At 39.1% G+C, this 70,301-nt stretch overlaps 6 protein-coding genes and 1 pseudogene across 7 annotated transcripts; 5 read left to right on the top strand and 2 right to left on the bottom strand.

Annotated features, from left to right (window-relative positions):
- Positions 1-1,918: 1,918 nt before the first annotated feature.
- LOC104423692 (integrin-linked protein kinase 1-like) lies at positions 1,919-5,331 on the bottom strand. The gene is made up of 9 exons (XM_039302863.1): positions 5,077-5,331; positions 4,833-4,925; positions 4,554-4,637; positions 4,264-4,355; positions 4,029-4,149; positions 3,596-3,675; positions 2,852-2,914; positions 2,443-2,534; positions 1,919-2,073 (listed from the first exon to the last, which is right to left on the bottom strand). The coding sequence occupies exons 1-9, from the start codon at positions 5,329-5,331 to the stop codon at positions 1,919-1,921; spliced, it is 1,035 nt and encodes a 344-aa protein (XP_039158797.1).
- Positions 5,332-8,843: 3,512 nt separating this feature from the next.
- On the top strand, positions 8,844-9,382 carry LOC104423693. The gene is made up of 2 exons (XM_039302864.1): positions 8,844-8,931; positions 9,030-9,382. The coding sequence occupies exons 1-2, from the start codon at positions 8,844-8,846 to the stop codon at positions 9,380-9,382; spliced, it is 441 nt and encodes a 146-aa protein (XP_039158798.1).
- A 4,699-nt stretch (positions 9,383-14,081) lies between these two features.
- On the top strand, positions 14,082-17,161 carry LOC104422124 (loganic acid O-methyltransferase). 2 transcript variants are annotated; one of them, XM_039303312.1, is made up of 4 exons: positions 14,082-14,229; positions 15,453-15,667; positions 15,903-16,559; positions 16,701-17,161. In XM_039303312.1, exons 2-4 carry the CDS (start codon positions 15,584-15,586, stop codon positions 17,052-17,054), a joined length of 1,095 nt encoding a protein of 364 aa, XP_039159246.1. In that variant the 5' UTR covers positions 14,082-14,229; positions 15,453-15,583; the 3' UTR covers positions 17,055-17,161. The 2 variants fall into 2 exon arrangements, with proteins under 2 accessions (XP_039159246.1, XP_010032657.2); XM_010034355.3 differs by having other exon boundaries at positions 15,453-15,664.
- A 3,868-nt stretch (positions 17,162-21,029) lies between these two features.
- On the top strand, positions 21,030-21,988 carry LOC104423695 (probable S-adenosylmethionine-dependent methyltransferase At5g37990). The gene is made up of 3 exons (XM_039302865.1): positions 21,030-21,169; positions 21,277-21,547; positions 21,689-21,988. Exons 1-3 carry the CDS (start codon positions 21,030-21,032, stop codon positions 21,986-21,988), a joined length of 711 nt encoding a protein of 236 aa, XP_039158799.1.
- Positions 21,989-30,007: 8,019 nt separating this feature from the next.
- Positions 30,008-34,171, top strand: LOC104422126 (EEF1A lysine methyltransferase 2). The gene is made up of 7 exons (XM_010034356.3): positions 30,008-30,317; positions 31,295-31,420; positions 31,980-32,180; positions 32,263-32,359; positions 33,147-33,250; positions 33,356-33,407; positions 33,673-34,171. The coding sequence occupies exons 1-7, from the start codon at positions 30,091-30,093 to the stop codon at positions 33,892-33,894; spliced, it is 1,029 nt and encodes a 342-aa protein (XP_010032658.1). The 5' UTR covers positions 30,008-30,090; the 3' UTR covers positions 33,895-34,171.
- A 4,278-nt stretch (positions 34,172-38,449) lies between these two features.
- LOC104423696 lies at positions 38,450-40,559 on the top strand (annotated as a pseudogene).
- Positions 40,560-58,916: 18,357 nt separating this feature from the next.
- Positions 58,917-59,751, bottom strand: LOC104422127. Its single transcript, XM_010034357.3, has 2 exons — positions 59,450-59,751; positions 58,917-59,234 (listed from the first exon to the last, which is right to left on the bottom strand). The coding sequence occupies exons 1-2, from the start codon at positions 59,553-59,555 to the stop codon at positions 58,933-58,935; spliced, it is 408 nt and encodes a 135-aa protein (XP_010032659.2). The 5' UTR covers positions 59,556-59,751; the 3' UTR covers positions 58,917-58,932.
- Positions 59,752-70,301: the final 10,550 nt, after the last annotated feature.

Here is a 70,301-nt window from a genome sequence, read left to right on the forward strand (position 1 = left end):
TTGCTTTTGGTTGACTCAATCACCCAGCTCCAACAAGGATTTATCGTTGCTTCAAATGTTAGGCCAACCTAAGTCCAATCGGAACTTTCCTAATTCAAATTACACATGACCAGAGTTTAGATCAAACTACAGCTCAAACTCAAGACATATTCTAGTATATTGCCCCATAGCTAAAGAATCACACATACAGCGTGTGGATGTGACTGAAGTTCCCTATGCGCCTTGAAAGTCATCAAAGTTGCATGAAAGGGAGGGTGCCATTCATTAGGACATGACATACAGATTCGGCAGTAACTTGGCTCCGCAAATGCACCTGGCAATGCCTGTTCAGAAGTGCCTTCAATCCAGGAGAATATCAGATCGTGTTCGCTCCTGGACCAAATGTTTGTGATTGTTAAGTCATTGTCTGCAGTAACTTCTTATAGGTTGGAGGATCTGCTGATGTGTTTGATGAGGATCCCTTTCATGTCGATTGGACAGTCGAACCTCGTGTTTCCTGAAGTGTTACATCACGTGTGGTCCATAAAGGAATTGGCATCCCATTCCTTTTTTACCTTTGTATGGCTAAGAATTTGGCATGGTTGATCCGCGTAATAGATACTTGTGGCAACAAGAACTTTTTAGGCAAAGACTCGTCAACCCTTCTTGACAAACTCAGCTTTCCTTTGTTAACCATTCGAGTCAGGCAATCCTCAGAGAGAGTCAGAGGTAGGCCTGGATCGTTGTCTACTGTTAGTTGTTACACGTGAATATAAAAGCATGCTAGGTTGTTGGTTAAAGAAAGTGCTGATTATGGCTCGAAATTAATCTCAATTGACTTGCAAATTCTATCCGCAATTAAATTGCAAAAAGACCAAAGCCAAATTAGGAAAGTCTAAATTTGACTCTTGCTGACAAAGTTGTGGATGATGCAGAAAGGAAAATTGATGAAGTCTATGTTGATGTTGGCGAACGCGTAACTTTTTGCACATAAATGTCTAGTGTGCATAGCGAGTGCGCTTAACATGAGTAAAACCTTGCAAGAGACACAGAAAGCATTGAGAGCCATTATCAGTCACCCAAGAGAGTCTAGAGTGAGAAAACTCCTTTCTTGTGATCGCTTCTTGTGAATTTGGTTTTAATCTAGGATTCAAATGGTGTCATTCAACCATTGTAATTTCATCTTGCCGATCCTAGTAGAGCTATTTCATTTATCTCTCCCCTCGAATTAGGCACATTGCCAAATTTTGCTGTATTCAGGTTTTATTTCTGCAATTATTTTACCCCAAGTCATTTCGTTTGTTCACGCTTCCGCGGTAGAGTAACAGAAAACAAGATTTCCCTTACTATGTCCACATCTACATGCTAGGCGTATATTAGCAAATTCAGCAGAAAAATACAGGCCTCGTGAGGCTGGAGGAAACTTCTTCGAGTGTTTGGATCACAGCTGTGAAGTCAGGCCTTTGATGTGGATCCTTACTTATGCAGTCCTCGATTAATCTACAATCGAAACTAAAGAAATTGAGTATGATGAAAGTCTCAGCTTGTAGGCCATATTCATATTGCATAATACCTTGATGTATAAGCATGTGGATTATCCTGGAGGTTAAAGTTGCTATACTTTTCGTAAACCAGTCTTTTTGCATTTCAGTCAATATGTACTTGCCTTTACTAGACCTAATCATGAAATACTCTGAAAGCATACTAAATCTTGAGAGATGCAATGAAAAATTGAAGATATTCTATTTCAGCAACTTCTTTGGGATATCTTATATGTTAATAACTCGCTATTGATTTAAAATCACTGTCCAACCATGGAAGCAAGAGATGCAAGCGCTTAACTCTGATTGACAAAAGATGAGTTTTCTCCGTATGAAACTCATAAAGCAAAGTGAAGTACTTGGACAATATAGAACTCGATATGCATAAAGGGCTTCACTTACTGTTGAATTCTTTTTGGACATTTGCTCATCTGGAACTTCGCTTCGAAATCAGCAGACTCCATATGCATGGCGTCAGAGTTCTTACTATCCGGCAGGTGCCTTCCTTCTAACATCTGCTCTCCAATTGAATAATCCCAGACAAGAAATAACTCTTGTAAGCATAAAAAATGCAACAGAATTAGCAGGAAATAGAAGAGAAAAAAGGATAGGAATGGCAAGATTTATGAAAACACAACAAAATGATGTTTTTCAGTCACTGATGAATAAAAGTAGTTGGTGATAAATTTATGGAAGAAAAGCTACTTTTGCTGCCTATGAAACAAGCTATTTGCACTCGTCATATCCAGTTTGCTGACCTGATAAATTATGATTCCAACTGAAAGGATATCTTTCTTGATGTCACCCGATGGGTTTCTTTTGTGGCCAGGGCCGTCCTTTCTTCGACCTGTGAAGCAGAAGACTTGATAAGAGGAGTGGGTAAAGTTAATAATTAGTAAATGAAAAACACTTGGTCACATACTGGTTTCTTGATTAGGGTGAATTTGCTCATAGAACATTTGGACCCAATATTCACCAATCTTTACGTGTCCTCCTTCATCCTGTAACAGGTTTCTATATACAAACGGAGGAAGCATAGGTGAGATACACTGACGCAGGGCCAGGACATGACTTCAAAACTATTCTCAGTTCTAAAAATTGATGAGATACAAAGCTGGGGCATTCAGTGGTGCCACAAGTTGTATTACTTCTACTAAGACTTCACTTTAGCTTGTGCTCTGTCTAACCATTCTTAAAGAAGTTCACCATCACTTTATAAGTGCTGTAACAGAAAAAAAGTCTAGGAATCCACTTGATCTTAACTGTGTCCTAAGTTTCATTACCTGACATCACTTCAGCAAATGAAGTCCATGGCCCAGAAACGTACTTACCTGGGATGGAGATGATTGTGCACTATAGGAAAGGGTTTATGCTGGTGGAGATAATTCATTCCCCTGCAAATGATTCGGAAATTGATAAATGTATGATGGTGGTTGTATAATGTATTTTTTGAATGATCCAACTTAAATCGGTGAATATGCAGCACCCTTTCTTTTTGGTCGAAAAAGTGCCTTGATTTTAGTGATAACTTAAAAGTAGGCCACAAGAGGAATCGAAATCATAACATAATAAAGATTAAAGAGGATGGAGGGGTTTGGAAATCCAATTCAGGCTCAGAGACTCGTTTCGATAAGCAGCACACTTAGACTTGTAGTTTTATCAGCAATATTACTAGCTATGCATGCTTATGCTGCTTCAACTGAGTCCTCAATCAGGTAAATCTTGAACTCTTGAGCACATGATGTATGTTTTCAACTTAGTGTTTATGAAATAAGCATGGTTATGATGTTGCATAGAGAAGATAAAAGTTTCTAAACCGAAATATTACAAGTTGGCCATCAGATTCAACCGCAAAGAAGACAGCTGAAATTGCAAAGCTTCAAAGTACTACTTTCAGACCATTTGCTTTCACTAAACATCATGAATTTAAATAGTCTAGCCACTTAGAAGGGTAAATAAGAGTCGACTCCTAAGATATATAATGTATTAAAAGGTTTGCACAGCTGAAGTAATATCAGAAATGAATTTTATTTCCCATGAGAAAAAATTTTAAGAGACAGGGCAGCTTAATTAACCTAGCTATGTCCAGTGCGTATTGCAAAGCAGTGGGCAGTTCTAATCTTACTTTCCCATTCACGATGTCCTCCAGATTTCCCTGAAACACATTTGGAACAGCAAGGTGAATGGACAGTTAATAGAAAGATTGATGAGTGAAGCAACTTCCTAAGAGTTCAAGCCTTGGTCTGCTCAAAAGAGTCTTCACTGTGCAAGGCAAACCTTAATTAAAAGCAGAGTTCTATATTTGATCTTAAATATTCTTCAGTCTGTCTGCACGATATTTTGTTCATTGAGCCTCCTAGGCATTGAAAACAACAGAATTCTAACAGATAGTGAGATGGGATATCTCAATCATAAATAGTAAATGAAGATTCATGCACAAAAAAAGCAAATTAGTTTACCACAGAGGGAGGGTCATTTTAGAAGTAGAGTAATAAAGTTTGATGATACCTTCGGTAAATATTCAGTGATCAAAATCATTTCCTCTCCATGCACAATTGAACCGAGAAACTGCAATATGTTGGGGTGCCTGAGTTCTCGTAAGAGAGTGTTATCCTTCGCTGATAATTTCCTGTATAATGCTTGTAACAGGAATATTCAGTTCCCTTGCATACTTCCATTGTCAGAGATAAATTAATCCACGAAACCATGGAAGGAAGATGAGAAAACCTGAAGCTTTACGCACATTTTGACTGGATGGCAGATTTGGCTCTTAATTATGGTTTTGACAACCCATGTTCCACGCCACTTGACCTTTTCAGACTCGCCAAATACACCCTGCAGCAGAAACAATGGTAATGACTAACCAATAAAAGAAAGACTAATTTGCAGTCATTTACTGACACAGTGTCCGTAGTTTTGCCATGTAATATAGTTAATGTGATGTAGCTAATCTCGATGTGATTTATATCCTTGACAAAGTACTAAACATGGCCTCTTTAGACACCTCTTACATCTGTTCATAGAGGCTCCTACCTGTTCGACAATGGAAGAATGAAGAAGATTAAGTTCTGTGATATCGATATTCACTTCATTCAAATCAGAGTCATGTCGCACTGGCTGAAAAATAGAAATTACGGGGTTAGACACATTCATTACATCCATTTTCTCTAATAAAAGCTAACAGGGTGCTCTCTAGGAGACATCACATATGTTTGGGCAGATTGCTCAGAGGACTTGGCTCAACAAGTAATGAAGTCCACATTGAAAAAGTTTTCTTTGAAGTAACTTTGCTGTAGAGATTAAGCTGGTTACCATTGGTTGATCGTTTTTGAGATCTAAGCTGCCATTCACTTCCAGGATCCTGCAAATATCTCGGTGTCCATAACTTCTCGCATCACTCAAGGGCTTCAGGTAAGAAAATCATAGAATTTTAGTCTGATAAAGAACATTAAACAGACACATGATGGTTTTTAACCTCAAGCGCGGTATCTTTAGAAAAAGAAAAATCAAACAAATCAGTTATCAACAAGAGATGATGCACTAGATAGAAGCTTACACTGCGGCCCCATCGATCTTGAAGGTTAACGTCGGCCTTGTAAAGAAGAAGAAGCTCAACGATAGGAGCATGGCCTTCACTCGCCGCGAGATGTAAAGCAGTCCTCTTATCATAGTCTTGGACGTTGGGAGATATGCCATTCCTGAGCATCTGGTTCAAGCCTACTCTATCACCCCTCGAAGCAAAGCTCAGAAAGTTTCCAATATGTTGCATGTCAAAGTCATCGGTAGATTCTTCACGCAGCAGCTGACCCATCATCTTGATCTCAACAAAACTTCACAGCTTCCCTGTAAAGCATGAGATCATTCCCTTGTCTAGTTGTGTCCAGCAAGAATATAGAAATTAACTATCGCGTGAAAGGAAGCGAGAAACTGCATTTAAAATGTCTTCTTGGTCTTTTGCTATCCTGGAGTCATGTGTGAGCAACAATGTCGCCACTTGCCTAGCCTCACCCAGTTTGTAAGAATCTAACTTCTGAGCACATCAGCGAAGAAGTTTGGCCTAGTAATAGTAGTCTGCTGAATGGATAGCCCTTACTTAAATGACAAAGTGGAAACCGGCGGTTAAACCTATGAAAGAAGTATTGGGCTCAACGGCCAATTCCCTTGTTCTTGTCTGTTTTGAATTGATGCCAATTTTCGGATTTATTCATCAATCGTTCAACTTTATTGAGTATCTTTGAGCTCCTAAGACGAGAATGAGTGATGGTACTATTTGTAAGACTCTTGAGATTTAAATACCATATTAATAGTCTAGTACTGTCCATAAGTTGAGTTAAGAGCCCGGCGAGGATTGAGTCTCGAACCAGATCTGGGGGGAAAATCCCTATCTAATTACGGAAAGGAGTATATATCTAGTTGAGATTCCTTTTGGGCAGTGTAATTAGAAGTTGAATTATGATCCAAGCATTTAGTATTATTGTGAAGTTTGTTCTCTGCAGTTTACTAAGGAAACTGATGAAAGCGAAAAGAAGAAATCAGTATAATTAGAGATGTAAAGATTCTCATTTATTCTTGTAGCATAGAAATTTGTATAGGAACCCTGTTAATTATTTTTTGGTTCTAGAGGAAAGGATTTACTGAAAAGTGGGCTCTAATTATACGGACAACCATTCTGCAAACAACTATCATCCCCATCTTTCTTTTTATACAAATCAAATGAGGAACGCACAGGTGTTAAAGACATTGCAACTGTGAAAAAACTAGTCAAACTGTCAAATTCAGAAGAGGAATTTGAAGCAAACTTTATATATTGGTTCAGAAACATATAAGATCCATCAGAAGGTCTATGTGGTCTGGAATGTGCAACAACATCAGAAGGTACATCATTTTCACTCACCGGTCTAGGTCTAGAGCCTGATGATCTTGATTCCTAAAAGACAGGAATGCTTAAATAAGTCAATAGTTTGTTATATTCAACCCTATATTTATAATCACAATGAGAAGGTGAATGCAAGTGTTTGGACATAGGTTCCTATCAGCCAAGAAAGTGAGTTGTACTAAAGGAGATTGTTGGCTGCCCCAAGAAATTAACCGCTTCTGCTCATTTTTTTTTTTAAAAAATCAATCAACAAGCATCCTTTTATAATTTATTTATGTTATGGCTAAAATATCACCTAAAGGGGCGGGTGAATAGGTGATTTTGCGGAAATAAAAAATTTAAATAAATATTGCAATGAGACAGCTTATGATGAAGTGGTCAGATCTTACCGATGTACAATTCTACCACAATTAATAAATAGAGTAAAGGATAAAGAATTGCATACTCAAGATTATAGTGGTTCGGCTTTTGCAAGCCTATGTCCACTCTCCCGCGCTACAACCAATTGGCTGGAATCCACTGATAAGAACCGATCAAAGTTTACAAGATTTAAGCTTTGAACATTTAAGCTTGTATAACTCCTCACACACTCTCAACACAATGATGCTCACAGTGACAAATGTATAATCAAGACACTCTTCAGACTTTGAAATTAAAAGCTTCAATTCTTGTGAATACTAATTCTGATTCCTTCAGGAGATCTTCTTTTATACACCTCCTAGTCCAAGCTGACCGTTGAACATATCTCTAGGAGGACTTATCAAGCCAATCCACCTATTGGCCTAGATCTGGTTGAGAAGATTTGATGATTTCAAGATCGCCGAGATGATACTTCTCATAATTTATGCCGCCTATATAGCAGTTTGGGTTTCCATAAGTCAAGTGCTTACGAATGGAAAGAATATTTCACCTTAAATTAGTCATTCCAAGAAATCTAAATCTTGAGAGACACTTTCCTTTGGAACTCCTTATATATAAGGCAGGAAATCCAATCAATTGCTACTAACCATTGCATGAGGATATTATCTTCTTCCTAGCCGTTTGAAATAACACATAAGGAAGGAAATAATTAAACCACAACTATGGTTTTGATTGATAACATTTATCACATCCCATCAAACTTTCAACTGTTGTCTTTGATTATCATAACATAACACAATCTTAATCATAGGCAACCAAAATGTCTTAAATAAGTCTTTGAATTTGGTTCTCTAAGTCTGATGAGTAATGTTCGATGATACATATCATAGTTTTCATCAGAACTTTTTGATCAACCAAATTGCTCCAAGAATATCACCTGAAAATTCTTTCATCAGAATCATTGAACACTTATAGAAATGTTTTGCCAATCTTCAAAATCAATTTGGGAAATTTCCTCAACACTTTATATTTATTATTCAACTTGAGCAACCAGCCATGACAGAGCCAAAAAAGCAACTTGGCGGACCTAATAATATAGCAGGTCCAGTGCTAAGTGCCCTTGTGTTTGTCTGCTTTTGAGAGAGAGAGAGAGAGATGGCCTCTGCACCAACTTGATCGCTTCCAGCAAACGAAGGAGATGGCTTGTACAGTTACACCTGCAACTCCACCTTTTAGACAAGGCATTCGGGCGAACGTATTTCATCGGCAGCTTTTTGTCTTATTCTCCCTCATGGCAATATTTTACAGTTCTGTTTTTCTATATGATGTCCTTTACCAGGCTGATAATCATATCATGTCTCTTCTTTATGTCCAATCATCAAGTCCATGATACCCTATAAAGTATTTTCTTTATCAGAGTGTCTATTGGCAGGATTTTAATCAAGAGTTGAAATTTTGCAGAAAAGAGGAGTAGAGAGCACCAAGGCCTTGATCAAAGAGTACATCGCTGGGAAGCTCAATGCCAACTGATTCATCTCTCCTTTGGCAGCCTCGGCCACATTCTGCATCGCAGATTTAGGCTGCTCTGTCGGGCCCAACACCTTTATTGCAGTGCAGAACATCATTGAATCCCTTGAACTCAAGTTCAGTTCTGATGACCTCAGTTCTGAGGCCATTGAGAGTTCCAAGTGTTCTTTAACGACTTCACATCCAACGACTTTAACGTCCCCTTCAGATCGCTCCCTTGCGATCGGCACTACTTCGCTGCTGGCGTACCCAGAGGATTTCACGACCGCCTATTTCCCGAAGCTTCGATCCACATTATCCACTGTTCCTATGCCCTGCACTGGCTGTCCAAAGTGCCAAAAGAAGTCATGGATAAGGAGTCGCCTACATGGAACAAGGGAAGGATCGACTATGCATACAGCCCTCGAGAGGTCCACGAGGCGTACGCCACTCAATTCACTAGAGACGTGGAGCGGTTCCTCAGAGCCAGAGCGCAAGAGCTCGCGTGTGGAGGGCTTATGGTCATTGTTGTTCTGTGCCTCTCGGATGGGATGACCGTTTAGCAATGCTTACTCATAGCAATGGGTGGAGTCCTAGGTTCCTACCTTGTTGACATGGCCACCGACGTACGACATCCGTTTTCGAGTTTGCCCCTTGCATTGACGTTTGGTCAGAAAGTCGAGAATACGTGGAGGTCATCTCTATGGAATGTTACAAGCTCCTTTCTAATTTGCGCTCAATGATCATTCTTCCCCTCTTGGATTCAGGGGTTGCTAAGCGAAAACGATGTGGACACTTTCAACCTCCCCGGATACTATGCTACTCAGCAAGAGCTAGAAATAGTCATAGAGAGAAACGGTTTGTTCAGCATCGAGAGGATCAAGCTGCTCGATCGGGCCAAACCGACAGAGGGACCATCAGAGTGCGGCTTCCGTCCATGATCGCCTCATACTTTAGGGCGGTCCTGGAGGGGCTCGTCAAGGAGCATTTCGGGGCCAAGATAGTGGACAGGTTATTCACCTGGTTTGAGAAGAAGATCAAAGAGTCTCCCCTGCTATCGGATCCGCGATACAAGTCACCCCGCGAACTGCTCATCCTCCTCAATCGCAATGTCGTGTGATTCAGGAGTGTACTGCATTTGATTTGAAACAGATAGACTCTTGTATGATTAGTCCCATATGTGTTGTTTGGCGTTGTCCATTGGAGGGTCTGACAGAAGCTCTACCATCCATGTGTGCAGACCTCTCTCTCTCTCACAGCTAAAATATATGATTAGTTTGTCCACAAGCTCAAATGGCATGTACCAAGTCCTATGGGAAAAGCACATCCCAGACAAGAGGCCAACGTGCATAAATCTTGAATTCCTAGGCAAAGAACATGCGTCCCAAAACTTTTAAAAGGTATACTTAAGTGTTATTTAAAAAAAAAAAAAAAAAAATAGATACTTAGGCCTGTCTGTTAACCATCCAAATAGTGTCTAATTCTGATTTTTTTTGTTTCTCGGAGCAATTTGGGAACAAAATCGCGTTTGGTAAAATTTTTGTTCCTGGAACAAATTTCTATTTTTTTTTGTTTCCGAAAGTAGATTTGAAACAGAATCAAGAATAAAAAAAAATGTTGATTCTTGTTTCCGGGAACAAATCTAAGAATCAAGACCATATTTCTCTTCTTCTTCCCTTTTCTCTTCTCCTCTTCTTCTTCCCTTTTCTTCTCTTCTTCATCTACCACCATCCCACGGTTGCCGTCCACTGTTGTCTGCCGTCCGCCGCCCATTGCCGCTAGTCGCCAGCAACCAGTCTAGCGAGGCCGAGCCTCGATAGGGCTGGGCGAGCCTTGCGATCTAGTGAGGCCAAGCCTCACCGGTGGCTAGGTGGGCCTCGCCCAGCCCCGGTGAGGCTCAGCCGACGAGGGCCGGCCTTGCCAAGGGCTGACAACGCTCTAGTGAGGTCATCGGCCACTTGAAGAAGAAGAATAGGAAAGAGAAAGGAAAAAAAGAAAAAAAGTTATTTAAAAATTAAAAGAAAATGATTTTGAGTAGAAATTTTGAGCACGATACCAAACGTGATTCTATTCCAGAATCATAAATTTTGGATAGTTACCAAACGGTTTAAAATTGCTTAGAAATTGTTCTCGGAAACAGAATAAAAAAGAATCATTTATGATCAGAATTTGTTTCCGAGAACATAATCATTATCAAACGCACCCTAAGTGCCAACTCTGGTGAGTGTGACGAAAATCCAACATTACACTATTTTATTAATAAAATCATTCTACGTGGCTCGTCAGAATGTCCACTCAACAATCCTTGTTTAAAATAATGTCATCCTCCATGTTTAAGTGCCAATTGTGGTTAAAAAATGATGACCTAAGTGTCAAGTTATACTATAAGTGATCACTTAAGTGTCACTCTTGCTTATAAGTGAATACTTAAGTGTCAAACTTTGTAGAAAGTAATCATTTCAGTGCCAAAATGACATCATTGAGCATTATCTTGTGTAGTCTACATGGATTTTTTTTTTTTTAAATGCCATAGTTCAGTTGTTTAACCAAAAATTCTCGCCTTTGATACTTAAATGTTCCCTTCTTCTTTGGCCAAAAATTCTCATCTTTGGTACTTAAATGATCCATTCTTTTCTGATTCTAGCACTTAAATGTACATTTTGGAAGTTTTTGTACTTATGTGTCCCCTGTGCTAAATTGTGGCACTTACGATGTTTTTTTTGCCATGAATTCCCCAAGAATGTAGGCTGAATTACAGTCATCTGTCCCTAAAGCCCTTTAATTCTAAGAAGGGGTTGGTAGACTTCTAGGGACAACCTTGGCTCATTGCTAAAAGCAAATTTAAAAAGATCAAATACCACCCAAGGACGAGGAACCTCAATTCCATGCGAGTCCGTCGCCACAACCGATGTGAGCAAAAGGCTTTGACTTTTAGCCATATTCCTTTCCACTTCTTGTCCCTTTAAAGTTTAATGGTGATGTCATGTTTCTTCCTTTTAAGCCTTTTAAAGACTTGTTCAGGTCCAATGTGAATAATAAATACGGATGATATAAAACAATAACATTTCATAGAAGAAAGGGAGACGACTAATCCATGATTAAGTAATACCAATGAGAGGTCCTATGCTTAGAATGAGGGAAAACAGAGTCAGTTGTTACAAGTATGCATTTCCACTGTGGGTGAACCTCTTGTTTAAGCCCTTTAGGGACAGCCTCTTAGTAACAAACTACCCAGTGATTTAGTTTAAAGCATAGAGACACTTAAGGGTGCCAAGATGGTAATGTTTCCAACTAGCCGAGCTACATTTTTTAGAGGATTCTACTAGGCTGGAGAAGCATAAGTGTTTAGAAAATCATTTAGAGTTTTTACAAACACGCACTTTACTTCAAGGGACTCTGCCCAACACATTACATTATCTTTGTCTTTTATAAGTATTAAGAGGTCACAAACAAATAAGGACCATGCTCACAAGTCCGAAACAGAAGCTTCGAAAAATCGAGTCAGCCATTTCATGATGGCTTTGGAATTGCTGGAAAATAACACTGCCATCTTTTGCTCACCAAGACAAAAAAACTATAAAGGCTAATGTCACAAAAAATTTCAAATTGATACTTTTATAATAAATTTACACAAAACTAATTTTTTTAATTACATAAACCTCAAACCGGTACACATATGATAAATTTATTTCAAACTAATTTTTTGACCATCAAAAACTCAATATTGAGGCTTCTTTTTATGAAGATACTCTCAATTAGCTTCTATATAATTAAATTAATACAAAATGATACACATATGACAAAAGAAGGGGTACAATGATACACATATATTAGTAGATAGGTATAAAATCAATCCAAACTACCTCACAAAAATCTTTTTTTAAAATGAACAAGATTAAGTACCGAAAGAGCACTAATTGACTAATTAGTGCAATCAAGTTCCGACTCTAAATTTTCTGGTTGCGTAGGAAGTGGACTACACTTCCATGCCTCACTTGATTTCTAGTCAACCTTAATAAGCTAATGACGACTCCTTATTACGAAATTCTTAAGAACACCCCAATGTCACGAGAGGTATGGACTTGGGAGAGTTCATGTCTAATCATGGATCTTAGGTCCGTTCTTTAGTCAATACCCCTAAATCTATTCCCTTCCCTGAGGGGTAGGTCGCGACAAATTTGAATTCGGATAACGATTTATTAAATCAAATTTGTTGAGAAAGATTTTTCAAGAGGATTAGAAATCAAATGAAGAAGCAATTCCTTCTTGAACTATCTTTCGGACATATAAAAGAAAGCAATGATGATATGATCTACCACCATAAGACAAAAATGGGCACACTATATTTTATTTTATCTATTTATCTTTTAGGGGCAAAAGTGTCTTTGTTGGAAGAAAGTTGAACCCTTGCTAGTGTTGTTTTTGTTGAAGTAGTGGGGCCCAAGATCAAATTTGTTGACTTTGGGCATCCGTATAAAATGCCTAGGCTTTTTTTTTTCTAAGGAAAGTGCTGCACAAGGAAAAAAAAGGAAAAAAAGAGAGAAGCTGCACGTCCAAAAGAAGCCGCATGAAGCGTTGAACAAGAACATGAAGCTGTACGTATGCGGAAAAAAAGATGAACACTGGAGTTCTTGTTTTTGGCATACATAGAGCATTTTGTTTGAGCTTGAACACTCAGTCATTTTGTGCCATGAGTTTACATCTAAGTAACTTATTTATTTGTAAACATTTGGGTTTGAGCTTAAATCTAGGTGTAGGAAATACTTGAGTGTTTAAGCGGTCTTTGAATGTGGTGAATTATTCGCTACTAGCTCTTTCCATGGACGTAGGTATTGATACTCATACCAAAACACATAAATCTCTGGTGTCCTCATTATTCTATATTTATTTCTCTAGTAATTTCACATCGAAGTAAATTGTAAGATCATGTCATTTCTGTGTATTATATTTCAAAAATAATCGTGCCGGTTATGCTTGAACTTAAGTTAAGGGGCCTAGCGAGGATTGAATCTTGAACTAGGTTTGGGGGAAAAACCCAATCTAATTGTGGAAAGGAGTATATATCTAATTGAGATTTCTTTTGGTCAGTGTAATTACGAGTTGAATTATGATCCAAGCATTTAGTATTATTTTGAAGTAATGTTCTTTGCAGTTTACTGAGGAAACCAATGAAAGTGAAAAGAAGAAATCGATCTAAATGGTAATGCACAAATTCTCATTTATTCCGGTAGCATAGAAATTTGTATAGGACTCTCGTTAATTTTTTTGGTTCTAGAGTAAAGGATTTTTTGAAAAGTGGGTTCTAACATATGGACAACCTTTCTACAAACAACTATCATCCTCGTCATTCTTTTTATATAGATCACTAGTCTAGGTCTATGATCTGATGTTCTTAATTCTCACCAACTACAAGACGCTAGTTCAATAGTTTGTTATATTTGACCCTAATTTTATAATCACAAGGAGAAGGTAGATGCAAGTGTTTGGAAATAGGTTACTATCAGCCAAAAAAGTGTGAATCATACGAAATGAGATTGTTGGCCGGCCTAAGAAATTGACTACTTCTGCTCATTTTTTTAAAAATCAATTAAAAAGTATTCTTTTAGAATTTCTTTATTTTATCATTCAATTCGAGCAACCAACCTCAGTTTCTTCGGAGCCAAGAAAGCAACTTGGCTTATCAATCACGACAGACCTAAAATAATTGGTCCAATGCTAGGTGCCCTTGTGTTTGCGTAAAATATGATTTGGTAGGCCCAAAAAAAAAAAAATGAAAAGGGATAAGAGAGGACTTCAGCTTTGAGAGAGAGAGAGAGAGAGAGAGCTCGGGGAAAAACAGAAAGGAAAAGGAGGAAGAAAAGAGAGGAGAGAAAATAAGAGAGGAGAAAGCAGAAAGAGGAAAAATTTTCGCACGTTCACGATCCATGCAACTTGCAAAACCGACTCAACTTCGTTTTTATAACACCAGTAAGTGTTCATGCCCTTCGTTCATTCAATTGAAGTAGTTTTGAACTTAGGGCTTGAATTTGGAATTATTGGAGATTTGTGCGACGAAGTCCCATTTTTGAGTCATTGAGCTGTGCTTTTTTTTTTTTTTATAGAAATGACAGCTTAGGATGTTGTGAAGTTATAGAATTTTACGGATCTTGATTTGAGCTTACGATTTGCCTACAACCAAATTTCAAAATTTGTTGCGCGTGCTAATCAGTTCCGAACAGTAACATTGGGGCCTGAATTTCAGCCATTTTTGGTGAGGTTTTGGAGTTGCTAAATTGAGGTTTTTGTAGTATATTAAAATGGCTTTCTGTGGACTGTACACTTGTTTGAAATGGATTTATGTGAAGGAACTTATGGCCCAAAAAATTTTAACACACGGGCTGCGTATACGAGATAACAATAGGTTTCCACTAAGGACGAGTGTTTTGCTGGCTCAGTGTGTGTGTGTGAAAGTTATCTCTGTGTGTGTGTGGGGCTCATGTTTTGAAAGTTATCTGTGTGTGCGCGCGCGTGCGTGCGCGCGCATGTGTGCGCGTGTGCGTGTGTGTGGGTGCGTGTGTGCGTATTTTGGTTTAAGAAACAAGTTTTGAAATGATTTGATAAATACTTTACAAAAAGTATTTCTGGTAAATGAATCGAATTGCCAAAAGATTATACGTTTTGATTTGTTAAACCAATATTTTGGTTTGACTTTATAAATTGTGGAGGTTGTTGTGGATTGGTGTTGATGCTCAATATCACTGTGAGCCCAATGAGAGGCTTGTGGGTAAGCGTATGCTAGTCTAGGATATCATTGTGGGTCAAGTCACTGGTTAATAATAAATGGAAACCTAACTAGGGAGGGAATCTTAGTCATTTTTTCACGATTGTTACATGTGACCATAGTTAGATACTTGAACATGAGATGGTCAATGGAATAGACCATTAACTTGTGTTTTTATGAGATTAGCTAATAGATTGGATCATTGGTATTTGCTTATTATAATCTTGAGTATTTGGTTACGGACAACATATTATGCTAAAGAAAGAAATATTCCATTTTTAGCCTTGAAAGTTTGTTAAATTCTGAATTTGGTGAAAATGAGTTACGTTTGTGTTTTAAATATGCATGATAATTGTTTGATCCATTTAGAAGAAATACATTACTCACTAGGCCATGGTAACTTATTTTCTTTTCTTATCACATTTGTCAGGTCCGTCAATTAATGGTCGTTAAAGCGAGAGCATTATCGTCTTACATCCATCGGGGAAAGGACGGCTATATCATTCCCTCTCTATAGGATTTGGGGAGTGACAGTTGTCCACTTGAGAGAGAGAGAGAGAGATGGCCTCTGCACCAACTCAATCGCTTCCAGCGAACGGAGGAGACGGCTTGTACAGTTACACCCGCAACTCCACCTTTCAGGCAGTGCATTCTGGCGATCATATTTCACCTGCAACTCTTTATTGTCTTCTCCCTCATGGCAATGTCTTCCATTTTTTTTTCCTTTTTTGGATGATGTCCTTTATCTGGCTAATAATCATATCATGTGGCTTCTCTATGTTTAATCATCAAAGTTCCCGATACCCTATTAAGTACTCTTTTTTTTTTTTAATCAGAGTGTCCACTGACAGGATTTTAATCAAGAGTTGAAATTTTGCAGAAAAGGGGAGTAGAGATCGCCAAGGCCTTGATCAAAGAGTCAATCGCCGAGAAGTTCGATGCCAACCGATTCATCTCTCCTTTGGCGGCCTCAACCAAACTCTGCATCGCAGATTTAGGCTGCTCCGTCGGGCCCAACGCCTTTATTGCGGTGCAGAACATCATCGAATCCCTTGAACTCAAGTTCAGTTCCGCTGAGGCCATCGAGTTCCAAGTGTTCTTCAACGACTTCACATCCAACGACTTCAACACCCTCTTCAGATCGCTACCTTGCGACCGACACTACTTCGCGACTGGCGTACCCGGAGGATTTCATGACCGCCTATTTCCCAAGGCTTCGATCCACATTATCCATTGCTCCTATGCCGTACACTGGATGTCAAAAGTGCCGAAAGAAGTCATGGACAAGGACTCGCCTGCATGGAACAAGGGAAGGATCGACTACGCATACGGCCCTCCAGAGGTCCACGAGGCATACGCAGCTCAATTCGTTAAAGATGTGGAGCGCTTCCTCAGAGCCAGAGCACAGGAGCTTGCGTGCGGAGGGCTTATGGCCCTTCTTGTTCCGTGCCTCTCATCTGGGACGACTGCCCAGCAATGCTCAATCATAGCAATGGCTGGTGTCCTAGGTTCCTGCCTTGTTGACATGGCCACTGAGGTATGACATCCGTTTTCGAGTTTGCGCCTTGCATTGACGTTTGGTCAGAAAGTTGGGAGTACATGGAGGTCATCTCCATCGAATGTTACAATCTCCTTTCTAATTTGAGCTCAATGATCATTCTTGTTGTCTTGGATTCAGGGGTTGCTAAGCGAAAACGATGTGGACTCTTTCAACCTCCCCAGATACTATGCTAGTCAGCAAGAGCTGGAATCAGTCATAGAGAGAAACGGTTCGTTTAGCATTGAGAGGATTGAGCTGCTCGATCGGGCCAAGACTGACGGAGGGACCATGAGAGTGCGGACACCGTCCATGATCGCCTCATCCTTTAGGTCAATCCTGGAGGGCCTCATCAAGGAGCATTTCGGGGCCGAGATAGTGGACGGGTTATTCTCCCGGTTCGAGAAGAAGATGGAAGAGTCTTCCGTGCTATCAGACCCAGGATACAAGTCGCCCAGCGAACTGTTCATCCTCCTCAAGCGCAAAGTCGCGTGATTCCAAAACATACCGCATTTGATTTGAAATAGATAAACTCTTGTATGATTAGTCCCATATGTGTTGTTTGGTGTTGTCCACTGAAGGGTCTGACAGAAGCTCTATCATCCCTGTGAGCAGACGTCTCTCTCTCTCTCTCTCTCTCTCTCTCTCTCTCTCTCTCTCAGCTAAAACATATGATTAGTTAGTCTACGAGCTCAAGGTCAAATAGCATATAACAAGTCCTCTGGGAAAAGCACGTCCTGGAGAAGAGATCAACGTGCATAAAACAAGGTGAATTCCCCAAGAATGCAGGCTGAATTACGGTCTTCTATACCTAGAAAGGGTTGGCGGACTTCCAGGGACGGCCTTGGCTCGTCGCTTGAAACAAATTCATAAAAGATTCAATACCGTCCAGGGAGGGGCAATCTCAATTTCATGCGGGTCCCCGTCGCCACAACTTACGTGAGCAAAAAGGCTTTGACTTTTAGCCATGTTCCTTTTGACTTTTCATGCCTTTTGAGTTTGACGGTGATGTGAACAATGAATATGGATGATATAAAGCGAGACATTTTATAGAAGAAAGGGAGACTACTAATCCATGATCAAGTAATGAATGAAGTTTACCAAGGCTCTTTCATGATGGCTTTGGCGTTACTAGAAAATGACACTGCCATCTTTTGCTCACTAAGACGAAAAACTATAAAAGCCGATACTAAGAAAAATTCCAAACTAATACATTTATAATAGATTTACACAAAACTAATTTCTTGATCACTAAAAATCCAAAACTGATATACATATAATAAATTTATCGGCAAAAGAATAACGCAAGTGCAAAAATTTGGTATGGAAGACACTTAAGTATCAAAAGTTACGAAATGTACACTTATCAATTTTTTTTTGAAAATGAGGACACTTAAGTGTCAAGTCTATTGACTCTAGCTAAAAATCCTATGTGACAACTTTTTAATAATATAATTTGCTTACGTGGCTCGCCAAAGAGCAAAGTCAACAAATAAAAATAAAATAAAAAACCAAATTGACATCATTTTGCCTCTTTTTTGAATTTTAATATAAATATTAATTAAATTAAATTTAAAATTAATTATTGAAAGAAAGGAGATGAAGATTAGAAGGCAAGGGTTGTGCTTATTCTTCATTATTTTAATTTAGTTATCAAATTTAGTTATAAATTTTATTTTATTAAAATTTAAAAATTCAAATGATGCACAACAATAATGTTTTTGGCTTTTTTTTCCACGTTAGCATGTAAAAGGACATTGTTTTGCACTTGTCTTTCTAAGAAAAATGCTAGTTCAGCATTTTGGTCAGATTTCTAATCGTTGGTACTTAATTAATCTATTTTACTTCAATTTTAACATTTAAGTGTACCTTTTTGGAACTTTTGCCATTTAAGTGTCCACTCATATCAAGTTTTGACATTCTAGGTGTTTGGCTTTCCTAAATTTATCCCAAACTAATTTTTTAACCACAAAAAGTCCTAAATTGGTAGTTTTTTTTTAATAAAATTACTCTCCATTAGTATCCATACAATTGGATTTTTTTTTTTTTTTGGTAAAAGGTAAGTATTATAGATTAATACCATGAAAAACTATAAAATAATACACATATAACAAATGAAAAGAAGGTAAAGCCCCAAATTGATACAACCAAATGAAAGCAAAGACGTTCCGGCAACAACAATGAAAAACTATAAAATAATACACATATAAAAAATGAAAGGGTAAAACCCCAAATTGATATTTCTGTCAACTGTCACATGTCATTCAATTTAGCAATTTGATGGTAAATGAAAAGTAACATAATGCAAACTTGTCATAGAAATATTGGTTTAGGGTTTTTGGTACAGTTTGGGGTTTTTTGTGGTATTAATCCAAAATATAATGGGTCTCATCCACATTATTGCTTCCTTTAATTGGGGAAACGTTGGTTATATCATTTATTGTACTAGTACATGCGCATATGTGTCTCCGAGCAAAATACTATGTTATCTAGGAAATGGAAGGTGAATTTCTCAAACGAGCTATTGATGGCAAAACCTTATATATCAGCAGATCGCGTCTATCCATGACATTTCATGAGAGTTTTCATCATTTCTCAGGTTCCATGATATGTAATATAAACCAATAAGTCAACTTCTTGGCTATAAACGAGCTTTGTTCTTTAACATACAATGCCTAAAATTTTCCTTCATGCGTACAATTGCACAAACCAACATATAGTTTGCTTCTATGTTAGGACAAGTTGATAGGATCCCTTTCTTGACGTCCCATGTTCATTTAGCATGGTGACAAGGCTGCAAAAAGGGAGAAAAGAGGGACAACGATTTTTTTTTCGCTTTTGACTTAATAGGCCTCGGCAAGAGACCTATGTGATCGTCTACCAGCTAAAGTGGCAGAAAGACCGACCAAAAAAAAAAAAAAAAATAGTGGCAAAGAGAAGTCCCTTGATAATCATGCCACTTATGCCTGAACTAGAGTTAAGAGCTCCGCCAGGATTGAGTCTCCAACCGTCTCATTAGAGATGTACTAAATTTCTTTCGTTTATTCTTTAGTATTTTTTTGTAATGTTCTTTGCAATTTACCAAATTTGTATTAGGACAAATTCCCATATTCATTTTTTTTTTTTTGGTTCTAGAGGAAAGGACTTATAGAAAAGTGGCTAATATACAGATAACCTTTCTGCAAACAATTATCATCCCCGTCATTCTTTTTATATAGATCAAATGAGGAACGTGCAATTGTTTTATCTTAAGAAAGAAATTGCAACTATGGAAAACTAGTCAATCTGCCAAATTCAGAAGAGAAGTTTGAAGCAGACTTTATATATATTTTTTGGTTCAGAAACATTTAAGATCCATCAGAAGGTACATGTGATCTAGAATGTGCAGCAACGACTTTTTGCTCATATATATTTTTTCTCACCAACTAAGTTCAGAAACATTTAAGATCCATCGGTAAATTTGGTACATGTTTTCTATTTTTTTTTTTTTTTCCTTTTTTTTCTTTTTTTTTTTTTTTTTTTTTTTTTTCTTCTTTTGAATGTGCAAACGCGGCCTCGCGGCCACCGAAGGTACATCACTTTTGCTCATTGGTCTAGGCGAGGCCGAGCTCGCCCCGGCGGGCGGGCACGTGATTTGATGATCTTGATTCTCACCAACTAAAATACAGGAATGCTTATATAGTTTGTCATATTTGACCCTATTTTTATAGTCACAAGGAGAAGGAGAATGCAAGTGTTTGGACATGGATTCGAATCAACCAAGAAAGTATGAGTTGAACTGAAGGAGAGTGTTGGCCGACCTAAGAAATTAATCGATTCTGCTCATTTTTTTAAAAATCAATTAACAAGTATCCTTTTACAATTTCTTTATATTTATTATTCAACTCGAGCAACCAGTCTCAGTTACTTCAGAGCCAAAAGAGTAGCTTGGCCTATCGATCACGACAGACCTAATATAGCAGGTCCAGTGCTAAGTGCCCTTGTGTTTGTCTACTTGAGAGAGTGAGAGAGAGAGAGAGAGAGAGAGAGAGAGATGGCCTCTACACCAACTCGATCGCTTCTAGCGAATTACACCCGCAACTCCACCTTTCACGCAGTATATTATGGCGAACATATTTCACCTGCAGCTTTCCCTCTTATTCTCCCTCATGGCAATGTTTTACAGTTTTGTTTTTCTGGATGATGTCCTTTATCGGGCTGATAATCATATCATGTGTCTTCTTTATGTTCAATCATCAAAGTTCTCGATACCCTATAAAGTACATTTTTTTTTTTTTAATCAGAGTGTCCACTGGCAGGATTTTAATTGCAATCTTGCAGAAAAGGGGAGTAGATACCGCTAAGGCCTTGATCAAAGAGTCAATTGCCGAGAAGTTCGAGACCAACTGATTCGTCTCTCCTTCGGCGGCCTCGACCAAATTCTGCATAGCAGATTTAGGCTGCTCTGTCGGGCCCAACACCTTTATTGCGATGCAAAACACCATCGAAACCCTTGAACTCAAGTTCGGTCCCGATGGCCTCGGTTATGTGGCCATCGAGTTCCAAGTGTTCTTCAACAACTTCACATCCAACGACTTCAACACCCTCTTCAGATCGCTCCCTTGCGACCGGTGCTACTCCACGGCTGGCGTACCCGGAGGATTTCACGACTGCTGATTTCCCAAGGCTTCGATCCACATTATCCATTGCTCCTATGCCCTGCACTGGCTGTTCGAAGTGCTGAAAGAAGTCATGGACAAGACTCGCCTACATGGAACAAGGGAAGGATCGACTGCGCATATGGCCCTCCAGAGGTCCATGAGGCGTATGCAGTTGAATTCGCTAGAGGTGTGGAGCGTTTCCTTGGAGCTAGGGAGCAAGAGCTCGCTTGCGGAGGGCTTATGGCCCTTGTTGAATTGTGCCTCTCCCCTGGGACGACTACGCAACGATGCTTACTCATAGTAATGATTGGTGTCTTAGGTTCCTGCCTTGTCGATACGGCCATCGAGGTACGACATCCATTTTCAAGTTTGTTCCTTGCATTGACGTTTGGTCAGAACGTCGAGAGTACATGGAGTTCATCTCTATGGAACGTTACAAGCTCCTTTCTAATTTGCGCTCAATGATCAATCTTCTTGTCTTGGATTCAGGGGCTGCTAAGCGAAAACGATGTGGACTCTTTCAACCTTCCCAGATACTATGCTAGTCAGCAAGAGCTAGAAACAGTCAAAGAGATAAACGGTTTGTTCAGCATCGAGAGGATTGAGCTGCTCGACCTGTCCAAGACTGACGGAGGGACCATCATAGTGCTCACGCCGTCCATGATCGCCTCATACATTACGGGGATCCTGGAGGGGCTCATCAAGGATCATTTCAGGGCCGAGATAGTGGACTGGTTGTTCACCCGGTTCGAGAAGAAGAGAAGAGTCTTCCCTATTGTTGGACCCTGAGTACGAGCCGCCCAGCGAACTGTTCATCCTCCTCAAGCACAGAGTCGCGTGATTCCGGAGCGTACTGCATTTGATTTGAAAGAGATAAACTCTTATATGACGAGTCCCATCTGTGTTGTTTGGCGTTGTCCATTGGAGGATCTGCCAGAAGCTATCATCCCTGTGAGTTGACCTCTTTCTCTCAAGCTAAAATCTGATTAGTTAAGCCCTGTTTGGCAACCATCCAAATAGTGTCGCGTTTGGATTTTTTTCCCTGTCAAAACTTTTTCCAAAACTGGGAACAGATTTACTCCCAAAATCAGTTTTGGCCAAGAATTCAGAATAAAAAAAAAATATATATGATTCTCCATCCCAGAATCAAAAAGGAGAATCAAAATTGCCAAAGCCTTATCTCCTCTACTCTCTCTCGTCCTCTCATCTCGACTCTGCTCATCAGTCTCATTCTCTCCCTCCTCAAGAACGGTGGCTTGCTGCTCCTCCCTCCTCAAGAACGGCGATCGGCGATCGCTGCTTCTTCATCATTGAAGGGCGTCGTTCAAGGTGAGTTCCCTTCTATGATTGGTTCGGCGTCGTGACGGGTGGCGCTCGCTCGACGAGCGACCCACGGCCCGAATCGGCGGGCGCCCACATCGATCCGGCGAGGGGTCGCTCGCCGAGCGACCCTTGGGCCCAAATCGGCGGGCGCCCTCGCCGATCGGCCGAGGGTCGCTTGCGGCGACCCTGGGGCCGACTCGGCATCGCTCGCCCTCGTCGAGCTGGCCGAGGGGTCGCTCGCCCTCGCCGAGCTGGCCGAGGGCAAGCGACGGCGAGCTGGTCGATGGGTCGCTCGCCATCCGACCCCTAGGGCCGATTCGGCCGCTCGCCCTCGCCGAGCTGGCCGAGGGCAAGCGACGGCGAGCTGGCCGAGGGGTTGCTCGACGTCCGACCCCTGGGGCCGACTCGGCGGGCGCCCTCACCGAGCTGGCCGAGGGCGAGCGACGGCGAGCTGGCCGAGGTGTCGCTGGCCTTTTCTATATTGTGCTGGATCTGTAATTTTGTGTGCTGTGCTTGGTCGAATTCGAATCTGGAAATTGTGATCTTTGACTTATAGTGTGAATCTTAGATCCGAAATGATGCTAACGTTTAGGTGTATGGATGTATCATGTAAGCGAAGTGGAGGTCAGGCAGTCCTTGTCTTTTAAGGTTGTGTAGGAGCTGTGTCTATTATCTTGATTATTTTTCTCGCCCCAGACTGAGTATCTCCTCGATCCGGACAAAAACTGGGCATTGCATTGCGACTCGGGTTCACAAAGGGTTGTTCTTGGTGATCAGATCCCAATTTGATTAGGACGAGAGTAGATTTGGTTTTATAGAGGTTATGTGTTTGTTGGAGAGTCAAATTTGGGCTCTAGCTTTGTAGAGGTGAGGCAGTATGATGAAACAGAAGTTAATGAACGCGAAAATCGTTGATGGTCTTTTACGCATGGAAGTTGGAGTGAAATAGAATGGTTTCCTTGTTTCACGTGGATTCATTTTGATCTTGAGTTCCTGCATACTACTATTGCTGATTCTTTGCGCGGAGAGCTTATTCTTGTTTCGATGTCATGCAGGGGTTACGTCGGGATTCACAGCTCCGGTTTCAAAGACTTCCTTTTGAAGCCAGAGTTGCTTCGTGCTATTGTGGACTCCGGTTTCGAGCACCAATCCGAAGGCAAACTTCATATTCATTGAAGTATTGCATATCAAATGGCAAGGATTACAATATGCCGGAGATTCAATAACTTTATGTTTACAACTTTTGTAATATTGTTTTTAATTATTGACTTATCAAAGCCGATATTCAAAGTTGAACAATGGACTATGTTACTTTATTATTCATGTCGCGACCTACCCTCGGGGGGAGGGAGTAGGTTTAGGGGTATTGTCTAAATGACGGGCCTAAGGCCCATGATCAGGCGCGGGCTCTCCCAAGCCCATACCCCGCGTGACGTTGGGATATTCTTTAGAAATTTTGCACAAAAGGAGTCGCCACTAGCCTATTGGGGTCGGCTAGAAACCAAGTGAGGTATGGGAGTATACCTCACTTCCTACGCAACCAGAGAATTTAGGTTCGGGGACTTGATTACACTAATTAATCAATTAGTGCCCTTTCGATGTACCTAATCTTGTTCATTTTAACAAAATGATTTTTGTCAGACAGTTTGGATTAATTTTATACTTATCAACTAACATATGAGGTGATCATGCGGGTGCGCAATCATTAAAGTAAACATCATAATTATCAAGATTCTAATTGCCATAAAATTAAACACATGCAATCAAACATAATTAGATTTACAAATTAAACATGCAACATAATCAATATACGAGCACATAAAAGTCTAATTACGCTAAAATGGCAATACATGGCAAATCCTAATCAAATCCCATCATTTTGGATTTTCGAAATTTTTTTTTATTAATTAATTTTTAAAAAAAAATTAAAAATTAAAATTTTTAAAATTTTTTTTTTTTTTAAAGAAAAATAACTAATTTCTAATTTTTAAATATTTTTTGGATTTTCGAAATTGTTTTAATTAATTTTTTTAAATATTTTTTTTTTTTTGATTTTTTGAATTAATTTTTGATTAAAAAAGAAGTGAACCGGGTCGGGTTCGGCTCGACCCGACCCGGTCAACGCGGATCGGGTCCGGTCGGAGACCGGACCCGGGTTCGGCCCAGGTGGGCCCGAAGCATAGGCCCAGCCCAAGAATCCCTCTCTCTTCTCTTTTAAAACAAAGCAGGCCCGCAAGTCTATACCAAACTAGCCCAAACTAAACTAGCCCACAAGCCCAAACTAAACTAGCCCACAAGCCCAAACTAAACTAGCCCAAACCCAAAAGGCCGATGGCCCACTACTACAGGCCCACGTGGATAGAAACCCTACCCGGTTCGCGACCCGTACCCGACCCGGTTTCGGGCTGAAACCTAGGGTTTGCTGGCGGCGCTGACAACGGCGGCGGCGGGCTTGACGGCAGCGGCGGTGCGGCGGAGACGCGGCGGCGCGGCGAAGCAGAGGCGGAGACGCGGCGATGCGGCGGAGCAGAGGCGAAGACGCGGCGGCCGGCCTGGGATCTGCTGGCGTCGGGGGCAGCGGCGTCGAGCTACAAGCAGAGCACGGCGGGTTGTCGCAGGCGGAGGAGCGGCATCGAACGAGTAGATCACGGGCAGAGCAAGGGCAGCAGGAGCTTTGCGCGGATCTCGCTGTTTGCAAGTGAGGCGAAGCGCGACGGCGGATGGCCTGGTGGTGCAGCGGAGTTCGATCAACTCCCAGATCTGGTTCGTCTCCGGCTGGTTCGGCGTCGGGAACGCTGTGGGCGGCGAACGACGGCAGCAGCAGCAGGGAGGCGTTGTTCGATGAGGGTCAGCAAGCAGCTCGTCGGGACGGAGGGCGGCGACGGCTCGAGCGGCGTTGAGCGCAGCAGGTGGCGGCGGCTACGCGGCGGACGGCAACGACGACATCGGGGTCTGCGAGGATGGGCGGCGGCTGCGTCGGAGGCGAGCGGAAGCATCAGGTCGTCGCGGGCGGAGTCAGGCAGCGCTCGGGCGCGGTGGCTCTGAGTTTGCCCTCCCTCTCCCTTTGGTCTCGGTTAGCTCGGCGTCGGGAGCAACGGCGAAGGGTGCTGCGGCTGCTGGCGTCGGCAGAAGCGGCGTCGAGTGCAGGGAGTCCGACGGCGGGAGCTCGAACGGCGTCGAGCTCGGAGGGCGGCGGCGAGGACGGCGTCGGTTTGAGGCGGCGAGGCTTCGGGCTGCAGGAAGCAGCGTTCGGAGGGCAGCGGCGCAGACGGCGTCGAGCAGCGCCGCCGCTGCCCTCCTCCCCCTCCTTTCCCTCTTTTTCTTCTCTGCTTTTTTTGGTATCCTCCTCTGTTTTTCTTTTCTAGTTTTTTTCTTAGTTTTCCTCCCCGCCCCCTCTCTCTGTCGAGCTCCCTCCCCCTTCCTCTCCTCTCCTGCTGCTTCCTTCGAACCCCCTCCTCCTCTGCTAGGGTTTCACGCACGAGAGGAAGAGAGAAAGCGGCATGGGCCGGGCCAAGGCGAGATTCGGCCCGGCCCCTTCCATGTCTCTTTTTTTCTATTTTTTTGTTGTTTTTTTTGTTTTCTTTTTTATCTTTTGTTTGCTTTGTTGTTCTTTTTTTTTTTTGTTCTTTTTTTTTTATCATTTTTCTTAAACAACTAATTCCTAATTCTGTAGACAATTAAATCCTAAATGAAAAATGGGAAAAATTAGGTGTCAACAATTCATTTAATGGATAAGGTGTAGTGATGAGTTTCTCATTAAAGCCTTTTTTTTTGTTTCAAAGAGTCATGTTAGTTTGAAGACTTTTATTTTCTTAAACGTTGGATGTTCAGTTTTGGGGAAGGGAATAGAGAGAGAGAGAGAGAGAGAGAGAGAGAGAGAGAAGTATCTTGGCTAAATTAAAATTAACCTTCATTCATATTAAATTAACATTCATTCCTATTATGAAATATATATTTGTTGTATATAGAATACATATTTAATTTTATATTATAATTTAGTATTTATATTTATTACATATTTTAGGGATATTAGTATAGTTTATTCTATGGTTTATTATTTACTATATAATAAAAAATTTTAGTTAATATTTTTATTACTTAGTATAAAAATATAATTAATCGAGTGAATGGTTTATGAAAATTCAATATCAAATTTATATTAATCTAAAAAGGTAATTAAAAAAGAATTGGAATGAAAATTTTATATAGTTACCAAACACGTTTCTATTCTTTTTCTATTCCAGAATCGAAATTTTATTCGTTACCAAACGCGTTTTTACTCAAAATCGGTTCCCGGAAACGAATCAAAAATAATCATTTCTGGTCGAAATCGGTTCCCTAGGGAACAAAATCGTTACCAAACGCGCCCTTAGTCCACAAGCTCAAATAGCATACCGAGTCCTCTCAAAGAAGGTCGCTGAATCTGGAAAAAAGCACACCTTAGACTAGGGGTGAGTATAGTTTCAAGGTAGAACCAAGGACCTAAATATCGGACTAGTAGGAACTGATTGAATTCTAGATTTAAGGATATGCATGGTAGGTTCCGGGTTCAAGTTTTTGATGATAAGGTTGAAACAAGACTTTGTGTTTTTCTTGTATTATATTTTCACACAATCATACAGCAATTTATGGTGTCCAATAATTACTAGTTTAAACTTCCACATTGGTGATATACATGATTGAGACTATTACTCTGTTAATATTTCATATTTTTCGTATATCTAAATATAAGTTATGATCAATCAATTGTAGGAGATTGTGGTCACTAGAGATGATGATTCACTATAATCGTTCAATTAAAAGTACAAGTGAAACTTGGGTAAATCCTAAAATTTATTACTTGATAGGTTCCAAATTATTAAGTATGCATAAAAGATTTCAATTTTTAAAAATTAGGATAATATGTTCTAACTTATAGGTTTTAGATTTCATATTTCAAGTGGAACTTGGAACCACTTATCCTTATTTTGGATAAGAGACCAACGTGCATAAACCTAGGAGAATTCCCCAAGAATGCAGGCTCAATTACGGTTGTTTGTCCCTAAAGCCCTTTAGTTCTAAGGAGGAGTTGGCAGACTTTTAGAGACAGCCTTAGCTTGTCGCTAAAAGCCTATTCACAAAAGATTTATATGCCATGCCATGATAAGGAATCTCAATTTCGTGCAAGTCCATTGCCGTGCAAGTCCATTGCCACAAACTAAGTAACACTGACACCAATACTCAACACGCAACACAACATGACATATTGACACGTCGTGCCTTAAAGAATAGAGAATTTTGACACGTCATGATACGTTATATATTAAATGTATTTGTTTTTATGATTATATTAATAAAATTAATTTAATTCAAATTCATAAATAAATAAATAAAGCTTATAATGAATTTACATTAAAAACATTAATCTACCATTTGTTCATATAATTTATTGTTTCAATTTGACAAATTCAACTCCGTTCCAATAATTCATAAAACTTAAGAGGAAAAAAACAAACAATTCACATTCTAGATTAGCGTGTCGAAGCATGTCAAAAAAGAAGAGAAAAAGAACTTGGGGAAAGTGAATTATGCGTTGCGGAAGGTGAAAGTCATAAGAGAAGAGATGAATAAGTTCTTCTTCTTTCCTCCTTTATTTTTTAATTTTTTTTACTTTTTAAATATTTATATTGTGACACATCATTTATTGAAAACTTTTAAAATTGACCCCATATTTGTTAGAGTTACATGTTGGAATTCCGAACTCGTATGTTGGGATTCCGAACTCAAATGTCAGTGAGTGCTGAAAGAGTTAACTAGGTGTTGGATTTTCCAACACGTATTAACCAAGAGTCGAAGAGTGTTGGATATGTGTCAAAGTGTTCGACATAAAATGAAAGCTTCTAAAGAGTGTCGATACTTTATAGGCCACAACTGATGTGAGCAAAATGATTTGATTTTTAGAGTTTGATGGTGATGTGAACAATGAATGTGGATGATATAAAACACAACGTATTATAAAAGAAAGGGAGACGTTTGTAATGAATAAAGTTGATCATGGCCATTTCACAATGGCTTCAGTATTGCATGACACACGCATCCTTTGCTTGCTAAGACAATTTTAATAGAGAGAGAGAGAGAGAGAGAGAGAGTTTAATGCCATGAAAATTTAAAATTGATATACATATGATGAATTTATTTAAACTAATTGTTTTGATGATAAATAATCTTAGATTGATAGAACTATCGCAAATTTACCGCAAACTAATTTTTTAATCATCAAAAATCATAAATTGGTATATTTATGTCAATTTTATCCTTTATTAGATTCCATTAAATTAGATTAATATCGTGAAAAATCACAAATTGTATACTTATGGCAAATGGAAGGTAAAATTCCAAATTAATCTACTCGTCAATTGTCACGTATCATCCAATTTAGTAATTTAAGTGTGAAATTTAACATAAACTAACGAAAGGTAAATTTGTGGCACATGTAGTAGTTTGAGATTTTTAGTGATATTAACCTATAATATAATGGATCTCATCTATATGTTTGCTTCTTTTAATTGGGGAAACATTGGTTATATCTTTAATTATACTTATAAATGTACATATGCATCTCCAAGCAAAATACTATATTATCTTAAAAATGAAAAGCGATATTCTCAAATGAGCTACAAAGGACGAAATCTGATATATTAGCACGTCATGTCTATCCCGACATTTCATGGGAGTTCATATTGTTTCTAACTCAAGTTCCATGACATGTGATATAGACCAATAAGTCAATTTCCTTGGCTACAAACGAGCTTTTCCTTAACAAGCAATGCCTAAATTTTCCCCCCATGCGTACAATTGCACAAACCGGGCCTCAACAAGAGACTTGCGCGATCGGTTACTAGCTAAAGTGACAAAGAGTGCTCCCTTGATAATTGTGCTGGTTATGTTTGAGTCTGAGCAATGCGCTCGCTTGGATCAATTTGAATGTGCCCTTTTCTTTATACTTTGGTCTATCAGATCAGCAATCATGCGCAAGAAAAAAATGCATTGTACGCTCCAGATTTGACCCGATTATTTTGAAGTGGAAATATTTCTTCTCTATAGACCTGAGCAGGTCTATAAAAGACTCAATGGGAGCCCCCACTAGAAGGAGAACCTCCTAGGGTGAGAGTCTCCAAGTGGGGTCCCTGTATCTCGTCTCTTAGGAGAGAAGCAATTCTGAGAGAAGTGAGGGGACCATAGTTGTTGGGGTAACAGCAGGTCCGAAAAGGACGGTGATTTGGATCCTAACCTCCTTAAATAGAGAGGGTACCCAAGGACATGTGGTGGTTTGCGTTAAAAAACAAACCCGGGGCTCTAGCGGGCTTAAATGCCAAGTTCCGCCAATAATTTAGGCAGCGCGGTGGGCCCAGAAGCCTCTTCCAAACTCTGGCCCGAAAGGGACCGGGCCGACCCGGATCTTGGGAGGAACGTGGATCTAAATCTCGTACCTCGACAGTTCGAACACGTCCAAAACCCCCCCGCACGAGCTTGAGCGGTCGTCTTCGCCGAGGAATACAACAGTCCTAGAGAGAGAGAAGAGAGAGAGAATGGCCGGTATCCGATTGCCGCCGGAGGACTCCGAGCTGCCCCAGCCGGCCCGGCCCGGACCGGCGTCGGTCGATCTCGTGTCCGACGACGACCGCTCGGTGGCGGCGGACTCCTGGTCGATCAAGAGTGAGTACGGCAGCACCCTCGACGACGACCAGCGCCACGCCGACGCCGCCGAGGCCCTCCTCACCTCCGGCAACTTTCGCGCCGCCGCCTCTGATTACAGGTCTCGCGCGCTCCCTCTCTTTCCCCCTTTTCGCCGCGGGTCGGTTCATTTCCGGCTTGGTGTTTTGGGGTCGTAGATGTTCTGTGGAAATGTTGGCTGCTCTGCGTGTGGATGATCGAAGTGGGTTCTTTACTTGTTGAATTGCTGTTGAGCTAGTGAATCGGAATGGGGCGCCAAGAAATTGGCGTTTTCAGGGGATTTGTGCTGCTTTGGAGATGGGTTTGCATTTCTTTATGGTCGCAGTCTGCAAAAAAATTCATTTTCTCTTTAACCTAACCGTTGTCAATCTGGGATAGATAGTTTTAGGAGTTCCACGTTATGCATTTCTCATGTATGTGAGTTTCCTTTTTGAAAGGTGTGAGACTAAACGGAGATACTTCACCCAAAAGAAAAACCTCTAAGATGCTTCCTCAAAGGTGAATACGGATTTTTTTTTTTTTTTTTGGTAAGGGCATGCGAGGGAGGGCAAACGACTAGTCTGCCAGCACTACTCAGACATTGCAAGTTACGAAATTTGTGGAGCCTATGTATAAACGCAATGCTAACTTAGTTTGGAATTTTTGCATGGAAATTACAGGCTGGAGGGCTGTACCTTCTCTGGTTAATGTCAGTTTGAATCAATTCTTTTCTTGGTACAATCAGTATCTTGTTTGAATGCAGCTTTGCAGTTATAAACTGGAGGTAAATGACTGGTGTTCATCCAAGGAATAGATGCTTGACAGTGTAGGGTTCCCAATATTGATTCTGGAAGAAGAGAGGATTGTTTGACTGCTTGAAATGTTGCAAAATGAGCTAATTGATAACTCTACTGTGACTAAAAGTTTTCCCTCCGTTTTCTTGGTACTGTTTTCACAAAATGAGCTAATTGGTAGTTTTACTGTGAATTAGTTTTGCCTTTGTTTTTGTTCCATTCAGCAACAGAGAATATGAAAATCTTCGAATCTGGAAGGCTAACTAGCTTGGATTTGTGCTAACAGTTCAGACAAGGAAGAACCCGATGCTGATGGGGTAAGCTCAATGCTTGGACTTCAGAGCTATTGGGATTCTGCATATGCGGATGAATTGACCAACTTCCGTGAGCATGGCCATGTGGGTGAAGTTTGGTGAGCATTCTCATACTTACAAGTGCAGAACACATTCTCTTTTCTTTTCATACTTACTTTGAGCAAATAGTTGTTTGTGTTTACTTAATGTTCATACTGACACATACATAACCTTATATGGTAAACTTGGATGGAGAAATTGAATAACCGCTAAACCTTATCTCTTGGAGGGATTGATTTTATGTTGGTGCTTCACTCATAACTTTGTAAACAGAATGGTAGTTTGATGATGGCTTATTTCTTAGTACGTCAGAGGCAAAATGTAATTCAGGCTCATGATATTTTTCCCCTTGTATCATAGTTTGTTGCAATCGCGAGCATTGCCTGGAACTACACGGTGTTGTACTTTGGCAATTCTTCATTGTTTTCCTAGAATTTTTATGTTCTAAGTCAAATAATTTATATATAAGAACTAATCCTAAAATCGCAAATGCTTCACCAGTTCCTTTATAATGCTAAGTAGTGAACGAACGATGAGGTAGGTAATTGAAGATTTTTATGACATAAAATCCTCCTTTTTCTCCAAATTTATTTGTCTGACTAGCTGGTTATGTTGAAGGTTTGGTTCCGATGTTATGGATGTAGTAGTTACTTGGACCAGAAATCTCTGCATTCAAATTGCCCAAGGTCACTTGCCAACTGATGCTGATGATGTCAAATATGAATCTGGTGAAGATGGTGATAAACATTTATGTGGCTGGAGTGTGCTTGACATAGGAACAGGCAATGGTTTGCTTCTTCAGGAGATTGCTAAGCTGGGGTACGCATTTAGGATAGGAGATTGCCTGGATTATTAACGCTAGGTGCTTGACCAAGACTGAACATTTATTCCTCTATTTCAGGTTTTCTGACTTGACCGGAGTTGATTACAGTGAAGGGGCAGTTGACCTCGCTCGGAGCTTGGCTGATCGGGATGGATATCCTAATATAAAATTTTTGGTATGACAGTCACAAAACTCTGGACATACTTCGAGTTCCTACTTTAATTTTTTTTTTAATCCTTTCCTTGCCAAGTAAATGTGTGGTGTCCTGCTTGTAAATTTTGACTACTTGAGGGGTTTATTTTTACATATTGAGGTTTATATTTTTGGATCCTTCCTTTTATTCATTAGTTTTGGTGCAATAATTGATTTTCAAATGTATGGTTGATGATTGCAACGTTGCCTATAACTTATAAGGGGGAACTAAATTAGGCACTACTATCAAAGCGAAAAGATAGTTGAGTAATACTACATCACATGGATTGACTCCCCGTTATGATTTTATCTCTCTCGTTCCCTGTTTTTCACCTCTTTTCATGTGCCAGCGAAACTATTAAACCAAAAGGCAGTTATTAGCCTGAAGAGTCTGTTGAATGATTTGATCCTCTCTTCTTAGAATGACTTGGGGATTTTGCATGAGGGCCCTCACATGTGCTTGGGCTTCCATGACTATACCAGTCTCTTTCACCAGAAACCATTGATATTTAGCCTCATCGTCCTCCACAATTTGCTTGTGTTTCTTTTATTCTTCTTTTATTCTCTCTTTTTTGTCTTATGTTGAGTTGTTTTTTATGTTGTCTGGTTGTGCTTGAAATGGGTTCAGCAATATATGGCTCATTCTGTGACTTATTTATGCAACAAATCATGCTGTGCAAGTTGCAAAATTTTTTAGTGGAGAATTACAGAGGCATTTAATCAGCTGTGTGTCAATTTTCTGTTAATGTTCCTCTCTTTTGGTACGTCAGGTTGATGATATTCTCGAAACAAAGCTGGATCAGCAGTTTAAACTTGTCATGGATAAAGGCACGCTAGATGCCATTGGATTGCATCCTGATGGCAACGTTAAAAGGTAAAACAGTGAAATAGTATGACTTTCCTCTGTGCTTCATGTGGTGTTGACATACACTTGTATGTTGAATCTCTATTAAGATCTGAATACATGCTTCATTTTCAGGATTATGTACTGGGATTCTGTTTCAAGATTGGTGGCTCCTGGTGGATTGTTGGTAATGTCCCGAATCTGTTACGTACTTAGTTTTGTTCTTCTGGTTTTATTGTATATTTTTCAACTAAAAGGTGCTGTTATTCCTATCCTTCATGAACAAGGATCTTCAAGTTAACAGCTGTTAATTTGAAAACCATGGTTTCTGTTTATTCTGATCATTAGTTGTGGTTTTCTCTGCCATGTAGCTAATTTTGTTGTTAATTTTGCGCATATAATTATGTACTAATGAAAGTTATCTTTTTTGTCCCCATGCCTTGTGATTATAGGTCATCACCTCATGTAACAGTACCAAAGATGAACTGGTACGAGAAGTGGAGAACTATAATCGAAGGGGAGGTAGTCAACTGTTGGAACTAGAGGCAAAGGACAACGACACATGCAGAAATCCTCCCTTTAGATACATCAACCATGTTCGCTCCTATCCAACCTTCATGTTTGGTGGGTCGATCGGGTCACGCGTCGCCACAGTTGCGTTTCTTCGGAACTAGGAATCTCACTCCTGCAATTGTTTTTCCAAGATATGTTTCTTTGTCCATTATAACATGGTGCAAGCAACTTATGTTTCTTGAAGACCTAACGATCTAGTGAAAGGCTAGAAGTTTTTGCCGCATGTACTGGACTTGCAGTTACCAGGAAAATACAGAATTTCATGTAAAGCTTGTGCTGTCTTCCCCTTATTTATTTGTGTGGGTGTATGGGATTCTTTCTCTGATGTACACAAAGGAGCGGATTACAGACGCAACAAATTTGACATGGGTTAGCAGACGAGCACTCCTTTTTTCGCTTTGTTGTATGCTTGTTTAAAGTCCCATACCGACAGGATTGCTATCTGCAGCGGACACTTTGTTATGGTCTATAGATAGATAAAAAAATTGCGAAGCTCCGTAATGGGAGCATTAAGTTGGTTGCGGAGGGTTTGGAGAGGGGGATCAACCTGTTACGGAAGGGAAGTTGAATCCGTTCGATCGAGTGCGGAATATGCCATGTTCGTCAGTCAAATCGAACCTTCCCGTGCCTGTACTGGAAGAGCAGAAACTTCCCCCCAGGTCTTAGGGCTGTTTGGGATCGCCCTCTTCTCGAGGGTTATACTTCAGATCTTTTTTTAATTGAGAAACACCTTGCTGGAAAAACAAGATGAATGCGTCAAAATTACAAGGGGCGGTCGGCACTGTAGCATTGATATCTCCAACGTGCTTCTAAACACCTTATTCGGTTAGTCCCATTGCTTATATAGCAAATAAAGACAGTGAAATTCTGGCATAAGAATGGCCTAAACTCTTCATCAAAATAACTGACAACATTGTTTGTCCCCTACGTATTTTAATGAAAGTTAACATTTTCTTGTTCTTGTGCAATTAAGAGGAACCCAAGATGAACATGAAAGTGGAGAACCATGGTAGAAGAGAAGTTAGACCATCGCTCGAAATAGATATGACGAAGGATGACGTGCAGAGATTTTCGATTTCAATACCCCAATCATGTTCGTTTGTATCTAAAACTCATATTTGATGGTTTTATTAATCCGCTCACACCTCGTCACAGTCTCCGTTTCTCCAAGGTTGAAAATCCACTTTTCTAATTGTTTTCACCCAAAACACAGCGTTGTCGTGTAAGGTTCAAAAACGGATAGCAGATATATGTTGTCAGCTTATCTATGTATTTGTTCCTCCTTATAGATATAACAAACCAAGAAAGTGAGTTGTGGGTTTGCCAAGAATCCCACATCGGGGGAAGGGCGTGTCACTCACATTTTATATAGGTCAGCACGGGCAACCCGATCACAGCTGGGCTCGGTAACGAGAGCCTGTGACCCAAGTGGGGGGCATTAAGTTGGGCTGGAAGGGGAAGGGGCAGATGATGGCTTTCGTAGTCATAAACTGAGGCCTGAGGTAGTAGGGGCGTGGGAATTGGGGCTTGTTCCGGGAATAAGCGCCGACCCCTGTCTTGTAAGAGCAGGGGCTCACAGCCCATAAAGGTATACTATCTTGTCCGGAATTGGGAGCCCAGTTGAGCTCGACAATCTCCCCGACGTCCACCTTTTTGTCCTGGTTGTAATGTCCATGTTTGTAAACTTCTTCTTCTTCTTTTTTATTTTTATTTTTATTTTTATTTTTATATCTTACTTTATTTTGACTTAAAGTAATTAACTCGAGTATTAGATGAATATTAACAGAATAAAATTTTTAAGAAAAGGAAATTATCTGTTGGTTTTCCCCTTTAACTCTTTATGGTCACCTTACCGGTTCTTTTTCCATTTCTTGGGCCGGTGGTATTTCACATTAAGATTGTGCACTGAACACTTGGCCTTCGATCATGGATCGGTTTTCATTTGACCACTAGATGGTGATCTGTCTCTATGAATTGGATTTGCTTTTGTTTTTCTTGTGGAGTCAAGGGGACGGTGCTTCTTTGAGTTTCTTTCTATTTGGGTTTTGGTTATGAATTGTTAAGTAAAATCTGATTTTTTAAGGGTTTTTTTAGATGATCTTTCAATTTCGTTTTCAGGGTTTGGAGAAGGGTTTTGTGATTCTTGAATTGGCGAGAAAATTTCGAATTCTTTTTCTCGATTAGACGCTTGAAGAAAAAAAAGCGAGATTTTGATTTAGAAGATTTTACCATTGGTTCATCTTTTCAAAGGCGTTGTAAAATTTTCTTTTGCGGTAGATTGTTAGTGATAGTGATTATCTGATGTCCAAAATCTTCTTGTCCTCCTACCCTAAACTCAAAAATGTTTGTTCTTTTGCATAGACGCAGTGCATATTCATGGAGACTGAGGCTGGACCTTAAAATCAAACCGAAAAAATCTAAGAAACCTAGATTCTCCTTTCTTGCCACGACCATCATCGCGGAAGAACTAGGGTGCAATCTGTGCGAAGAACCTCGCTCAGGTCCGTCGGATCAACGGACATCGACCAGGACAAAGTATTTGGAGAAAGACAGTGGAGAACAAAGACCTTTTAGAGAACTCCTCCGAATCGAAGGAGGGCAGAGACGGAGCTTTGAAAAAGAGCTACAGGAAGCGCGTGATGTGCGGGAGGACGTGGACGGCAAGGGCCGAAAGAATGAATAAAAGTCACAAGAGAACCGCCTCGGAAGAGACCGCGAGCAAAAGAAGGAGACGGTCAACAGAGCAAAAGGAATAAATACGGGAACAACGTATATTATGGGCAAAGATGTGCCCTAATATGTTGAGTTTCTTTGCCGTGGTGACGTACAAGAACTTGAAAATCCCACATCGGAAGAACGCGTGGACTACAAGCACTTTATATCGAATCTGCAGACAAATTAGTGTGGTGTGGTTTCATCTGTTAATTTTATTTTATTTTTATTTTTTTTTTGGTGGTGGCAGACTAATTTTTCAAGATCGCGCCTTTCTTCCCATGCAATAAAACATCTGATTAGTCCGTGTTGCGAGGCTGTTCTTTTTGAAGTAGTGGGATTGCACAATGTCTGGAAAACCATTAATTCTCAATCAAGATACCAGCTTTCTTAATACTAGTCATTCAAGATATATAAATTGTTATAGGACGTAGTAAAAGGCCATTGGCAAACTTCTCGGGGGCGGAGTCGTGGAATAGTGCAGTGTTGTTATGCCTGTCAAACGGTGGATTCTTTTTTGTGGCGGTGGACTAATTTCTCAAAATCGAAAATCGCGCCTTTCTTCCCATGCAATAAAACATCTGATGAGTCCATGTTGGAGGCTGTTCTTTTTTGAGGTATTGGGATCGCACAACGTTTGGAAAACCATTAATTCTCGCTCAAGATACCAGCTTCCTTTGTTGCTTTTGGAAGAGTTTGTGGTATTTGTTTCGTTCGTCCCTTAATTACAGCAATACAGACGGTCAGACCAAAGCTGTTAATTATATTTCGAGAAACTTAAACCCCCAAGGGCAAACGGCTGGTCCACCAGCATCTTAGAATTAGCCAGGTACAAAACTTTTGGGGCCTATGTATAAACGTAATACTGATTGAGTATGAAAATTTTTGCCCGAAAATCACCGTTGAAGGATTGTACCTACTCTTGGTTCAAAAGAGGGTACTCGCTGGAGGATTGTACCTTCTCTGGTTAAGGTCAGTTTCAATTAATTCTTTCCTTGGTACAATGGTTGTTTGACTGCAGCTATGCTATACGGTCATAAGCCAGAGGTAAAGGACTGGCTTCACCCAAAGAATAGTCGCTTGGCAGTGTAGGGTTCCCGATGTAGATTCTTGAAAAAGAAAGGATAGTTTGATTGCTTCTTGAAAAGTTGCAAAAGGAGCTAACCGTGATAGTTCCACTTTGACTAATATAAAAGTTCTCCTGCTTTTCTTTGTACTATTTTTTTGCAATATGCGAACTTCTGATAGCTTTACTGTGAATTAGTTTTGCATTTTGTTTGTACTAATTTATACTCCATTCAGCAAAAGAGAAATATGAAGTTTTCAAATGTAGAAGGCTAACTTCATTGGATGTATACTAACAGTTCTGACAAGGAAGAACCAGAAGATGATACTTCAAAGCTTTCAGGATGCTGCATATGCAGATGAATTGATGAACTTTTGCGAGCATGGCCAAGAGGGTGAAGCTTGTTGAGCATTTCTAGTACTTGAAAGTGCAGAACACGTTCTCTTTTCTTTTCATATGTATTTCAAGCATACAATTGTTGGAATTTACTTAACATTTGTACCAACACATGCTTAACCTTCATATTGTAAATTTGGATGGAGAAAATCGATTAACTCCACTTATCTGTTTGTAGACAGAATGATAATGATAATCTGATGATGGCTTATTTTGAAATACGTCCAATGGAAATTGCCATTGGCCTATAACTTTTTCCCGTTGTATCATAATTCATTGTGATGGTGAGTGATGGTGAGCATTGCTTGAAAATCCTGCGTTCTACTTTGGCAGTTCTTCATTGTTTTCCTATATCTTATATTCTAAGTCAAAGCACTATGTATAACAACCAATCCTAAAATCGCAAATGCCTCACCAGTTCCTTTATTATGCTAAGTGGTGAAGAAGTGATGAGATGGGAAAATGAAGATTTTTATTATGTAATGTTGAAGGTTGGTGCTGATGATAAGGACGTAGTAGTTACTTGGACCAGAAATCTCTGCATTCAACTTGCCCGAGTTCACCTGCCAACAGATTCTGATGATGTCAATGAATCTGCTGAAGATGGGGACAAACATATATGTGACTGGTGTGTAGTTGACATAGGAACAAGCAATGTTTGCTTCTTCAGGAGCGTGCTAAGCTAAGCTAAGCTAGGGTAAGCATCCAGGGCAGGGAGTTTGCCTAAATTATTAACGTCAGGTCCTTGATGAAGACTCAACTTTCTCTTCATCCATTTCAGGTTTTCTGACTTGACTGGAGTTGATTACCGTGAAGGGCAATTGACCTCCATCGGAGCTTGACTTATCGGGATGGATTTCCAAATGTTAGAATTTTGGTATGACAAAGTCACAAAACTCTTTTGACATAGAAATTGAGTTTCTACTGTACATGTTTTCTCCTTTCCCTGCCCAAGTGAAATTGATGGTGTCCTGCTTCTTGTAGACATTGACTATTTGAGGGGTTAAATTGCACATATTGAGGTTTATATTTTTGGATCCCCTTTTTAAAGATGTCCAATCCTTTTATTCATTATTTTTGGTGCAATCATTGATTTTCGAATGTATGGTAGGTGATTGCAATGTTGACTACCAATAAGTGATCAAGCGGACCTAAAGTAAATACTATCATCAAAGCAATAAGACATTGGAGTAATACTACATCACATGGATTAACTCCCCAATATGATTCTATCTTTCTTGTTTTCTGTTTTTCCATATCTTATTAAGCCAAAGGCAGATAGTAGCCTGAAGAGTCTTTTGAATGGCTTGATTTACTCCTCTTGGAATGACCTGGGTTATTTTGCATGAGGGCCCTGGCGTGTGCTTGGGCTTCCATGACTCCATGCCGAGCTTTTTCCCCAGAAACCACTGATCTATGTAGCCTCCTTGTCCTCTGCAATTTGCTTGTGTTTCTTTTTTTTTTCTGTGTCTTATCTTGAGTTGTTTTTTATGTTGTTTGGTCGTACTTGAAACAGGATCAGCAATACATGGCTCAGTCTTGGGACTTGTCACCGCACTGAAGCACACTGCTCAATTGCAAAATTCTTGATGGTAGTTTCTCTACTAGGATGGACATGGAGCATTACAGAGGCATGTAATCAGCAGTGTGTCAATTCTCTGTTCATTTTCCTGTGTCATGGCATGTTAGGTTGATGATATTCTCAAAACAAAGCTGGATCAGCAGTTTCAGCTTGTCCTGGATAAAGGCATGCTAGATGCCATTGGATTGCATTCTGATAGCAACATTAAAAGGTAAACCAGCAAAATAGTGTGCTTCATGTGGAGTTGACATATACTTGTATGTTGAATCTCCATTAAGATCTGAATGCATGCTTCATTTTCAGGATTATGTGCTGGGATTCAGTTTCAAGATTGGTGACTCCCGGTGGGTTTTTGGTAATGTCCTGAATCTGTTACATACTTAGTTCTGTTCTTCTGGTATTATTGAATATTTTTCAACTAAAAGGTGCTGTTATTCCTATCCTTCTTAAACAAGGATCTTCAAGTTAACAGCTGTTAATTTGAAAATCATGGTTTCTGTTTATGCTGATCATACTTGTGGTTTTCTCTGCCATTTAGCTGATTTTGTTGTTAATTTTGCGCATCTAATTATGTACTAATCAAAGTTATCTTTTTTGTCCCCATGCCTTGTGATTATAGGTCATCACCTCATGTAACAGTACCAAAGATGAACTGGCACGAGAAGTGAACTATAATCGAAGGGGAGGCAGTCAACTGTTGGAACCAGAGGCAAAGGACAACGACACATGCAGAGATCCTCCCTTTAGATACATCAGCCATGTTCCCTCCTATCCGACCTTCATGTTTGGCTGGTCGATCAGGTCACGTGCTGCCACGGTTGTGTTTCTATGGAACTAGGAATCTCACTCCTGCAATTGTTTCCCCCAAGATTTGTTTCTTTGTCCATTATGACATTGTGCAAGCAACTTATGTTTCTTGAGAACCTAACAACCTGGTGAAAGGCTAGAAGTTTTTGCTGCATGTACTGAACTTGCAGACACCGGAAAAATACAGAATTTCATGTAAAGCTTGTGCTGTTTTGCCCTTATTTGTTTGTGTGGGCGTGTGGGATTCTTTCGCTGATGTAAACGAAGGAGTGGGGTTGCAGACGCAACGAATTCAACATGGGTTAGAAGACGAGCACTTGTTCTTTTAGCCTTGATGTAAGCTTGTCCAAAGTCCCATACCGACAGGATGCCGTCTGCAGCGTACACTTCATTATAGTCAATAGATAGATGAAAATTTGCAGAGCTCCGTAATGGGAGCATTAAGTTGGTTACGGAGGGTTTGGAGAGCGGGATCGACCGGTTACGCAAGGGTAGTTCGTTGGATCGAGTGTGGGACATGCCGTGTTCGTCAGTCATATCGAACCTTCCGTGCCTGTTTTGGAAGAGCAGAAATTTCCCTCAGGTTTTAGGGCTATTTGGGATGGTCCTCCTCTCGAGGGTAACTGAAATCCTTTTTAACTGAAATGCCTTGCCGGAAAACAAGATGAATGCGTCAAAATTACAAAGGGCAGTCGGCATTGTAGCATAGACATCTCCAACGTACTTCTGTTCGGCTAATCCCATTGCTTATATAGCAAATAAAGAAGGGCATGAAATTCTGTCATAAGAATCGCCTAAACACTTCATCGAAACAACTAATGACATGGTTTGTCCTCTGCATTTTTTTTCAATGAAAGTTAACATTTTCCTGTTCTTGTAAAATTAAGAGTACCCATGATAAACAAGAAAGTGAAGGACCATGGTTGAAGAGGAGTTGGTCCATCAATCGAAATAGATGCAACAAAGGAGGACGGCATGCAGAGATCTCTTGATTTAGATACATCGACCATGTTCGTTCGTATCTGATCTATACTCGGTGGTTTAATTGATTGGTGCGCATCTTGTCACATTTTGTATTCCTCCGAGGTCAAAAATCCACTCTTCTCTTGACCCTTGCTATGTTCAAAATAAAATAGCAGTCTATCATACAAGCTATTATTCTTATTGTAATTTATTGGAATGTAACAAGTTGTACTGTATAAATAAAAAATATATATATATATATATATATAATCTTAATATAGATTAATCTAGAATATGTATCTTTTTGATATATGTATTGATATATTTAATGTACATAGCATCCCAATTCTATTTAATTTGTCTTGATTCCAATCAATCTAAAACAATCGAAAGGCAATTCTTAATAGTACGCTTCGAATTCCTAGATTTCTAATTATTTTCAATTCGAATCCTTGTATCTATCGAAAGAATCAAATTCATGGGCGACAATGGTATGGAATATAGTATATTAAAAAAGGAAAATCGATTAATTTTCTTTTTGGCATTCTAAATTTAATTTGTTGCCCGAGTCCATATAGAGTATTCGTTTTAATTCATTTTAATTTTTTTTTCTCCACTACTCCCGACCAAGTCGAGATGTGTGGCAATTGCTACTTGCGGTTAGCTGTTACATCGTGAGGTCCTCCGAATAACTGGAGGATGAGTTGGGAAGGGGAACGATGCCAATGTTGTTATTGATGACTTTTCAGAGCATTTGAATGGATATGAATAACCACTGGGATTCGCCCCCGTGGCCACCATTCCAACATGGAAGGGGGAGGTAAGGGGGATGGGGTGGAGACGTGTAAGTTTCATGAGTGGGTTTCGACTCTCACGCCCTACAAGAGGCAGGGCAAAAGTTTGAGAGTAAGTGTAGAGTAGAAATAGAATAGAACTGACCAAAAAATAAAAATGGATATGAATTTAAGAGGGGGGCTTAGGGCGGAATTTTGTGTAGCGCTCGAGAAAACGGCCGTGACTTTTTATTTAGGAAGAGTTACGGAGCCCGTAATATTGTTTGGAAAGTTTGCAGCTGTATGTTGCAAGCCAAATTGGGTTGCCCATTTGCAGTCGTTTCGGACCTCAGCCATCGTTTAAGCGTGTTTCTGGGCACTTTTCCAATTTTATGTCATTTTTCATTATTTATTTTTCCAATTTCTTTACCGGTTAAGGTTACTTTCTGATATTCCAGTGTCGTGTAGGCTTAGCAAAGTAATTATTTGATATTTTCTTTCGATGTTTTGGACAATTTTCGTCGTGCTTTACAGAATACAAAATTGGAGATTTTTTTCTATAATTAGGTATGTGAGCGTGTGAGCTTGCTGCATTGCGGTATATTTGTAAAGATTATAACTTGTGTGAGAACTTGACTTTGGAGAGGGCTTTGACTTTATACGCTTGAAAACCTTAATCAACTTTTTTTTTCCTTTTTTTTTACTTTATTTTGCCTTAATGAATTTAACTCAAGTATTAAATTATTATTATCAGAATAAAATTTTTAAAGAAAAAGAAATTGTCTATTAGTTTTCCCCTTTAACTCTTCATTGTCTCCTTCTCGGTCATTTTTCCATTTCTCTCGAGTCGGGGGTGTTCCACACCGAGATTGTGCACCGAAGTTGATCACTAGATGATCTTTCACTTTTGTTTTCAAGGTTAGGAAAAAGGGTCTTGTGTTTCTTGAATTGGTGAGATAATTTTGAATTTTTTTTTCGATTAGATGCTTGAAGAAGAAAAAGGGAGATTTTGACTTAGAAGATTTACTTTCTGCTGGTTCATCTAATCCAAAATGTAATTATCAATGGAATTATAATCATGAGAGTACAAGCAAGAACATCTCAAATTCTTTTCAAAGATGTTGCAAAATTTTCCTTCACTCTAGATTGTTAGTGATGGTGAAGCATCTAAAGCTCAAAATTTTCTTGTCCTCCTACTTCAAACTCAGGAAGTATTTGTTCTTTTGCAATTACACAGTGCATATTCATAGAGACCGAGGCTGTGCTGAAAAATCAAACCGAACCACCCGACCAAAAAATCGAACCGAAAGAACCCAAGAAACCGAGATTCCCCTTTCTTGTCACTACCATCATCGCAGAAGACCTAGGGTGCAATCTCCACGAAGAACCTCACTCAGTTCAGTCTAATAAATGGACTTCGACTAGTACGTGTCTTTGGAGAAGACGGTGGAGAACCAAGACGATCCGGAGAACATCCGAATCTCGAAGGAGAGCAAAGACAGCTTTGGAGAGGAGCAAGGAGAGCGACAGGGAAGCGCGGGAACAGAGCAAAAGGAATAAATGGGGGGGAACAATGTGTATATTGGCAAAGATGTGCACCTGTATGTAAAGTTTCTTTGGCGTGGATGACAAACGAGAAATTTGCCGAGAATCCCACATCGGAAGACTGTGCCAGTACCAGCACTTTATATTGAGGCTGCAGATGAAACGTCGGTCGCCGAGCTTCGTAACGGAGGTTTGTGACCCGAGTGGGGGCATTAAGGTTGGCTTGGGAGGGGTAAATGGGCCTATTGGAGAGATCCTTTGGACGTGATGCATGGTTTGTCTTGCAAGAGCGGACCACTATTTCGTCCAACGGGGTTTCCTTTAGGCCCAGGATCTAGACCCTGGACCTCCATCTTTTCTTTTCTGTTATTATTTCGCCGCGCTCCGGACCGACGCGTGCGATTCCTTAACACATTTTTGTTCTGGCCAGGCAGAAGGACATGTAGTGTGCAGGCCCGTTACATGTCCTTCAGGCCGAGCGAACTCGATCCACCCCTAGATCTCCAACCTTTTGACCTGTGAAACTTCCATTACTCTCATAGAAAATCTTGCTTAGATTAAGAAAATTTATTATTTTGCCATGCTTCGGACCGATCCGTGCGATTTCTTTCACATTTTTTGTCCACATTTTTTTTTTGGCTAGGCAAAAGATCAATGTCGTAATCGAAGGACAGATTCATATGATAAAGCAACATATAGATAGATGTTTAGGGCAAGATCTAAACTTGGAGACTTAGGAAGGCGTAGCATAGTACCGGTCATTCGAAATATATAGATTGTTATAGCATGTGGTAAACTTTAGTAATAAATCCGTTCTTCATAAAGTTAGTGTCGAACTTCATGGGGGCGAAGTTGTGGAATTGTACGGTATTGTTATGCCTGCCAAATAGTTAATTTTGTTTTTGTGGTGGTAGACTAGTTTTTCAATATGGCGCCTTCCTTTCCATGCAAGAAAACATCTGATTAGTCCATGTTGTGAGGCTGTTCTTCTTTGAAGTAGTGGGATCGCACGGTGTTTGGATTGCCATCAATTCTCAATCAAGATACTAGCTTTCTCGCTTTTGGAAGAGTTTGTGGTATTTGTTTGGCTCGTCCCGTGATTACAGCAACACAGCTCTGCCATAGGTAGACGGTTAGACCAAAGCTTAATTATACTTAGGTAAATTTTATCCCCCAAGGGCAAACGTCTAGGTCACTAGCATCTTAGGAATAGCCAGGTACAAAACTTGTGGAGCCTATGTATAAACGTAACAGTGACAGAATACGAAAAATTTTGCATAAAAATCACTGGCTGGAGAGCTGTACCTTCTTGGGTTAATGTCAGTTTTGATTAATTCTTTCCTTGGTACAATCAATATCCTTTTAGTTGATTGTTTGACTGCAACTTTGCTTTGCAGTTATAAGCTAGAGGTAAATTACTGGCCTTCACCCAAAGAATAGTTACTTGGCAGCATGGGGTTACCCATATAGATTCCTGAAGAAGCAAGGATGGTTTGTTTGCTTCTTGAAAAGTTGCAAAATGGACTAACCGCTAGTTCTACTGTGACTGAAAGTCCTGCTTTTCTTCATACTATTTTATTGCAAAGAGCTAACTGCTGATAGCTTTACTGTGAATTAGTTTTGCCTTTTTGTTTGTACTAATTTATACTCAATTAGTACAATCGATTTGTCTGACTAACTAGGGACGTTGAAGGTTGCTGCTGATGTTATGGATGTAGTAGTTTACTTGGACCAGAAATCTCTGCATTCAACTTGCCCAAGTTCACCTGCCAACAGATGCTGATGATGTCAATGAATCCGCTGGAGATGGTGATAAACATATTTGTGGCCGGAGTGTAGTTGAAATAGGAACAAGCGACGTTTGCTTCTCAAGGAGCTTGCTAAGCTGGGGTAAGCATTTAGGACAGGGAGCTTGCCTAAATTATTAACACCAGGTCCTTGATGAAGACTTGACTTTCTCTTCCCCCATATTAGGTTTTCTGACTTGACTGGAGTTGATTACGGTGAAGGGGCAATTAAACCTCGACCGGAGCTTGACTTATTGGGATCGATTTCCAAATGTTAGAATTTTGGTATGATAAAGTCGCAAAACTCTTTTGACATAGAAATTGAGTTTCTACTGTAGTTGTTTTCTTCTTTCCTTGCCCAAGTGAAATGGATGGTGTCCTGTGTCTTGTAGTGACTATTTGAGTGGTTAATTTGCACATATTTAGGTTTTTATTTTTGGATCCCCTTATTAATGATCTCCAATCCTTTTATTCATTATTTTTGGTGCAATAATTGATTTTCGAATGTATGGTTGGTGATTGCAATGTTGACTACCAATAAGTGATAGAGCGGACCTAAAGTAGATACTATCATCAAAGCAATAAAACATTTGAGCAATGCTACAACACATGATTCTTTCTTGTTTTCTGTTTGTCCATATCTTATTAAGCCAAAAGGCAGATATTAGCCTGAAGAGTTTTTTGAATGGCTTGATTTACTCCTCTTGGAATGACGTGGGTTATTTTGTATGAGGGCCCAGGCATGTGCTTGGGCTTCCATGACTCCCTGCCAAGCTTTTTCCCCAGAAACCACTGATCTATGTAGCCTCCTTTGTCCCCCGCAATTTGCTTGTTTTTCTTTTGTTCTCTGTGTCTTATGTTGAGTTGTTTTTTATGTGGTTTTTTAATACTTGAAACAGGATCAGCAATAAATGGCTCGGTCTTGGGACTTGTCCACGCAATGAAGCACACTGCTCAATTGCAAAATTCTCGACGGTAGTCTAATATTAACCTCCTTTTTGTTTAGCTTTAATGTCCATGTATGTAAACCTTAATCAACTTTTTGCCCCTTTATTTTACTTTATTTTTCCTTAAAGTATTTAACTCAAGTATCAAATGAATATTATCAGAATAGAAGTTCTAAAGAAAAAGAAATTGTCTATTAGTTTTCCCCTTTAACTCTTCATGGCCTCCCTCTCGGTTCTTTTTCCATTTCTCTCAGGTCGGTGGTGTTCCACGTCCAGATCATGCACCGAACACCCGGCCCTTGATCACCGCCCTCTCCATGCCCAGATTGGCAACGCATCGCGGGTGGGTTTTCGTTTGATCCCTAGATGGTGATCTGTCTTTGTTTTTGTTTTTGTTTTTCTTGTGGAGTTAGGGGAGGGCGCGTCTTGAGTTTCTTCCTGTTTGGGTTTGGTTCTAAATTGGCCAAGGAGAATCTGATTTTTCATGGGGGCTTTTAGATGATTTTTCACTTTAGTTTTCGAAGTTCGAAAGAGAGTCTTGTGTTTTTTAAATTGGCGAGAAAATTTTGAATTTTTTTCTTTTTCGATCATATGCTTGAAGAAGAAAAAGGGAGATTTTGATTTAGAAGATTTATGGTGCGTTTGATAATGCTCTTGGGAACAAGTGTTTCTATTCTTTTGTTTTTGGGAGTAGAAATAGAACAAAAATATGTTTGGTAAGTTTTTTGTTCTCGAAAATAAATTTGTTCCTATGAACAAATTTGGAACAAAACAAGAAACAAGAAAAAAAAAAAAAAAAAAAAAAGGTTACTTCTTGTTCTCGAACAACTCAAGAATCAAGTTTTTTTTTCCTTTCTCTTCATCTCTTCTTCCCTTAGCCGGTCGTTGGGCCTCATCTGGCCAGTTGTCAACCCACGGCAAGGTCATCTCGAGCTCACCAGCCATTGGTGAGGCCCCCCCGAGCCTTGCTCAACCACCACAAGGGCGAGGCTTGGCCTTGCCTTGGCCGGGCAAGGCCAACCTCGTGGTGGCCAAGTGAGGCAGAGACTCGCCTAGCCACGGCAAGGCTCAACCTCACCGATGATCGAGTGAGGTCACCTTGCCCAGCCAGGGCGAGGTTGAGCCTACCCAGTCACGGTGAGGTTCGGGGTGACCTTGCCGGTGGCTAGCGAGCCTCCCCCGAGGCAAACCTTGCCGACCCTTCTCTGGTCGGTCGTTTGCCAGCAATCAGCTAGAGGAAGGAGAAGAAAAAGAAAAAAAAAAAGAAAAAAAATGTAATAAAATTATTAAAAAATTAAAAGAAATTCTAAATTATAAAAATATATCGAGTCGTACCAAACACAGTATAAATTTTATGTAGTTATCAAACACGTTCAAATGCTCAACAATTGTTCTTGGAAACAGAAACAGAAAAAAGTATTTATAAATAAAAATTGTTCTCTGTAATAGAAATATTACCAAACGCATTCTTACTTTCTACTGGTTAATCTGAAATTGTAACTATCAGCATAATTATAATGATGATAGATCAATCGGGAACATCTGAAATTCTTTTTCCAAGATGCTGCAAAATTTTCTCTCTTTGTATATTGTTAGAGATAGTGAAGCATTTGATGTTCAAAATTTTCTTGTCCTCCTACTTTAAACTCAAATTTCCTTGGGGCGTTTTCAGATGATCTTTCACTTTCGTTTTTGAAGTTTGGAAAAGGGTCTTGTGTTTCTTGAATTGGTGAGAGAATTTTGAATTATTTTTCTCAATCATATGCTTGAAGAAGAAAAAGGGAGATTTTGATTTAGAAGATTTACTTTCGTTTGATCAGAAATTTTAACTATCGGTGGAATTATAATGATGATAGAGCAACCGGGAACATCTCAATTTTTTTTTTCTCAAAGATGCTGCAAAATTTTCTTTCGCCGTGGATTTTTAGCGATAGTGGGCATCTAATGTTCGAGATTTTCTTGTCCTCTTACTTTAAATTCAATAAGTGTTTGATCTTTCGCAAATAGGCAGCGCATATTCATAGAGATGGAGGCCGAACCGAATCACCAGGCAATTTTTCGGTTTTCGCTCTTAGGAACAAACCCGTGAAACCAACACTATCTAGGAACTCCTCCATGTCGAAGGAGAGCAAAGACGGAGCCTTGGAGAAGAGCAAGAAGAGCTACAAGAAACACGATGTGGATGGCACAGGACGTAGAGCAAAAATGTTTAGAAACGGCGGAGAAGAGAACTGCCCGGAAGAGACCGCGAGCAATGAAGACGGAGATGGTGAACAGAGCAAAATATATATATGGGCAGGATGTGCGCTTGCTTTCTCCGTCGTGGATGAGGAGCAGGAAATTTGCCGAAACTCCCACGTCGAAACGTGTGTACCGCGGGCGCTTTATATGTAGTTCGCACTTCGCAGGGAGATGGAGAACCGCCGAGCTTGGTAACAGGGGCTTGTGACCCAAGTGGAGGCAATAAGATTGGCTTCGGAAGGGGGAGCGGGCCTTCGGACAGGGTGCGAGGCCCGTCTTACAAGAGCGGCCCTCCCGCTTCGTCTGAACCTGGCCTGACGACCAGCATGTCCCTTAGGCCAATGATCGATAAAGCAGAACTGAACTGTGTATTGTACCATCATCAAAGCGGGAAGACACTTGAGCAATCCCACATCGGGAGAAAGTGTGCAATCCCAAGACCTTATATTTTGTCTGCACCGGCAAAATGGCAATCCGCTGGGCTCGGTAACGTGGGCCTGTGACCCAAGTGGGAGCATTAAGGGTGGTCCGGGAGGGCAGCGGTACGGAGGAGCGAGGCCTTGAAACATGTACCAGATGTCGGCAGGTGTCCTGTCTTGCAAGAGCAGGGTGCACGCTAGATTTGGATCTGGGGCGATTGAGCTCTCCACCCAATTCCCAACCTCCACCTTTTGGTCTGTGAAAGACCAGGACTCTCGACGAAACTTGTTTTAATGCGTAAATAATCCAAATACATTATGTTTACTAAATACTTCATTGACAATGTTGCTTGAATTAAGATAATTTGTTATTATTTTGCCTTGCTCCCATCCGAGCGAGTCCATGTCGGTCCTACACGTCATGTTGGTCGTACGCGCATATAATTCCTTTTCACATTTTTTACCATTGGTCATTTGCAATATGCAGGTTGCTAGAGCACGTGGTAAATGTTAGTAATCAATCCATTCTTCATAAAGTGAACTTAACTAGGGTGGACTAGCTGGACACTTATGACGCGTATGATAAAATTTCTACTTCTAAATTTTTTTGTTTCTTTGTTTCCCGAAATATGTTTGGAATAGAAATCCGTTTGGTAATGCAATTTAATTTTTCTATTTCTGAAATAGATTTCTATTCCGAAATAGATTTGAAGAAGAAATCAGAAGTTAAAATTTTTGACTTCTCAATTTTTGAAATAAAAATTAAAAAATCAATTTCTGGCCAGAAATTTTGTCATGCGCATCCTTAAAGTTAGGCAAAATAATTGCAACAGTACTTGAGGGGTGTCTGTAGATTCAACTGAAGTATCATGTCGTAGAATAGTGTAGCATTGTTATGTCTATCAAACGCCAAAGGGGCGACGAGGGATATAGGTTTGCAAACTACTTTCCTAGTTCCAGAAGATATTTGCAAAGATCTATCAATGGATTTCATGCTTGGTTTACCACATACTCAGCTGTTCTGATTCTGCTTTTGTGGTGATGGACTATTTTTCCAACTTGGCACCATTCTTTCCACGTAAGAAAAGATCTGATTAATCCCATGTTGAGGGCTGTTTTTCTTTGAAGTTGTGGGATTGCATGGTGCTCGGAAAACTATCGTTTCTCAATCAAGATACCAGCGTTCCCATATGTCTTTGGAATAGTTTGTGGTATTTGTTTGATTCGTCCTTTGATTACAGCAACACATCTCATCCACAGATAGACAGTCAGAACAAAGTTGTTAATTATATTTCGGGAAACTTAATCCCCCGTATTTGTGGGGGAGAGACTGATGCAGTGTGATTTCACATTGACAATACACTTCATTTAGCTATGAAGTCACCTTTCTGTGTTGTCTGTGAGAAGATTGTGGGGGCACGCGAGGGAGGGCAAAAGTCTGGTCCACCAGCAACTTAGAAATAGCCAGGTACAAAATTTGTGGAGCCTATGTATAAAGGTAATGCTGACTGAGTATGAAATTTTTACATGGAAATTACTGGCAGGAGGGCTGTTCCTTCTCTTGGTTCGAAGGAAAGTACTGGCTGGAGGACTGTACCTTCTCTAGTTAATGTCAGTTTTAATCAATTCTTTTCTTGTTAAATCAATGTTCTTTTAGTTGATTGTTTGACTGCAACTCTGCTGTGCACTTATAAGCTAGAGGTAAATGACTTGGCAGTGTAGGGTTCCCTATATAGATTCTTGAAGAAGAAAGGATTTTTTGACTGCTTGAAAAGTTGCAAAATGAGCTAATTGTGATGGTCCTACTTTGACTAATATAAGTTCTCCTGCTTTCCTCTGTACAATTATTTTGCAATGAGCTAACTGATAGCTTTACTGTGAATTAGTTTTGCCTTTTTTGTTTGTACTAATTTATACTCCACCAGCAAAAGAGAAATATATAATTTTCAAATGTGGAAGGCTAACTTCACTGGATGTGTGCTAACAGTTCGGACAAGGAAGGACAAGATGCTAATAATCGAACTGAACCACCGGGCATTTTCTCGGTTTTCGCTCTTGGGGAAAAACCCATGAAACCGAGATTCCCCTCCCTGTCACCGTCATCATAGCAGAAAACTAGGGTTCAATCTCCGCGGAGAACCTCGCTCAGCTCAGTCTGATCAATGGACTTTGACCAGTACAAGAATTTCGAGAGGACAGTGGAGAACCAAGACCATCTAGGGAACTCCTCCAAGTCGAAGGAGAGCAAATACGGAAGCAAAAAGTTCAGGAATGGTGGACAAGAGAATGGCCCAGGAAGAGACCGCGAGCAGAGAAGGAGATGGGGAACAGAGCAAAAGGGGTAAATGCTGGATCAATGTACATAAGGGTAGGATGTGCGCTTATATGTTAAGTTTCTTTGCCGTGGATGAGAAGCAAGAAATTTGCTGAAAATCGCACATCGGAGAAAGTGTCTAGCACCAGCATTTTTTATGTTGTCCGCAGAAGGGCCGCGGATGGTCAAGCTCGATGACAAGGGCTTGCGACGTGACTGCGGGCATCGTAGACGGCAAAAAGTAGACTCTTCAGCAATTTAGTAAACACATCATCAAAAATGTTGCTTGAATTAAGAAAATTTGTTATCATTTTGCCGCGCTCCCCAACCGAGTCGGACATATACGCGTACAATTGCTTTGACATTTTTCTCTTTTAGCTAGGCAGAAGATCAATGTCATAATCGAAGGGCAGACTCTGAGCATTTTTTGTCGTACTTAGAAGTGCAGGACGCATTTCCTTTTCATTTCATTCATACTTTAAGCGTACAATCATTCGTGTTTACTTAACGTTTGTACCTACACACACTTAACCTCCATATTGTAAGGATGGATGGAGAAAATCAATTAACCCACTTATCTGTTTGAAGACAGAATTTTAATCTGATGATGGCTTATTTGTTACTACATCCGAGGGAAATAGTCACTGGGCTCGTGATCTTTTTCTCCCTGTATCATAATATAGAATCTTTTTCTCCCTGTATCATAAATAGTCATCGGCTGTTCTTCATTGTTTTCTAGAATCTTATTCCAAGTCAAAGCACTTAAGTCTAACAACCGATCCTAAAATCATAAATGCTTCACCAATTACTTTGTTATGCTAAGTGGTGAAGAAGTAACGGGGTAGGTAATTGAAGATTTTTATGAGGTAAAATCATCCTTTTTTTCCAAATTAAATTGTTTGTCTGGCTGGGGATAGTGAAGGCTGGTGCCGATATCATAGATGTAGTAGTTTTTTTTTTTTTTTTTTTGAGCAAACATAGATGTAGTAGTTAACTGGACCAGAAATCTCTGCATTCAACTTGCCCCAGTTCAATTGCCAACAGATGCTGATGAAATCAATGAATCCGCTGAAGATGGTGATATGCATATATATGTGGCTGGAGTGTAGTTGACATATGAACAGGCAATGGTTAGCTTCTTCAGGAGCTTGCTAACCTGGGCTAAGCATTCAGGACAGGAAGTTCGCCTAAATTATTAACACCATGTCCTTGATAAAGATTTAACTTTCTCTTCCTCCATTTTTGGTTTTCTGACTTGACTGGAGTTTATTACAATTAAGGGGCAATTGACCTCGCTCGTAGCTTGACTTATCAGGATGGATTTCCCTATTGTACGTTTATGGTATGACAAAGTCACAAAACTCTTCGGACAAACCAACTCAGTTCCTACCGTAGCTTTTTTCTCCTGTCCTTGCCCAAGTGAAATGGATGGTGCCCTACTTCTTGTAGATATTGACAATTTGAGGAATTAATTTGTACATATCGAGTTTCATATTTTTATATCCCTATTTTGAAGATCTTTAATCCATTTATTCATCAGTTTTGGTGCAATGAGTGATTTTCGAATGTATGTTTGGTTATTGCAATGTTAGACTATCGATAAGTGATAAAGCGGAACTAGAGTAGGTACTATCAACAAAGCAAGAAGACAGTCGAGTAATACTACATCACATGGATTGACTCCCCATTATGATTGATCATTTATTGTTCTCCATTTTTCCGTATCTTATCATGTTGTGGCAACTCTATTAAGCCAAAATATACATACATGATATGATGTGAGTATATTCGATTTTAACACTGCAATCACTAAACAATTGATAGGACATAGTAAAATCCTTGGATTTCATATTCTATCATATCTAATTCTATAATAATTATAAATTTAGAAGACTAAACATAGCCTTAGTAGATTGATTGATCAGCTCATGCCTTGCCACAGTTTGCATTTGTTTGGAAAAGAAAATATACTCCTGCAATTTGTTTTCCCTAAAACATGGCTTTGCTGTTTTAGATGGCTCTCACAAGAAATAGAAGACGCATTTTGTCAACTTATTTATGTATCCATTTCTTTGTTATACATAACAAACATGAAAAACCCATTTAGATTTGCCAAAAGTCCCACATTGGAAGGATGTGTATGCCGACGACACTATACTTTTTTTTGCGCATAGACGGAGGATCGGCTAGGGTGGTAATGAAGGTTTGTGACCCAAGCGGGGACTTTAAGGGCCTGTTTGTTAACTTACCAAATAGTGATAATTTCTATTATTTTGTTCTTGGGAGTATATTTGGAACATAAATGTGTTTGGTAAAATATTTGTTTATGGGAAAAATTTTCTATTTTTTTGTTCCCGAAAGTAGATATGGAACAGAATTGAGAAGTCAAAAAAAGTTGATTCTTTGTTCCTGGGAACAATTCTAGATACAAGCTACTATTTTCTTTTCTTTTTTCTTGTTCTTCTCCCCTCTTCCTTCTTCTTCATCTGCTGCCACTGCTGCTGTTGCTACTGTAGTCCACCGCCGCCCGCTGCCACCAATCGCTAGAGGCTCACTAGGCCAAGGCGAGATCCAGCAAGCTTGTTGGAGGCGAGCCCAACCACCAGCGAGGCTTAGCCCCACTAGATCTGGCGAGGCCGAGCCTCACTGGTGGCTAGGCAAGGCTCGCCTGGGCCTCCTCACCCATCAACAAGGCTGGCCCAACCTCGGCGAGGCTTGGCCAAGCCCCGATGAGGCTTGGCCGAGCCATGGCTAGGTGAGGCCAAGCCATGCCCAGCTACTAGGGAGACTTAGCCGATGTGGCACGACCTTGCCAAGGGCCGACGACGCTCCAGTAAGGTTGTCGGCCCTCGTTTGGCTAGTCACTAGTCATCCCAAGGTTGGCAACCGGTGACTTGAAGAAGAAGAAGAAGAAGAAGAAGAAGAAGAAGAAGAAGAAGAAGAAGAGAAAGCAAGGGGAAAAAAGAGAGAGAAAAAAGTAATAAAATTATTTAAAAATTAAAATAAAATGATTTGGAGTAGAAATTTTGAGCACATGATACCAAACGCAATTCTATTCCAAAATTGAAATTTTGGATAATTACCAAATGGCTTAAAATACTTAGAAATTGTTCCCATGAACAGAATAAAAAAGAATCATTTTTTATTATAAATTATTATTAGGAACAAAATCGTTATCAAACGCGCCTTAAGTTGCCTTAGTAGAGTGATGATTCAAGAACCCTCATGGATGTGTGCGCATAGGGAACTTTAGTCTATCTCCTGTCTTGCAAGAGCGGGGCCCATTCGGAAGAACACTTGAGCTTTGATTTTGAACCACTCCCCAATATCCTCCTTGTGTCACTAGTGATAATCTAACTCTTTTTTTCCTTTTATTTTACTTTGTTTTGCCTTAGGGTATTTAACTCAAGTAGCAAATTATTATCATTATCAATAATGTATGTTAGTGGGAGAATTGCTAAATAAGTCATAAACATATTTCAATTGTGACAATTTAATCATAATTTTTTTGGCTAATTTAATTATAAACCTTTTGTATTTGCACGAATTCAATTCATCCATCTAATTTTGGCCGGTTGGTACTGACATATACAACGATTGTTTGGCCAGGTTAGCCTCACTGGCCAATGGTGAGGATCGCCTTTGAAGGTGCAAGTTGGCAAAGGCCATCCTCACCATTGGCCGACCTCACCAGCCCTTTGTCCAAATTAGTGTTGGCTAGATGGCCGGTGTTGGCCGACATCCACATTAGCATCAACCGGCTAAACTTGACTGGATGGATTGAACTAGTACAAATATAAAATGTTTATAATTGAATTAGCAAAAATAGAATTTAGAACTAAATTAGTACAATTGTAAAATGTTTAGGACTTTTTTTTTTATAATTTTCCCACATGTTAGTGGACAACTTCATTGGGGCGGACGGGCCAAAAACTTGGGCCACTACAAACTATTGCAACGGTACTTTTGCAGTATTTCTGGCCTCAGCTGAAGCGTGATGTTGCAGAATGGTGCAACATCGTTTTTTTATTTCAAACAGCAAAGCGGCAGATGCAAAATGCAGGTTTGTTCATTCCTCTGCTGGTTCCGGAAGATATTTGGAAGGATGTATCTATGGATTTTGTGCTCGGTTTATCGCATAGTCAACTGGTTTCGATTCTGTTTTTGTGGTGTGGGACCAATTTTCCAACATGGCACATTTCATTCCATGTAAGAAAACATCCGATGGATTGCATTTTGCGAGGCTATTTTCCTCTGAAGCAGTGAGGTTGCACCGCGTTATGAGAACCATTACTGCCAACCCAGACACCAGGTTTCTTAGCTGTTTTTGGTTCGATCCTTAACCACAGCAACGCAACTCATCCCTAGACAGATGGTTAGACTGAAGTTGTTAATCGGATTCAGGGAAACTAAATATTTGTGTGGAGACGCTATTGAGCAGAGACTAGAAGCGGTCTAAGTATAAGGTTGCTGCAGATCATCATTGTTGGATGTAGATACCTGTTGAAGGTGACGATGCATTGATTTTCTAGGGGAAAGAGTGTTTCTGATGGGTTAGCATGGCAAGCTGCGACCGAAGAAGTATGGAAACGTACAAGATCACGAAGAACATTAATGATGACGCCTATGCCGCTGATCTCCCAACTTTGATGAGTATCTCTTTCGTCACTGATGTCTATATTTTGATGATGAGCCATTGTACTTGAGATCCTCCAAATAACTCGAGGATGAGTTTTTCCCAAATGAAGGGGGTTGACATGAATGTGATTACTGATGATTTTCTAGAGCATTCAAACAGATACAAATCTAACAAAGGAGCCTAAGACAAAAATATCCATAGCTCACAGAGAAACCACCATTACTTTTAATTGACGAAGAGCTACGCAGCACATAATATCAGTTCAGAAAGCATGTAATAATATACTGCAGCCAAATTGGGTTGCGCAGTTGTAGTCGTTTCAAACCTCATAGTCCATTGTATAGGTGTTTTATGAGGCCTTTTCCTATTTCCATGCCGCTTTTCTCCAAAACTTTAGGGTTTTGTCTGCTTTTCCTAATTCTTTACAACTTAGGGTTATTTTCGAATTTTCCAGTGTCAATAGCGATTAAGAGGGTATCTATTTGGTCTTTTCTATATATCAGATAGATTTCATCCTATTTTATAGAATACAGGAAAAAGAGATTTCTTTCTGTAGTTAGGAGCATGAGCCTGTGCGCCTGAGTGTCTGTTTTTGGATTGGTGAATCCGTGTTTCTAGTTATTTTTTATTTGCTTATCTTACTTTATTTTAGGTGTTTTTAGTTTTGGGATATTACGTCTTTCAATTTTTAGTAGTTATCATTTAGAATTTAAGATTTAGCAGGACAGATTTTCTTATTATTTTATCTATTTCCTATTTTAGATTTAAAATTTGATTTTTTTATATATATGCATAGATACTACTTACTTGTGATTTAGCTTATTCTCTGATGAATTAATGAAAAATTCGGAGATTTTCTATCACACATTGTGCATGTGCGCCTTCTTCATGTCACAAATGTTTACTTTGTGTTTGCAAATTGTCATTTGAGTATCACCCCTTTTTGCTGCATCAATAATCATTTGGTCATTAGAAACCTATTTACGAGGTCATCACAGCTCAAATTATTAAATGTTTCATCGGTAAATAAAATACTGATCAATGACAAGCTCTCTTTAAGCAGGGGAAATCGTCCAAAAAATCTTTCACCTATTAGACTAATGACTCTTGCTTGGTCTGCAGGAGGGCTTCAGGGCCCTCGTTTGGGGTGGGCAAGGACCGCAACACCTTGCGTAGAGGCCCTCATGTAGCCTAGGTGATGGTCGCTGGGCGTCGCCTATGGACGGCAGCCTCACTCCCTAGAGTTTGCAAAAAGAAAAGGAAGGAAACAAAAGAAAAGAAAAAGAAAATAAAATAATAAATAGATAAATAATTCAAAAAAATCATATTATTAAAAGTTATATATATATATATATATATATATATATATATATATATATATATATATATATATATCGGTGCTAGTCATGCCACACAGGATGGTTAGCATCACTTTAGTAATTTCCAACCAAAATTAATTGAATGAACTCAATTAACAAAAAGTAAAATCGTTTAGGATTTAATTGATGAAATTGAAAGGTTTATGACTAAATTAGTAAAAATGCAATAAGTTTAAAATTTTTTGGATATTTTTTTCCTTTGAGTATTTTTTCCAATCTTATGGATTCGTAGGAAAGATTCTATGGTTAATCTCACATATCAAGTCACATTAATAGCATCTTAGAATTCGGACCACAGACGTGTCTTGTTTTCAAATATTCAATTTAAGACGTGGACGGATGGTCGAGGTTGTCGCCCACCTCCAACGTTCTTTTGTCTCATCGCTTTTCAGCTATTGTGATCAGTGCAAACATACGCGTGATCTTCTGTCGTGCGTAGCATAATCATCTCGTGATTATGTCTTTAAGAGAAGGGTACAAAGATTGTTGGCTCTCTCAAGAAAGATCTCATGGTGTTAATCGCCAAGTTTACGTAATAACTCAGAATATATATTATTGAATTTTAAAAACATGCATGTCAAATATGATTGGTAACACATACATTTTTAGGATGCAACTAGGTTGGTTAGGATCGATATGAATCGATAAAGGTTACAAATGGTTCTTTATTGATTTTACATAGAAAAGTAAATGACAAGAAATCTATAGATACAGATATTGAAGACAATTGTATCCAGCTATATAAATTGCAGGGAAGTAAATATATCGATAAATTTATAAAAGAACGTCGAGTTTTGTGATTAATTTGTGGGGCATACACTTGAGATTTGAAGTTATTTGAAAGAACATATAACTGATTGTATGAGCTAATGTAAATCTAATAAATTATGTTCCATAATGGTTGTTGATGACTTGGTTGATTGATAAACTGATTGTATGAGCTAATGTAAATCTAATACAAGGGCTGAATTTGAAAGAACATATAACTCCATAATCATATTTGTGGTTATTAGAAGTTATTTTGCAATCTCATATTATTAAACAACACTTATTTATAAGAAGTTATAACCACCCAACAATTATGTTCCAATATCAATTGATCATTGTTGCCTTTGAGTTTCAACACTTAGTAAAATCTATAATGGTTGTTGATGACTTGGTTGATTGATAAAAGGTTCTCATCAATGACTGATGTATAGTGTCAATGACTTTATCTGAGAGTTTTCGATTATTTTTAAGTTGTCGATTGTTTTGACCAAACTATTTATCAAATCAACACTTATCAATAACAAATGAAAATTGATCATTTTTTTATGTCAACAGTTAGTAACTGATTGTATGAGCTAATGTAAATCTAATACAGTTGTTATAAATGTCCTAAGAACAACTACATAGATATCAAGTTTAGCACAATTGAAACTGTGAACATTGGGAAATTGCTACAAATGATAAAGTCATGAATCCTTTGAGCTCAACCTACTCTTTTTTAGTCAAACTATACGGAACCACACGGGGAGAGAGGGAGAGGGAGGGAGGGAGGGAGGCAGGGAGAGAGGGAGAGGGAGAGATTTACAAGAAATGGTCATTAATTTGATTCAAATGAACGAATATGGAAGCTAAGCAAAGGAAGAATGCACAAGCAATGTTTGCTAGGCCAATATTTCTGCAAACTAAAAGTAGGAGTTCAAAGAACTCCGACGTCTCTGCATCTTTTCTCCGCTTGGATATGGCATAGCATCCCGACGTAGCGTGGTTCCACCCGAGCTCGCTTCTACAACACCTCTCCAATCTCTCCTTCGTCTTTGCTTCATCTATCCTCTTTCTCAAGACGCTCAAATTCGCATCGACTATATTACTTGATGATGATCTCCCTGGATCCATACCAAGACATCATCGCATATAATCATTTCCAGGACGCACACTTAACGTGCTCTTTTCAATATGACCCACAAGAAAGGAAAAAACTGAAACTTCTGCAGCGACCGAAGACTATACGATAAATATCATGGAAAGTCATTTGAATTCTTACTATAACGATACGTAGCAAAGAGAATGCTAAAGGGCCAAACGTGGGGTAAATGTTTACCTTCTTCTTCTCTGAAACTCTGAGCTCTAACAGGTGGACGCTGGGAGACACCGCGCTTGGGAAATGGGGCGACCAAGGCCCGAAAACAAGGAAGACAGACAGCCATTTGCTTTTGCACAGAAGAATACTTTGGCCTCCACACAGACTTACAGCTAAATGAAACTATCAAAAGCAGCCTTTAGAGCTGTTAGATTTGTCACGCGGTATATTAAATAACCTAGTTGGTTTCACTTTGATCGGGTCAAAGTAGAGCCTGTACATGCAGACAATGTGGAAGTTCTCAGGATGGCCCGACGTCCGAAGGCTATTTTTATTATAATTATATGTAAAGCCTTGTCGCTGGCGAATAGAAGAGGTCGTGCGCTAATAAAGATTGATAAGACGTCTAAGAAATGACGCGATTCTAGGTGTCTAGTGCAGAGTCAATTCAATAGCACAGAATAAGCACGTTGCCTTTGGGTTTACTTATTCGGACCAAGAAAGATCCCACCAACTTAGCCGCCAACCGTGATTTTCTTACGTTTGTATTTGAGTTTCGGAGGAAAAAAGAACGCGATGTTCTCTTTTGACCTAAAATAAAGTACGATGTCTTCAAGATCGTTGCAATATAATTAGTTTGATCTTAGAATAGCCGCCACATAAAGATATTTTTCTTGTAAGATTGATACGATGATCTCTGGGTATTTTTCAATGAGGCACACTAAAAGGGAAAATTGTCCATGAATTCCTTAACTTTGTATGATGACCAATTCAATCTTAAACTTTTTAATTTTGTCAAATTAACTATAAATCTTTTAACAATTTGTTAATGCAATCCTCCCACTTATTTTAGCTAGAAATTGTTGAGTCAGCAATCATGCCATATAGTATAGCAAGCATTTTTTTGTCAAAATTGATCGAAATAATTATATTTGCAAATCGTAAAAAAGTTTAGAATTGAATTATAACAAATTAAAATGTTTAAAATTGAACTAGTCGCCGTACAATAGGTTTTAGACTTTATGGACAATAATCTCAAGAAATGATGTTATAAGGGGAAATTACATTTTTATCTCTTGAATTGTAAATGATAATTTATATTTTAGTTGATTCTTGGCATATTTGTGTCGAATTATCATTCCTAGAAAGAAGACCACCAATCTTTTTAAAAATATTAAGGCTACGTTTGGTAGTCAAGATAAAACTAAGAATAGGATTTAAGATTGAATGTCCTATCTTATATCCTATCATGTTTGTATCTATTTATCATATCCTATATTTGATGCTTATTCAAGATAGGATAAAGTTGGATGTAAGAGAAATGTAGCCGAGATAAAATTATCCAATGGGGAATGTGGGGTAAAAGATGGATAAAATCTCTAAAATTCAGAATATAAATAAGCTATAAATTTTTGGAGGAGTGGACCCTACAACAATTTCTAATTATTTGTTATTTTTTTGTGGCCCAAAATAAGTTGTTATTCTCATAGTAGATTGAGGACAAACTAGTATTAAGCTTAAAACAAATATTATATATATCACATCATGTTAACAATAATTATTTAGTGAAAAATTCTTAAGCTTTTAAAGTCTATTGTTTGATATAAACAATAACAGCAATGTATATTTAATGCAAAATAAATAAATCTACCTTTTTATATGCTTTTCATTTGGGTTTTTCAATTGGATTATTGAATCGATTTTCTTAGTTGTGTGAACATTATCACTGTGATTTGTTTCTTATATATCAACCGGTTTCAATTTGTTTCTTATGATTTTATCTCTCAATTGAGCTTGCAATAAATTTTTTTACAAATCTCTAAAAGCAAAGGAAATGTAGAGTCAAAATTTGAAACCGGTAGAGGAAGTTTACCGGTTTTCTAAAAAATTATCGTGCCCCGCGTTTGACTGTCACTCCATCATTTTACGGAGGACGATCATCTTAGCATTTTCATTACCAAAAAAATAATAAATGCAAATAAAAAACTGTCTTAAACAAAATTTAATAGGTAACAAACAAAACAATCGAAAAGTCGGGTCATCCATCTCAATCAAGAAAAACAAGTCTATATCACGAGTCGACGTAAAGATGTTCTCATATACTTGATGGGCATGAGTACAATTGCCTTCACTGTTTTCTTAGCTAGGCAGAAGATCAACGTGCATAATTGAAGGCAGATGTTTAGGGACGGATCTAGACATAGAGACTTTGTAAACTGTCGGAGTGGAAGGTAAACTTCTGTAATTGATCTATTTTTTCGTAATCTTATTATGATAACGATTTCCACAATCAATGTCATTTAAATAGTTTATTATAACAAAAGTGATTTAAAATTTACATCAGCCAATAATGGATGTTACTGGAGAACTTCATAGGGGCGAAGTAGTACTACTGGTCAGTCAATGACGAGTTTTTCCCAAGTGGAGGGGATAAACAAAGACATGATCGCTGATGACTTTTTGGAGCAATAGAATAGATATAAATCTAACAAGCGGGCTTAGGATAACAATTTGTGCAAGTGCGCGAGAAAAGACTAGCTTTTTTACTTTAAGGAGTTATGGAACCCATAGTTTTGACAAGAAAGATTGCAGCACTATGCCACGGCTAGATTGGGTTGCCCATTTGCGGTCATTTTGGACCCATAATCTTCAGGCGTGTTTCGGGGGAGTTTTCTAATCATATGTCATTTTTTCAGCGTTATATTAGACATCTGTTTATTTTTTTTCAAATTCTTTACTGTTTAAGGTTATTTTCTGGTTTTTCAGTTTGATCTAAGTTTAGCAGGGTATTTATCTGATCCTTTCGATGTACGAGACGGCTTTCTTCATATTTTACAGAATATAGAAAAAGAGATTCCTCTCTATAGTTAGTCGCTTGGGGGTATGCGCCTGAGCGGGTGTTTGCAAATTCTCGAATATGTGTTTATATAAATCTTGCAGCATTGCATATATTTCTAAAGAGCTATTGTGATGCAGCGGAACAATGGCAATTAGGATCTCAAGATGCAGCAACACCTATGATGCTCAAAGTTAAAATTATGTTAGAATATTAGGTGATCTGTTTCATTTTTTTTTTTTAGTTATCATTTAGATATTTAAAATTTTCTTATAGGCTTATTTACTTCCTATTTCAAAGTTAAAATTTGTTAGGGTTTATTACATATAAATAGATATACGTTCTTGCACTTTAGCTTATCCTTCGATGAATAAATGAAGAACAAAGAGTTTTTCTCTATTGTGTGATGTTCGTGCGTGCCGTCATTATGTTGCAATTGTTTGCTCGTGTGTGCGAATTCTCATCCACGCTAACACTCATTTCCATTGCGCCAACAACCCCATTGTTTACTTGTGTTTATTTATTCACAAGGTCGTCCCAGCTCAAAGTATTAATGTTTCATCGGTAAATTAGATATTGATCTATGACTAGCTCTCTTTGTGCATTATGTTCCATATTTTATGATCCTTGGCAAACATTCTAAGGATGATCTCAGAGAGCTAGTCACATTAACAGCTGGTTACATTAGGGACCGCGGACATGTCTTAAATACAAGGCATGCAGGGACGGTTGACGTTGTAGCATATCGCCATCTTGCTTTTGTTTCATCGTTTCTTTCCAGCTGATGCCGTTGTAGCATAACTTTTATGTCTTTATGAGAAGGTTACGAAGATTGTTGTCTCTCTCAAGAAGATCCGTGGAGTATGCAATCCATGTCTTTTTTAATTAAGAAATATATAATTTAATTGATGGTGCATTGTCTACTTTAGGATGTAACTAGAAAAGGTAGTAACTGATTATAAGTGTTAATGTAAATCCAATAGGGTTCCCAAAAATACCCAAGAACAACTACATGGATATCATGTTCGGCGCCAATTAAACTGTGAACACTAAGAAATCGCTAACAATTATAGAGTCGTGAATTCTGTGAGCTCAACCTGTTCTTTCTTTTAGTCAAACTATACAGAACTCTAAGGAGGGAGGGAGAGAGAGAGAGAGAAAGGGTCGTGAAGTTAACTTAAATGTATGAATATGGAAGCTAAGCACAGGAAGAATGCGCAAGCGACGTTTGTTAGGCCGATGTTTCCGCAAACTAAGAGTAGGAGTTCAAAGAACTCCAGCCTTTGTGCGTCATTCCTCCGCTTGGATATGGAATAGCATCCAGACTGGGCGTAGTTCCACCCGAGCTCGCTTCTGCAACACCTCTCTAATCTCTCCTTTATCTTCACTTCATCAATCCTCTTCTTTAAGACGCTCAAATTCGCATCGACAAGATTGCTGGATGATGATCTCCCTGGATCCACACCGAAACATCATCATGTATAAACACTCGTAGGTGCACACCTAACGTGCTGTTTTCAATGTGAGCCATGATAAGAAAAGAACTATAACTTTATGGCGATCCAAGACCATACTAGAGATTGCATATTTTGGCAAAGTAAGATCATGAATATCATGAAAAGTTCTTTGACTATCTACTATAATGATATCTAGTGCAGAGAACGTTACAGGGCCAAATCTAGGGCAAATGTTTTACCTTCTTCTTCTCTGAATCTCTGAGCTCTAACTGGTGGAGGCTGCGATACACCGCGCTTGAGAGACGGTGCGACTGAGGCACGAATAGAAGGAAGGCGAATAGCCATTTGGTTTTGCACAGAAGAATACCAGGCAGCATGGCCATTAACCCTGTTGTATAGCTAAATAAAACTATCAAAAGCAGCCTTTAGAAATGTCAGATTTGTCGTCACGGGGTACAGTAAATCTCCTCCATACACATGAAACACAAGTTGGTTTCACTTTTGATCGGGTCAAAATAGAGCCTGTACTTGCAGACAATTAAAAGTTCTCATCTCGGGTGGGTTCAACCTTGGAAGTCTAGGATCACCCAAAAGCAAAAAACTAATTATTATTATGATAATATATGAAGCCTTGTCTCTAGCGAGTAAAATAGTTCCAATACGTGAATAACGTTTAATAAAATGTTCTAGAAGTGATGTAATGATACTGAATGTCTTCTGCAGATCGATTGCATAAAGTAAGCACGTCGCTTTTGGAGTCACGCATTTGGACAAAGAACGATCCCGGCATTTTAGCTGTCAACCATGATTTTTGTGTGCTTGTATTGGACTTTAGGGGAGAAAAAGGATGTTCACCTTTGACCTAGAATAAAGTATGATATCTCCAAATTCGGTGCAAAAGGAAATAGTTTTGATCGTAGGATAGCCGCCCAGCTAAAGATGTTTGTCGTGTAAGCACCGAGATTACCACTTGTATTTCCTTGTTTCGGAATAAATAAATAAATATGGATAGGTAGATAGATATGAATTGCCATAATTGTATAATTATGCGGTTGTGGAAAACCTAATGTCCGCATATTAATTCAATTTTCAACTTGATAATCATGTTTTCTTTTTTGCTTGATAAAGTTAGGTGCCAAACTCCTCCACCCCGACGTTCTTTATCTTTGGCAATACCCAGCCCCGACTTTCATGCATGTAAAGCAAACTTGTGCATGCATTGTCTTCCATGCGTTACGACAAGGCTAAGGAGTTCGGAGGCATGATCAGTATTGGGAGATTTTGCTTGTATAATTGCCATAAGCACCATCATGCCTGCTTAACTTCTTCAACTAAGGACTTGCTAGTAACAAATGGTTAGGGGTGACTGAAAAAACGGTTCAAGCTGTTACACTAAATCGAATCAAAACTTTTTTAGTGATTCGGTTCGATTTAAAAGTGTCTTCTTAAATTAGTTTGAACCTGGGGTTAGGACAATTGTTTGGGGCGTCATTAGTTCAAATCCACCAACGACTTGTAAAATTGCTTTGGGACTTCACAGATTCGAGGAGTTTGTAATGTGTTTCATGGACTTCGAGATAGCAAATTCTCTATGCCCATACCCATAGATGATTTTAAATAATAGTACTTTTTCCCCCAAAAAAAAATTGATTCACACACCGATTCAAACCGATTTTTATGATCTAGTTAGCTAAAAAATATGCTGAACTGTGAATTCTTTAATTTCCGTATACTACATAATGAAGATTAAGTATTTATAGGTTTTGTGGGATGACTATTTAAGTTAACAAGTTATTACAAAATCATTTAAAGATATAGATAATCAAAAGAAATAGTGCACTAAGAGAAATCAAGGATCAAGTAAGATAAAAAAATCTCATAATTATCTCTCGATTGCCTCTAACATCCCTTTAAACTCAAGTTGACATCGAAGAAGTGGACTGGACTCTAGAGAAAAGCATTCAAAAAACTACCCAAGTAGATATATCTTAATAAAGAAATCAACAGTTTGATCAACTAAAAAAGGGGAGACGACTAAAAATACCATGAAGCTCTAATTGGAGGAGGTTGCGAGACACCACACTTGAGAGATGGTGCGACCGAGGCATGAAAAGAAGGGAGAAGAACAGCCATTTGCTTTTGCAAAGAAGATTACTGCATAGCATTAACACAGTTTTATAGTTAAACAAAACTAGGGATAAGTGCATTTAAAGTTGTAAAACTTGTCATGAAATTGTAATTGGGTCCTAAAACAAATAGGTGAAAGTGAAAAAGTTTTATATGTTTTGTATAAGAGCACTATCTATTTATAAATTGCTCTATGTACTCTTTCATAACAATAACATAAATATTGTTAAAAGTCCTTATGGAGGAAGAGTTGTTCTTTCTTTGATCTTCCCAATCCTAAAATTTGTCAAATTCATATCCGTTTTTTTTTTAATTAACACAAATGTTATTTAAGTTATGTTAAAAAATAAGCAAACTTTAAAAAGATACAAAAAAAGGAAGGAAAACATTGGCAAACCCTCATCGCCGCCCCCACCATCATCGAAAAGGGCCCTCACCTACAGTTGGCAGGGGTGGCGAGCTCTTGGCCTAGTAGGGACTTAGCGGCCCCTACTAGCCATCCCCTCACCAGTGCAGGCCCTTCCTGGCGATTAGGCAAGCGACAGTAGTGGTGAGGGCTGCCCTCACCTGTTATTTCCTCCTTCTTCTTCTTCTTTTGGTATCGTCTTAGAGTTTGCTTTTTTAATATAACTTAAGCAAATTTGTATTAAAAAAAATCATATTCAAACCAAAATAGCATTGGTTTAACCTTATGTTTCATGTTCTAACGACGTCATTTTCCATGTAGAAAAGAGACACAATAATAATAATAATAATAATAATAATAATAATAATAATAATAATAATAATAATAATAATAATAATAATAATAATAATAATAATAATAATAATAATTACATCTATATTTTCATTTAGCCAAATTTGATGGAGTTAACGGAAAGACTTGATTGTACCAATTTAACAAGTTTTAGAACTTCCAATGCACTTATTCCATAAAACTATCAAAAGTAGCCTTTAGAGATTTCACATGGTACAATAAGTAACACAAGTTGGTTTCACTTTGATTGGGTCAAGATAGAGCTTGTGTATGTAGATAATATAGAAGTTCTCAAGAGGGTTCAATGCTTAAAACACAGTTTACACCAAAAAACAACTAACTTCCGGTATCCTTAAGTAGTGCTGGAGCAATGTTATCTATTACTCTCTCAAGGATAACAAGTTCCGTAATAATTTTGGAGTCCAATCTTAAGGATGAGTTTGTGGAATCCTTGTTGCTTTGCAATGGTAAGTCCCATCTATAGTGCCCACTGTTCAGCTTGCAAAGACGAACATATTCCAAGAAATGAGGTAAAATCTCCAAGTCAATTTCCCCCTTAATTATGGAATAATCCTCCAGCTCTTGCAGGTCCAGGATTACCTTTAGTCGCTACATATCTTGTATTTAAATATGGCATATAAGGCATGGACACTCGACACTATAGCATATTCCAACGACCAATTAATTGGTCGGCTACCTGCAGTTATGTGAACACTGAGAAATTTCTAGAAATCATCGAGTTTTGAGTTCTATGAGCTCAACCTTTCTGGAGTCAAAACTATACAGAACTACATGGAGGGAGAGAGAGACAGAGAGAATTACAGAAAATGATCAGGAAGTTGACTCCAATGAATCAAACTGTAAGCTAAGCAAAGGAAGAATGCACAAGCAATGTTTGTCAGGCCAATATTTCGGCAAACTACAAGTAGGAGTCCGATGAACTCCGACCTTTTTTCGTCTTTTCTATGCTTGGATATGGAATAGCATCCGGACGTGGCGTAGTTCCACCCAGGCTTGCTTCTGCAGCACCTCTCCAGTCTTTCCTTCGTCTTCACTTCATCGATCCTCCTTCTCAAGACGCTCAAATTCGCATCGACTAGATTACTGGACGATGATCTTCCTGGATCCATACCAAGACATCATCATGAACAAGCACTTGAAGGGGCGCACTTAACGAGCTTTTTGAATGTGTCTCCGCAAGCAAAGACCATATGATAGATTGTGTATTTTTCAACAAAATAAGATGATAGATATCATGAAAAGTTATTTGAATTTCGACTATAATAATATGTAGTAGAGCAAAGACTCCAGGGTGAACGTTTACCTTCTTCTTCTCTAAATCTCTGAGCTCTAATTGGTGGAGGCTGTGACACACCCCGCTCGAGAGATGGTGCGACCGAGGAACGAAAAGAAGGAAGACGAACAGCCATTTGCTTTTGCACAGAAGAATACTGTTTAGCATTCACACAGTTTTATAGTTATAAAAAACTATCCAAGCAGCCTTTAGAGATGTCATATGGTACAGTAGATAACGCATGTTGGTTTCACTTTGATCGGGTCAAAGTAGAGCCTGTACAAGCAGACAATATAGAAGTCCTCTGGTGGAGTTAAATTAATTGGATAGAATAAGCACGTCGCCTTTGGAGTTACGTGTTTGGACAAAGAATGACTCTGGCAACTTAGCTGTCAACCTTGATTTTCTTGCGCTTGTATTGGAATTTTAGAAATGAAAAAACATGATGTTCTACTTCGATCAAGAATAAAGTACGATATCTTCAAACCATTGCAAAAAGAATTAGTTTTGATAGTAGAATGGCCGCCCAACTAAAGATGTTTGTATTTTAAGTACCAAGATTGCCAACTATATTTTTGTTTCGGAATAAATAGATAGGTATGATACATGGATAGATATGGATTGCCATAATTGTAGAATTATGCAGTGCGAAAACCTTAAATCAGCCGGCCTATTAATTCAATTCTCAAATCATAATTACTTTTCCTTTAATTTCTTTAAAGTTAGGTGCGAGTTTGTCCCAACTCCCCACCCCCCACGTTTCTTTATTTTTGGCAATACCAAACCCCCACTTTCATGCATGCAATACCAAACCCCAACTTTCATGCATTGTCCTCCACGCGTCACGACAAGAATGGGGCTTGTTCGCGAGATCATGTCTTTCGCTTGTGTGATTGCCGCAAGCGCCACGCTGCGTGCCTAGCTTCTTCAACAGAAGACTTGCTTGTAACGAATCACTAGGGATGAGTGGAAAAAGGTTCAAATTGCTAAATCAAATCGAATCAAACCATTTTTACCGATTTGGTTTGATTCAAAGTACTTTTTAAATTATTTTTAACACCTGGGATTGGGACAATTAATTGAAGTGTAAGGGGATTTGCCATTCATGAGTCACTAATTCAAATCACACAAACAATATTAGAAAATCAAACTCAAAAACTTAAACTAAGAAAATTTTATGCATACTTACTTCCTCCACAAGATTGCCATTGAGAAAGGCATTTTTTTACATTTATTTAGAGGAAAGTCATCACGTAAAAGGACCAATAGCAAGAAGACTACAACTAATAGTAAGTCATGCAACTGAAGCAAAGGTCTCATCATAGTCAATGCCATATTCCTAAATAAAGCTTTTGGCTACAAGTTGAGCTTTGTAGTGTTTCACCATACCATCTACTTTAGTTTTGATCCTATAAACCCATTTACAACCTATAGCAAACATTCCATAAAGCAAATCAACCAAATACCAAGAACGAGATTTGTCTACGCTTGCAACTAATCTATCATTGCTTGTTGCCAAAGATTATTAGTGTGAGGTTCTATATATGTGCAAGGCTCATGAAAAGAAGCAACAGTAAATTAACAATGGAAATCACGAAGCCGAACATAAGGTTGACTTCCCGGTGGAGCAAGGAATAGGAGAAGATGGATTGGCCAAGGATGGAGAATCCACAAATGGCATCATAAGCTGCCGAGGTGGGATTGCTAGAGGTACCTGCATCAAGATTAGGAGGAAAAAACTTCAAAAAATTTAAGTGTGTCATATTAAGGAAATAGATCCATTAAAGGATTGGTAAAGAAACAAACAATGGATGGGATTCGAAAGGATGAATAAATGAGAACATCTTGTGTTTTCAAAAGATAACATGACAAAATATAAGAAGATGATTAGAGACAGGATCCTAACATCTATACCCTTTGTGCTCAATGTCATACTAGAGGAAAAAACATAGACAAGCACAAGGTTCTAACTTTATACGTTCATTTGGAAGAAGATAGACAAAGCAAGGACTAGCGAATTCAAAGAAGATTGTAATTAGGAACACAGCTATACAAGCGATCACAAGGAGATATGTTACCTATAGTTGGTGATAGAGTATGATTAATAATGTATACGATAGTATGGGAAGCCTCAAGCCAATATTGTTCTAGATAAAATACTAAGGTTAGATGAGTGCATACAACATCTAAGATGTGTTTATAGTTACACTCTACTCGACCATTTTGTCGAAAAGTTCTTGGACAAGAAATACAAAAATGGTGGTAAGGTTTTGAGATATAATTCTAATCAGTATGGAAAATATTGTTGTATGGGAAATATTGTGCTTTAATCGTGACAACAAAATCATGATAGATGTGAACATGTTTAGATCAATTTTTCATAATATAAAATCATACATAAA

The sequence above is a fragment of the Eucalyptus grandis genome, chromosome 10 (assembly GCF_016545825.1).
Source record: "Eucalyptus grandis isolate ANBG69807.140 chromosome 10, ASM1654582v1, whole genome shotgun sequence".
NCBI lineage: Eukaryota > Viridiplantae > Streptophyta > Magnoliopsida > Myrtales > Myrtaceae > Eucalyptus > Eucalyptus grandis.

What these genes read in the sequence shown, in the direction of transcription:
- LOC104422127 (XM_010034357.3), bottom strand. Translation starts at nt 59,555, where the DNA reads ATGGCTGTCTGTCTTCCTTGTTTTCGGGCCTTGGTCGCCCCATTTCCC. An exon ending in GAGTTTCAGAGAAGAAGAAG is followed by an intron (nt 59,235 to 59,449) that starts GTAAACATTTAC and finishes GTATGGATCCAG; the next exon opens with GGAGATCATCATCAAGTAAT.
- LOC104423692 (XM_039302863.1), bottom strand. Translation starts at nt 5,331, where the DNA reads ATGGGTCAGCTGCTGCGTGAAGAATCTACCGATGACTTTGACATGCAA. An exon ending in ATTCTTCCATTGTCGAACAG is followed by an intron (nt 4,356 to 4,553) that starts GTAGGAGCCTCT and finishes TTTCTGCTGCAG; the next exon opens with GGTGTATTTGGCGAGTCTGA. An exon ending in TCACTGAATATTTACCGAAG is followed by an intron (nt 3,676 to 4,028) that starts GTATCATCAAAC and finishes AATGTGTTTCAG; the next exon opens with GGAAATCTGGAGGACATCGT.
- LOC104422124 (XM_039303312.1), top strand. Translation starts at nt 15,584, where the DNA reads ATGGCCTCTGCACCAACTCAATCGCTTCCAGCGAACGGAGGAGACGGC. An exon ending in GCAACTCCACCTTTCAGGCA is followed by an intron (nt 15,668 to 15,902) that starts GTGCATTCTGGC and finishes GAAATTTTGCAG; the next exon opens with AAAAGGGGAGTAGAGATCGC. An exon ending in TTGTTGACATGGCCACTGAG is followed by an intron (nt 16,560 to 16,700) that starts GTATGACATCCG and finishes TCTTGGATTCAG; the next exon opens with GGGTTGCTAAGCGAAAACGA.
- LOC104423693 (XM_039302864.1), top strand. Translation starts at nt 8,844, where the DNA reads ATGGGTGGAGTCCTAGGTTCCTACCTTGTTGACATGGCCACCGACGTA. An exon ending in GCCCCTTGCATTGACGTTTG is followed by an intron (nt 8,932 to 9,029) that starts GTCAGAAAGTCG and finishes TCTTGGATTCAG; the next exon opens with GGGTTGCTAAGCGAAAACGA.
- LOC104422126 (XM_010034356.3), top strand. Translation starts at nt 30,091, where the DNA reads ATGGCCGGTATCCGATTGCCGCCGGAGGACTCCGAGCTGCCCCAGCCG. An exon ending in GGCCATGTGGGTGAAGTTTG is followed by an intron (nt 31,421 to 31,979) that starts GTGAGCATTCTC and finishes GTTATGTTGAAG; the next exon opens with GTTTGGTTCCGATGTTATGG. An exon ending in CCTGATGGCAACGTTAAAAG is followed by an intron (nt 33,251 to 33,355) that starts GTAAAACAGTGA and finishes CTTCATTTTCAG; the next exon opens with GATTATGTACTGGGATTCTG.
- LOC104423695 (XM_039302865.1), top strand. Translation starts at nt 21,030, where the DNA reads ATGCAAAACACCATCGAAACCCTTGAACTCAAGTTCGGTCCCGATGGC. An exon ending in AGATCGCTCCCTTGCGACCG is followed by an intron (nt 21,170 to 21,276) that starts GTGCTACTCCAC and finishes GGCTGTTCGAAG; the next exon opens with TGCTGAAAGAAGTCATGGAC. An exon ending in TTGTCGATACGGCCATCGAG is followed by an intron (nt 21,548 to 21,688) that starts GTACGACATCCA and finishes TCTTGGATTCAG; the next exon opens with GGGCTGCTAAGCGAAAACGA.